The sequence below is a fragment of the Pundamilia nyererei genome, unplaced genomic scaffold (assembly GCF_000239375.1).
Source record: "Pundamilia nyererei isolate P.nyererei 1_Seehausen unplaced genomic scaffold, PunNye1.0 scaffold00017, whole genome shotgun sequence".
In the NCBI taxonomy this organism is placed as follows: domain Eukaryota; kingdom Metazoa; phylum Chordata; class Actinopteri; order Cichliformes; family Cichlidae; genus Pundamilia; species Pundamilia nyererei.
The window spans coordinates 2,148,124-2,210,479 of record NW_005187418.1 but is presented as its reverse complement, the minus strand read 5'-3'; the positions used below and the strand labels follow the sequence as shown (position 1 = coordinate 2,210,479).

General features: G+C 39.5%; 6 protein-coding genes across 10 annotated transcripts in view; 3 read left to right on the top strand and 3 right to left on the bottom strand.

The window, feature by feature from the left end:
* Positions 1-8,770: 8,770 nt before the first annotated feature.
* On the bottom strand, positions 8,771-27,317 carry osbpl7 (oxysterol binding protein-like 7). Of its 5 annotated transcripts, none has more exons than XM_005725805.2 (22): positions 27,072-27,317; positions 22,453-22,653; positions 21,879-22,022; positions 21,734-21,787; positions 21,312-21,578; positions 21,092-21,215; positions 20,015-20,133; positions 19,824-19,922; positions 19,677-19,700; positions 17,679-17,829; positions 17,420-17,526; positions 17,098-17,311; positions 16,686-16,832; positions 16,446-16,582; positions 15,754-15,891; positions 14,831-14,894; positions 14,611-14,689; positions 13,644-13,788; positions 13,421-13,571; positions 13,062-13,188; positions 11,252-11,374; positions 8,771-9,840 (listed from the first exon to the last, which is right to left on the bottom strand). In XM_005725805.2, exons 2-22 carry the CDS (start codon positions 22,582-22,584, stop codon positions 9,732-9,734), a joined length of 2,655 nt encoding a protein of 884 aa, XP_005725862.1. In that variant the 5' UTR covers positions 22,585-22,653; positions 27,072-27,317; the 3' UTR covers positions 8,771-9,731. The 5 variants fall into 5 exon arrangements, with proteins under 5 accessions (XP_005725862.1, XP_005725865.1, XP_005725863.1 ...); XM_005725808.2 differs by having other exon boundaries at positions 17,143-17,311; XM_005725806.2 differs by having other exon boundaries at positions 19,833-19,922.
* Positions 27,318-28,299: 982 nt separating this feature from the next.
* Positions 28,300-31,700, bottom strand: mrpl10 (mitochondrial ribosomal protein L10). Its single transcript, XM_005725803.1, has 5 exons — positions 31,585-31,700; positions 31,205-31,374; positions 29,836-30,000; positions 29,098-29,242; positions 28,300-28,813 (listed from the first exon to the last, which is right to left on the bottom strand). The coding sequence occupies exons 1-5, from the start codon at positions 31,622-31,624 to the stop codon at positions 28,575-28,577; spliced, it is 759 nt and encodes a 252-aa protein (XP_005725860.1). The 5' UTR covers positions 31,625-31,700; the 3' UTR covers positions 28,300-28,574.
* A 254-nt stretch (positions 31,701-31,954) lies between these two features.
* Positions 31,955-35,645, top strand: pnpo (pyridoxamine 5'-phosphate oxidase). The gene is made up of 7 exons (XM_005725804.1): positions 31,955-32,292; positions 33,625-33,749; positions 33,834-33,933; positions 34,897-34,950; positions 35,053-35,181; positions 35,263-35,333; positions 35,438-35,645. The coding sequence occupies exons 1-7, from the start codon at positions 32,119-32,121 to the stop codon at positions 35,601-35,603; spliced, it is 819 nt and encodes a 272-aa protein (XP_005725861.1). The 5' UTR covers positions 31,955-32,118; the 3' UTR covers positions 35,604-35,645.
* A 2,878-nt stretch (positions 35,646-38,523) lies between these two features.
* On the bottom strand, positions 38,524-38,856 carry prr15lb (proline rich 15 like b). The gene has a single exon (XM_005725802.1). The coding sequence runs from the start codon at positions 38,854-38,856 to the stop codon at positions 38,524-38,526; it is 333 nt and encodes a 110-aa protein (XP_005725859.1).
* Positions 38,857-47,431: 8,575 nt separating this feature from the next.
* On the top strand, positions 47,432-58,222 carry cdk5rap3 (CDK5 regulatory subunit associated protein 3). The gene is made up of 14 exons (XM_005725801.2): positions 47,432-47,599; positions 47,892-47,940; positions 48,094-48,225; positions 48,810-48,910; positions 49,010-49,058; positions 50,607-50,785; positions 51,047-51,183; positions 51,964-52,108; positions 52,330-52,437; positions 53,623-53,704; positions 53,809-53,897; positions 56,383-56,588; positions 57,649-57,820; positions 58,065-58,222. Exons 1-14 carry the CDS (start codon positions 47,594-47,596, stop codon positions 58,128-58,130), a joined length of 1,521 nt encoding a protein of 506 aa, XP_005725858.1. The 5' UTR covers positions 47,432-47,593; the 3' UTR covers positions 58,131-58,222.
* A 2,193-nt stretch (positions 58,223-60,415) lies between these two features.
* nfe2l1b (nfe2 like bZIP transcription factor 1b) overlaps positions 60,416-62,356 on the top strand; it is a 9,628-nt gene continuing 7,687 nt past the window's right edge. Inside the window, exons 1-2 of the mRNA XM_005725948.2 lie at positions 60,416-60,630; positions 61,604-62,353. Of these exons, the coding sequence (XP_005726005.1) occupies positions 61,873-62,353 (481 nt within the window). The 5' untranslated portion in view covers positions 60,416-60,630; positions 61,604-61,872. The remainder of the gene's footprint in view (positions 60,631-61,603; positions 62,354-62,356) is intronic.

Here is a 62,356-nt window from a genome sequence, read left to right as displayed (position 1 = left end):
AACTGTATTTCCAGAGATGTTACTGTAATGCAATGGTGTGAAGGATGGAGCTCAGACAACTCAAGCAACAAGCATGTAAATTTTTGGGTGTGACCCCTGTGCACTGAACCGATCATCCTTTATTTAAGAGCTTTTGAACTGCAATACAAGAAGAAATAAGAAGAAAGATTTCTGCTAGGGAAATTCTTATTTATTAAATGTCGAATAGGTTTATTGTAAATGTTTTTTAATTGATTAAAATGAAAGCTTATACATGAACAGTCTCTGCCGTGTTGATGTTGTCCTTTTATTCAACTGATGCAGCAACTTTTTGGGGGCAGTGTAACAAATGTTTTTGGTCGCTATCATTTACAAACTTCCCTTAAATGCAGAACAACAATGAATTATGTACTTCACAAAAGAAGAGATGTTAATTAAATTTGGCTGTGCAGAAGATGCAGACTTTAGGATGCCGTGTTCAAAAAACATAAGTAAGCGGCTAACATCATTTATCACAGGAAACCAATGACAATAAATAAAAAGATCTCTTTCACACCCCTCCAACTGTTTGTTTAATGACCTTGGTGTCAGTGTTAGAGGTAGCATTAGTGTTCGGTTAGGGCAGTGGTCCCCAACCCCTGGACCACGGACCCATACCGGTCCGTGAGTCATTTGGTACTGGGCCACGAGAGTTGATGCTCGGGTGTGAAATTCATGGTTTTCAGGGTTTTTATTGTTAACTCGGTTTCCCTGGGTCTTTTCCCGTGTTGTAGCTGTGTGTCTTATTTTGAAATAAATATTTAAACATTACCATAGCGACCAGAGAGCATTAAGTGGCAGAGAGGAGGATGTTACTCTCAATGTTGTTGGCGCATTTCAGGAGGACGCTGCTAATAAACAAAATAAACCACAAAATACCAGTTTTTGTCTTGGTCGTATTGTTTTATTTTGTTGTATTTATCCGCGACACCTTAAAGGCCGGTTTGTCTGACGTTAAACTGGTCCATGGCGCAAAAAAGCTTGGGGATCGCTGGGTTAGGGTGAGATGGGTTTGATATACTTAAACTTAATTTAGAATGCTGCATACAATCTTTGCAATAGTGGATAACTTAATTGTTTGCATTTATACGTGTGGTGTGTATTCATTGCTCTGCCATCACAAGCGAAAGTTATCACAGGCTAATAAGGTCTTTGTTTCTGGATTTACATTTCTGGGAAGGTGGACTCTGTAGCAGATTCAGCAAATAATAAATTGAGGGGTAAGATATTTGTGAGTGCTTTAATGTCATGAGATGTCCTCTCAAAGTTAACAAAGATGCCTTTGTGTATGTGTGCCCCTCTCCCAAGCAAATATCTGTCCCTCAAACTGAGAACAACTTTCAGGTCAAATGTAAGACGCACTCATCCAAATGATCTCAGAGTCAGTGCTGCGCTTACCCGATCCCTCAGCAGAACACCATCCAGGTACGAAGTAGATAGAGTGGACAGTTTTTGAGATAAGTAAACAAGTACAGCACTGTAGACGATCAGAGAGTAAAATATTTAACCAACTACAATTTTACAGTCAGACAGAAAAACAGGGAAAATGACTTTTTTTTTCTGTCTATTGTCAGTCAGATGCTTTCCAGATGATATTGCAAGGTGAATCAAAATCTGATGGTGCTTTTCTGCATTCACTATTTCATCAATCACCAACAAGATCACCAACACTTTCTGGCTGAAATGCAAACCCAAACTATGACAGAGCCTCCACCATGTTTTAGAGATGCCTGTAGACAATCACTGTTGTACCGCTGTCCTGACCTCTTCAGTACATACTGAAAAATTTGATCCAATGATTTAAAATTTGGATTTATCACTCCATCAGACCTGTTGCCACTGCCAAAAATACTACTTTATGCCTGTCAAACTGTTTTATCTTTGACATTTTCTATAGGGTCACCAAAGAAATCAGAACAAAGGTGTGTTTTTGTGACAGGCTGTGAGCATCCAAAAGAAGAAAGTTGTTTGTTTTGACACTGATTCACTCCTTCAGTTATGAGCCTTTTTATGCTTGAGCAGTTTAAAGGTCAGTGTTCAGCGGCTTTACGGCATTTTTTACAAAAAATAAAACATTTCTCTGAAAATAATCAGGTAAAAGGAGGGACCTTCAGAACACTTTCCTGTCTCACAGGAAGCAAAACACACTGTTCAAAAAAATTAAGTGTGTCAGTGCCACCTGGCAGTTTGCTGCCCTCTGTTGTCTGATTGGCAGATGAATCTTGAAAATGAAATAGGTGTGTGAAGTGGGCTCTGCTCTCTTCAGTGGGAATTCAAGGACAGAATGGTCTCACTCTTGTGTGAGTGTTCATGAGTTATGTGTGGCCACAAGTTTTGATTGGAAGGATTCGTAGATTTGTCAAGATTTAGCATGTGGTGAAAGCCCTCCAGCAGGCCACTGGTGTGAATGTCTCTGACCAAACAATGAGGGTGCATGAAATGCTACACATATAAAGGCTAATTTACACCACTGAGCCCTGTTCTCAAAAGATGACATACATGTAACTCTGTCTGTGAAGCCAGACTTTAAAAAATAAGTGCTTACAGTTAAAGTTTTAAAAACATGTTTAGCTATCTTCTGTCAGTATGGAACATGACATCACGTGGTTGGTTGCAGCTAATAGATTTACATTAGTTTATAATAAGTTTGCAGTAAAATTGTACATTGTCTCCTCCATGTATTACATTTGTTGTTATTGTTCCTCTTGAAATAAAGTTGGAGGAAAAAGAACTTGTGCTTATGTTAGCTAACTAGTGGCAGAATCGATAACTCAGAGGAAAATAAAGACACTAAAATGAAAAGTCAGTTTAAGGGGATCACTTTGGTGCTGCAACAATGAGTTTTGTGTTAAAACCCAGGATATACTGTCCACTTTCACTGACTGTCTCTTCAGCAGTAAGTGGCTGGTCGCTGTCAGGGGTGGACACTCCAGGCCTCGAGGGCCGGTGTCCCTGCAGGTTTTAGATGTGTCCTTGAACCAACACAGCTGATTTAAATGGCTAAATTAGCTCCTCAACATGTCCTGAAGTTCTCCAGAGGCCTGGTAACGAACTAATCATGTGATTCAGGTGTGTTGACCCAAGGTGAGATATGAAACCTGCCTCGAGGCCTGGAATTGCCCACCCCTGGGCTAGCTGCACCTATACGGGAAAATCCAGCTGTTAGCCGTAATGTTCTGTGTTGTAAGGCTATTTAAAAGTAAGAAGCGTGTGTAGAGTCTTTGAGCCAGGTGACAGGTGGTTCACGGACCCACAGAAACTGATTTTTCCTCCTCTGGCAGAGGATCAGTGCTATTTTATGCAATAAAATAATCTTTCTCTACTCAAGCATATCAAGACAGTTCACAACATAACATCCCCCTACATGCACACCACACCAGAAATATAACCACGTTTCTTACCGAAGCACGATCGGGAATCCCATCAGACCCCATGCAGGGAAAGTAGGTCGATGTGTGCGAAGGGGGGGCGGACTCTCCGAGGAAAAGTTACTACAATTTTGGGGACCTTATGTGTTTTTTTTCTCCCATCATCTCACTGAGCGGATTACTTCATATTAGAAGTGAGGAGAAGCAAAGCCCAAATGTAAGTGAAGGAGACAGTAACATGGAGATTTTTTTCCCTTGCGGAAATGCTAATGGATGTTAGGGTTTCCAATCGTCTTCGGTAAGAAACTGCTGTTTTTGGTGTGACACGCATGTCGTAAACGTTTTGATTGTTTTTGGAGAAGCGCAAATATTTTATTGCGTAAAATAGCACTGATCGCATTTTGGCGACATCTGCTTTGCTCGCTGATTGCACTTCTCGGTGTACCCGCTGTGTTGACATTTCTGCATACATGTCAGGGCCATGCAATGCGTTAATTCGCTTGCCCACGTATGCGCACTGTCGAAAACCACGTGTATATGAGTCCTCAGCTCATCAGGGTGCCATAGGATAATTGCCATTTCTATCAAATGATGTCACTTCCTCTCCTTTCTAACACATTGCCATGTCCACATCAGTATAGCTATACAGCATGATAACATTCAGGAACGTTAGATGAGCAGGTCTTATATTTCACTTGAAAGTTTATCTCTGTTAGACGGATACATCGACATGTTTGACTATCTTTAAGAGGACATTAAATATCTTTAATAGACATCTTACCTTTCAATTTAAGAATCACAACTAATGCCTGATTTAGATGTTAAATTCGCACCATAGTATGACATCCACCTTCCCAGAATTATAACTACATGTAACAGAGATGCAGGCCTGACCTGTGAAAAGCAGATTTGGCATCAATATGCAGTGTATCCACAGTAAATTGATTAGCACTAAGATAATAACTTTATCACAAAGTAATTGGGCCTAAGTCCATCTAGCTTGTTCATAAGTTAATGCAATAGCTAGTATTCTGCCAGTGTAGACATATGCTGCTTTCTCTTTTCATAGTTCTGACAATATGCATATGAACTGAGTGTCAGTTAAGGCCTTTTCTCTGTATGTCAGTGAAAGTAATGTGACCGACGTGTTCAGCTCACTTTCACAGCTCTGTGACGCAGATCCACTGCAAGTATAAATGCAAACACTGAAGTCACCCACTATGGGAAAGATTGTATGCACCGCTATAAATTGACCAAACCATACCTTGACCTGAAACTAATTCTCTCACCTTAAAACCAACTCCTTACCATTAACTGGGTGTCTGAAGGGGTGTGAAAAATAGTTTTTTTATTTGTTTCTTTGGTTTCCTGTGACCAATGATACAGCTTTTTCCTATGACCCACTCATTTTTGAATGGTGAAGACTGCAACCTACAATTTACACATTTTTTTTTTTAAATCAAATCAAATCTGCACAATCTGTACATTACATTAGTATCTCCCTAAAGTTGCCATCTTTTGAAACATCTCTTCTTTTCTACCTCAAAACCTGTCCTTCCAATCTACTTCGAAATTGGCACTTGTACTACCAGGGTCTGAGGAAGTACAGTATTAGCTTGGGATCCTTTGGATTAGTGGGTCCTAAAAGCTATTACCAGGACTCTCTCGTAATATCTTTTCTTTATTACGAGAGACCATCGTCTATGTCAGAGATAGGCAAACATACATGCCTGCATCTGTATGCGTGTGTACCTCTCTCCCTATCTCTGAGAAGACATTCACAGATATGAATCTACTGAAAGTTTTAATGTAAGCAGTCATAATGCTTAAATGTCAGTTTAAGCACAGCAACTAAAGTCTGAGTTATAGTACTATGTTAAATCTAGGCCATAGTCTAACATCCACCTTCCCAGAAGTCTAATGGCATGTTGCAGAAATCCATACTTTAACAACTATAAAAGGTCTGCAATAACTTTCATGTGTAAAGAACTAAACAATGAAGTTTTCCACTTTGCCAGGGATTGCACAGTGTGCTTTAAATTAAGTGTAAGTGTCAAACCAAAACCTTACCCTGAACCTCATTCTAACTCTAACCTGAACAACAAGTTCATTAAACAGGTGTCTGAAGGGGTGTGAAAAATATTTTATTTTTTCTCTTTGGTTTCCTGTGACAAATGATATTAGTCACTCACTCATGTTGAGAAAGCTGCAACCTAGAGTTTGCAAGTCCTCCACAGTCATGTTTTGAACAGGCACAGCTATTTAAATAGTGTCTCCCCTTTTTCAAATATGCAAAATTCTTATCAATTCCCATCCCTAGTCCTGGGGATATCCTCCCAGATCTGGACCAGGGCATGAGCTTCTGATGAGACTGAGACACAACCTGGCAGTGTAGAATGGACCAAAACACAATGGTGCTCTGTTGATTTAGGTCAGGCTAGTGGGGTCCAGTCAGTGTTATCAATTCTTTAATCCTCCAGGAACTGCCTATTTGCCATATGAGGCTGGGCATTGTCATGCATCAGGAATGTTGCTTCTCCAGACCCTTTGACGTCTGTCACATGTGCTCAGGGTGAATTTGCTCTCATCTGTGAAAAGCACAGGTCGCCAGTGGTGGGCCTGCCAATTCTGGTATTCTATGGCAAAATCCAGTCTGGCAACACAGTGCCGGGAAGTGAGCACAGGGCCCTCTAGAGGACGTTAAGTCCTCAGGCCACCCTCATGAAGTCTGTTTCTGATTGTTTGGTCAGAACCATTCACGTTAGTGTCCTGCTTTGTAGTTATGGTAGTGCTCATCCTGTTCATCCTTGCACAAAGGAGCAGATACTGGTCCTTCTGATGGTTAAGGGTTTTCTACGGCCCTGTCCAGCCCTTGTAGAGTAGCTGCTTATCTCCTGGAATCTCCTTCAGGAAATCTTCTGCCAGTGGAACATATTGATATTGGACTACCTGTGTAATCTCTGCAGGGGCCAGGTATCATCTCATTATACCAGTAGTGACACTGCCCCTAGCCAAAAGCAAAACTAGTGAAAAAAGATAAATTTTTTCTTGCCCAAGGATACTTGACATGCAGACGAGGAGCCAGGGATCAAACCACTAACCTGATCAGTAGGTGACCTGCTCTACCTCCTGAGCTGCAGCCACAATGATGAAGTTAAGACCTTGAGTTTGACTCCACCATCTGGCCGGGACCTTTCTGCATGTTCTCCCTCTGCTTGCATGGGTTCTCTCTGGGTACTCCGGCTTCCTCCCACAGTAAAACGATATGCAACCAGGGTGTACCCTCCTGTCCTATGATAGCTAGGCTAGACTCCAGAAACACGAGAGAATGGATGTTTGTGCAGTGTGTAATGCTGAATTCACTATGACCCCAGCTGTACAAGTGCCAAGTTTGAAGTGGTTTGGATGGACAGTTTTTCAGATAGCTAAAGTACAGTGTTTCAAAAACAGGGCATCTATAAGGAGACACTAAGGAGACCTACAGGTTGTGCACATTTAATTTGATTAATGAGATGTGCAGAACATGCTGATTATAGGTTGCAACTTTCTCCATTCAACATGAGTGGTTCGAAGAAGGAAACTGCATCATTTATCACAGGAAACCAAAGGCACAATTAAAAGACAATATTTTTTTCACACCCCTTCAGACACCTGGTTAATAGTAAACACTTGGTTTTCAGGTGAGAAAAAAGTTTCTCCTACTGCGGCATGTTTTCTTTTATGCTCATAACATCCTTCGTGTTCAGGGGGCAGCAGAAGTGAAGAGGAGAAGGAAATATTCTAGCTGTGTGTCACACATCTTTCAAGTGTTATGGTATAGTCGCATTATGGAAAGCATCTTTTAAGCTCCTTCCCCTGCTGCAAAAGAAGTGCAGTAAAAGCCTTGCTTAATTATAAACAATCTCAAGTCTATCCGGTTGTTCAGTCTGACGTCACTAGTCGTGTCTGGGTCTAAACTCCGCTGCAGGTCCATATATCAAACGATCACTGTGGCATTACTGAGAGTTGAAAAACTGTCTAAAGTCTTTCATCTTTAATAAAATGATCAGCGTTCTGCTCTACCAGATGTAACAATTGAGTTTAACATCCAGGCATCCATGAAAACGGAATTTATGACATTTAACGGAGTTAAAGTTAGCAGGGAGTTAGCTCGCTAGCTTCTATCTAAATACAATATAGCATGTCCTGACTGCGGGGTTTTGGAAACAAATTCAAACGTACAGCTTTCTTATCACTTCCAGCATAAATGAAGACAGAAAACTAAACAGCAGTGATGTTTGTAGGGTTACTGAAGTTTGGCTAGCTGGTATATAATGATGTGCTACGTGACCGCTAGCGACATAGCTATGTTAGCATAATATAAACAAGCTAACTTTTTTTCCACTCGATAAAAGTTAACGTGAGTTTTCTCGGTGGTCAGAAACAAATGTAATCGCATGGCAGGATGCTGTAAAAGGACCAAACTTCAGCCAGGAGAACAACTGAGATAATCCATCCACAACACGAGGTTAGTCATTCATATACTGCTGCATGGGCTGGGGTGTAGTTACATCCTAAGGTTTTAAAAACTGAGCTTAAATAAATGATTAATGGTAATAAAAGCCGAGGGAGGTCAACAGGGATCACTGACTGTTTTAGGAGCTTTTTGAGATCAAATAGAAGAAAATACATAACATTAAACATGTTAACAACACAAAAGCCATATTAAACGCAGACTACTTTAGACCCGGAAGTAGGATTCGTCGCGTCATCACTGAACAACCGGATTTCTCCTTTTATGTCCAGAAACTTCCAGTGGTCTTTTAAAAGAAAGGGCATCTCATAATAAATGCAGTCCCAGTAAAAACACAGTCATGATGTCACCAGTTTAATGTAATGTATAAATACAGTATGTGCAGATTTCCAACCAGCTGGATACTCATTTTCCTATTAATGACATAAACAAAGGATAATATATTATCTCCTCTTTTAAATATGTGATTACTGAACATTTGTAACTCTTATTTAGATTACAGGTCAAAAACACATACAAAAATGTTAATAATATATATTTTTTGGGGGAAAAAAAATTTCAATGATAACATAACTAAAGCAGACAAATTCTGTCTTTGACTTTAGTCAGGTAAAAGGAATTGAAATTCTCAATCAAGAATCTCTTATGCCAGAATGTCCTGAGCCACGATAGGCAAACGTTCTCATAAAGAGGAAGCAACAGATATCAAGTTGGAGTACTTCATTTCTTGGACAGTTAAACATATGGTGTATAGTGTAGCCCAGGGGCAACCCCAGGCCTCGAGGGCCGGTGTCCTGCAGGTTTTAGATGTGTCCTTGATCCAACACAGCTGATTTCAATGACTAAATTACCTCTTCAACATATCTTGAAGTTCTCCAGAGGCCTGGTAATGAACTAATCATTTGATTTGGGTGTGTTGATCCAGGGTGATACCTAAAACCTGCAGGACACCGGCCCTTGAGGCCTGGAGTTGCCCACCCCTGGTGTAGCCTGAAGTTAGATTTGCCTGGATAAAGAGTCTGTTGTAACATATATACTGAGGTTTCACAGTGGTTCTCCAGTGGAGTCAGGGTGTGCGCCAAAGGATACACACAGTATTTTTCTATTATCCATAAAATTGTGGAGTGCTGAGCACAGATGGGAATCAATAGAACCAGCTGTTTTTGTCCATTACTATCTAAAACCTAGATTCTAATGGATAGTAATGCACCTTGTAGGTGGTCCCTGCCACCGATGTGTCTGAATTAAAGGTCTGCTTAGATGTTCAAAAGTTTTGAACCATTGGAATCAAATTCTATACTCAATATAGAACATTTGCACACATAGCAGTTAAGGACACCGTTTTTTATATTTAAAGTCATGGGTTTTTCCAGTTTCTAGAACTATATATGTATATATTCTTTACACTCTTTTTGCTCTATTTTGGTCTCCACCACTCCACCAAATTTTTTCTCAAACTCAATTGCAATAGATCAAACTATCACAAAGCAGCATCCTGATAGAAACTCCACAGAGAAAAGCAATTTTTAAGTCTTAAAGAGTTTAGAGTTTGTTGGGGAAAAAAAGAAATTCACATAAAAACAGCATATTGATTTAAGTAATCTAAAAAATTAAATGAATAAGATTTTATTGTATTTCCATTAATGTTTGTTGGGTATCTGAAGATTCCCATGAGCCAGTCACGGGTGTGCAGAAGAATCAAGAACAGATCCGCAGCACTATCTTCACTCTCCGAGTGGTTCATATGTGCTGTCCAGAATATCCACGGCTGAATATCCATGATCTCGTCCTTTCATGTAATTTTGTCCACTCATTTCTGCAGTCTCATCTCATCACCACAGAGTTAAGTTTTCAAGATTAGCAAACCCTGGATTCTCTCGAAGTTTCCAGTAAGTCCCGTTTGTCAACCACACGTCCCGTCCAGAGGAATCTTTGGATCTCCTGATGATGTAAAATAAACATAAAGAATAATAATTTGCACACCGGCATTTCTACAGTTCATGAATTTGCATGTTGTTGATGGCAGAAATGATTTGAAATGTTTAAATAATGTTACTGAAGTTACAAAGTTACCATATAAAACTGCAAGAACTGAATGGACTGTAAGTATTTTTACTGAATGATTTATCAGAGGTGTGGACTCGAGTCACATGACTTGGACTCGAGTCATTAATTTTATGACTTTAGACTTGACTTGAAAAATTGTTCTAAGACTGTGACTTGACTTGGACTTTTACACCAGTGACCTGGGACTTGAATTGGACTTGAACCGGTTTACTTGAAAAGACTTGATATTTCACCCCAAATCTAAAATTTAACACACATATTATATAGAAAGTGTGCACCATTAATTCAATTCATTCATTCATTTATTCCAACCACACTCCGTACGTATGTGTGCATGAGCTGTAGCACAGCCAATCAAATTAACCAGATTTTAAGAAGAAAACAAACGCTCAAAAATGCTGCAAGGAGTTATTTTTTCAGGTACATAAACTATGAAGTAGTCAACAAAAAAAACGAAATGCAATATGCAAAACATGCAAGCAGAGAATCACAGACAGCGATGGAACAACTTCCAACTTTGTCCGACAGTTGAAGTTGCATAAAGAACGGTAGGTGGTGCTTCTCTTTTGCTTCGATGAGATAGCTGACTTCATCTAACTTCGTGATGTCAACTAACTTTAATGTGTATGATATTTTTGTCATGGTATTTTAAATCCGGTCCTACAAGCGCATCTAAGAATAACATGCAACTTATCTCAGAATTGTCGGTGAAAATTATTCTTGGAGCTAAGTTTATTTGAGCTGCATTTTATAGAGGTGCAATTTCACAATTTGTGTATATTTTCTAAGTTCACTATTTCGTCATGTGTTGAGAAAAACAGATTTAAAAATCACATGGTCTAATATTTACATTTAGCATATAACTGCAACATTTTTTTTTGTTTTTTTGTTTTTTAAAGACTCGAAAGGACTTGAAATTCAAAGTTTCAGACTTGTGACTTTACTCGGACTTTTACACCAGTGACTTGAGACTCGACTCTGACTTGCCTGACATTACTTGAGACTTGAGGATAAAGACTTGAGACTTACTTGAGACTTGCAAAACAATGACTTGGTCCCACCTCTGTGATTTATCCATGTACTAAAGCAAATTTCAGTCTATGGAGCTGCCTGCTTTTTCCTCTAAAAGCAGTTGTTTTTAAATGTGGCACACAAATAACCTGAACTGTACAATTACTTCAAATATACAGATACAAAGATATAACCAAATATCAAGGTTGGAAGACTACAATTAAGATAAATGGAAATTATCAATGAACCTGGATTTTAAAGGGAATTGACTTACTTGAAAAAACGAGGAACATGTTCTTCACCCCTTTTGCCGAGCTCTTTTCTCCGCTCTCTCTGCATTTCTTCAATCTCGTCCTTCTTTTTGTCAGCTTCATCCACCCTTCCATCCTCCAGCATTCTGCAAGAAGGTGACATCAAGCTTACACCATATTTACTCCGTGTTTCTGGATGATTTTAGCTTGTGCTACACTATAGTCTGTACAGTATTGCAGAGGAGTGCTGACTTTTACATACAAAGCCATTCTTACCTGGCTCCTCCTACGTAGTTGTGAAAACAACCATTATGGCCTTTATAGCCATTGCTCTCTTTCCCCTGAATGCACAGAAGGACTTTAAAGTGCTAGGGGAGTTTTCTGTTTGTCATGTGACAACAGCTACACATCCTTGATGTGAATCTCCTCTTCATCCACATCCCAAAGATGCTCTGTTGGAGTGGGATCTGGTGACTGTGAAGGCCACTTGAGGCCATTTGAACTCACTTTCATGTTAAAGAAACCAGTTTTAAATTGTTGTGAGCTTTGTGACCTGGTGTGTTATTCAGCAGGAAGCAGCCATCAGAAGATGGGTACAGTGTGGTCATAAAGGGATGGACATGGGCAGGAACAATACTTGTTTAGGCTGTGGTGTTTAAATGATGGTCAGCAGGCCTAAAGTGTGTCAGGAAAATATCCCCCACACCAGCAGCAGCTTGAACTGTTGATGTAAGACAGGATGGATCTATACCACAGGTGTGGAACTCCAGGCCTCGAGGGCCGGTGTCCTGCAGGTTTTAGATGTGTCCTTCATCCAACACAGCTGATTTAAATGGCTAAATTACTTCCTCAACATGTGTTGAAGTTCTCCAGAGGCCTGGTAATGAACTAATCATGTGATTCAGGTATGTTGACCCAGGGTGAGATCTAAAACCTGCAGGACACCGGCCCTTGAGGCCTGGAGTTGCCCACCCCTGATCTATACCGTTCTGCCAAATTTGAACCTGAACATCTCAATGTTACGGCAGAAAATGAGACTCATCAGATCAGGAAACTTTTCCCAATCTACTGTTGTCCAATTCTGGGGAGTCTGTGTGATCTGTTTCCTGTTCTTAGCTGACAGGAGGGGCACCCAGTGTAGTTTTCTGTTGCTGTAGACCAGGGGTGTCGAATTCCAGGCTTCGAGGGCCAGTGTCCTGCAGGTTTTAGATATCACCCTGGGTCAACGCACCTGAATCAAATGATTAGTTCATTACCAGGCTTCTGGGGAACTTCAAGACATGTTGAGGAGGCAATTTGGCCATTTAAATCAGCTGTGTTGGATCAAGGACACATCTAAAACTTGCAGGACACCGGCCCTCGAGGCCTGGAGTTCAACACCTGTGGTGTAGACCATCTGCTTCAAGATTAAGCATGTTATGATTTCAGAGGTGCACTTCTGCCTACCTTGGTTGTAACAATTTGTATAATACTCTCTGTGACTAGGAGTCAGTTTCTGAACCCAGTGTCACAGGGTTGTTCTTAAATACCCAGTGCTTAAATCACATTTCTTCCCCATTCTGATGCTGGGTTTGAACTTCAGCTGGTCGTCTTGACTATAACTGCATGCCTAAATGCCCCGAGTTGCTCCCATGTGATTGGCTTTTTAGATATTTATTTCTGTTAATGAGCAGTTGAACAGGTATGCCTAATAAAGTGGGCAGTACATGGATCTATCTACTTGTAGATAGATAATATTCCAGAGCATTGTAATGGACCACAGCTGTGTTCAAATCCCATCTAGAATTTTTTTGGTTTTCCCTTTTTATTTTTTGCATTGGAAAGATTTCTGACCTTTGGTCTGGGCGCAGGCGCGTATCTGTAGGAGGCAGAAGAGGCTTCAAGTCTGAAGGGAGTTCATTCAACTCCATGGCAAAGCTGGAGAAACCATAATACAGCAGGTAATCCTTTGGCTGTTGATCTGTGGGGTGATAGAAGCCTCTTAGGTGAACTGAGGCACAAACGTGACACTTGGCTTTATCCTGATTAGCTATTTTGGTCGAAAGAGTACCTAATCATCTCACTTAACCTCCATTTAAACTTCTAAAGAGACGTTTTTGCACCCAACACGTGACTCAGACTAAAAAAGAAATGATGGTCAAAACTAAACAGACAACATTTAAGGAAGCATGTCTTAGTTATTTAGGACTCACTTGGCTTCCAGATGCATTTTGGAGTCGGCAGAGTGTCACAGAAGATGCCTTCATGCCACAGACCTCCAAACCGGTGAATGGCACTCCCACTTTGGTCCAACACCACACCCTGAACCTCATTCTTATTCGTTTCTGAACCCCAATAACGAGACTGCGGCAGAAGAAAAACTTGTTAATCTCGCATCTAAAGAGTGTAAGACACGAGCGCTGAGTGGTCCCTCACCTTGACAAAAGTAATCTTGCATGTGCAGATGTTACTTTTGAGGTTTTTGATGATGACCTCTCCATAATGCTCCAGATAACGCTGCTGGCTGAAGACGTTATGGATGCAAGTCGCTACTTTGTTCCACTCATAGTGGTCACCATACCTGAGGAAAACCCACAAATGCAGAATATTTGGTCATCACTGACACAGATGGTCAATTTTAAATAAAAAAAAAGATGGCAAATAATTCTGATTGCAGCTTTTCAAAAGTGAGGATTCATACTTTTATTTGGGTTTTTTAAGGTTTTGAACATGTGTAATTTAAAAAAAAAAAATCAGTTTCCAGCAGCGACACTGAGTTTAGACACAGCACAGGAGTCCACAGTATCCAGACTGTGGCGAAACAATTCACGGGTATGACCAAGTGTTTTATTCTTTTTCGTTTAAGAAGTTTTTCTCATGGCAATGTAAAGCTTAACTACCATCCTAAGGTGTGGCCCTGAGGGTGAACCACTGGAATTATGGCACCTCAGATGGTGTGCCAGCTCAGTGCTTTGAAATCACTTTCTTTACAAAGCCAAACCAACTGCTGTTCACTGAATACTCTACTCATTCAATTTTCTGGCTATATTATTGCCCCTAAAATGGAATTTTAGTTGGAAAGCTACCTTTCTGACACAGTGGGAAAGACGCAGATGTGCTAGTGTAAATGGTCTCACAAAAAGCTGCTATGCCCCACCTGGAAGTGGGTAGCATCCAGATGTCTAAGTCACACCACACCACCCACACTTCCCATGTGTGGGACTAATAAAGGTTATCTTATCTTATCTTTGTATTTTATATCAGGAGCTTCTCATTGCATCTCATTTTAGCTAAACATTTAAATCTACCAACAAAATTTTCAAATATCAACAATCGCTGGTTGGGTTCTTTTATAATATGTCAGCCAGAGAGGAAAAATTGAAAATAAAGCCAGATCGTTTACCTCGGCAGAGTCACGTTTACCATTCCTGTTGGCAGGATCTCCAGCGACTTTCCCCAGAATTTATTTTTCCATCGCTGGTCTGTTCAGATGTAAGAAAGTATTGGTGACACTATACAATATACTCACATCCTTCCTAAAAGCATAATTAAGTCAGAAGACAGAAACAGCTAGTTACAACAGATAAAGAGAGTGTGCTGGTTTGATCAAAGAAGTTGTTCACCTTGCCAGAAGGAGAAGTTCTCTGAGTCAGCATGGCAGGCAGAGATGGGAGGATGGTGGCAGACCTGGGCAAGTACAGAGACTTCATCACAAAATTATGTCTTTCACTATTTCATCCTCAACAAAGAAACAAAGTTCCCAAGTTAAAAAAGCAGGAAACATTGTGTCCATTTAATACATCTTCCTCATTAAACCAACAGATTTACCTGCAGCAATTTTACCTGCATGCACTACAAAACCAAATCCTATTCCACCGACACTTTGCCACCAGCCAATCTAGAGCCGGTTCAACGCATTCAATCCAAAAAACTAGAAAATTGACAGCCCAGACTAAAGACTCTACCCCGATCCTCTTACCATTGAAATTACCTAGATTTCTAATTCAGATTAGGATTGCTAATTAACACTGTCTGTTGAATATGTGGTTCTTAAAAAGCATCAAGGCAGAACTAATGCCGCACCAGCACTGTTGTTAGTATCAGCCTTTCATTTGCTGCACTTCATGGTTCATGCTCTAAGAAAGCATTTCCCAAACGGTGTGACCTGAGGCAAGTTGAGGTATGCGGTGGGATTTTGTATTAACCGTACGATGCATAACAAATTTATTCGATTTTACAAAGATATTTAAATAGATATTTCAGAGATCTGTCAAAAACCTGTTCAAAAGTAAAAAATTATTATTGATAGGCTTAGATAAACTGCATGCATTTTTTATACCCAAATATAAGCTGGAATGCTGGAGTTCTCTAAACTAAAAAGAATAATCATTAGCTCTATGATTATCTATTATTAATTAATTAGATTATCCTTCCTAATTCATCTTTTCCTACTTTTCTATATCTGTTCAGCTGTATAAATATCCTTTCTAGGTAACTGAGTGGTTTCCGCGTATAAAGACAACCATGATACACCTGATTAAGATACCTGCTCACTGATGAGGCGGAAACTTCGGTCCTCTCTGATACACTCGTAGGTCTCCCCCAGAATCGGGTTAACGGGCTTGTAGCGGTTCCTGAACGTCGCTGTGGAGTAGCCAGAGATAGCGAAGGCAGCAATGTAAACCTAAACGAGATAAAACACAAAACATAAAGGGTTGCTTTGTTTATCTCCATGTAAAATAATTTTATTTAGTTATTGCTTTCTATGCTATATTTTTCTTTCTCTTGCGATTTTAAATATTTCCCCTTTAAGGTCATCTCCTTGTGCATCTCTGGATCACTTCAAAGGCCCCTGTAAGTTCTAACCACCTGCACTTGTCCACCTGGAGTGCATGCTGGATCTGCTCCATTCTGACAAAATTTCATTTTGGGTAACTGACAGAAAGTTCGATTTGATGAGTAGAGTAAGTGATATACAAAGCTTGTGTTAATGTGGGAAATACCAGATCATAGCGAACTGAGAGTTTTAACTTAGGTCACAGTGTGAGAAAGCTGAGGGCTGTTTTTTTATAGGCTGATATGTAGGCAGAGGTCTTTTTGCAAACAGAACAGCCGCCTCTTGCTGGCCATCACAAAGAATGCAGTTTTAAGGCACTTCCTTTAATCTTTTACTACACACATTGAGCTGGACGTATATCTTATGGTATGTTAACTCGTTTTAAGTGTGGACAGACTTACCATCCTCTGGTAGGGGTCTGATGTGTTGTTGGCAGTATCCAGCAGCTCACTGTACTCCAGCTCTTCACACAGCCTCTGCAGCAGGTTAATGGGCTCATTGAGAACAGCTGGCATGGACACTCGAGCCAAGTCTTTACCTGTGAAGAAACAAAACAGAGGGCTCTGAAAACTGCCACGAAGACTCTTTTCTTGCATATTATCAATTCGAGTACTGAGTAAGTCTGGATTCCTGGTTCTTACCTATGTTGTTATAGAGTATGGCCACGAGCCCCACGTGGCTATTGTCAGGACAGTGAACAGGCAGTTTTGTTCGACGTCCAGTGCTCTTGGGAACAACACTGTTGGGAGTCCTGGAAATGCTGGCACGGTACTTCCGGGTAGCTGATGCTGCAATGTTGATTAAAGAAAATAATATTATTATTATCAAGAATAAAAGTACAGCTGGATGTTTCTATTCAGACAATAACAAGAATAAGAGTCTGCATCAGTGCCAGTGGTTTTCAGGTTGTACATAGTGTGAATTGTTGTTTTAGTTAGTACAATATTCACATCAAACAGTAGATACAGAAAGAAGAGTAGGTAGAACTATTCAGCAATACTATTCAAGTACATTAAAGCTATTTTTTTTAGGATATAAAAAAAACCCACTGACTTTTTATACACTTTAAACCCTGGTCACTGATACTGGTGTACCCACTGTGTCCTTCCTCCGGCTCAGAATTGGTGGTGCTTCCGTCACTTAGTCCGGATTCATCAGACACCTCAGAGGAGCTGCCCCACAGGATGTCATCACTGGCATCAAAATATTCTGCAGCCGAGTCTGCCACCGAAGGAGGTCCTTGGGATGAATGCCTCACTGCCTCAGGCTGGCACCAGGGGAAGAAAAAAAGGAATGAACAAAGAAAATCAGCCACCAAGTATAAAAAAACCAAACAGGATAAAGTGTGCCAGAGAGTCCAGATGACAAATCTAACCTGAGCTAATGTGTTAGACTGGTGCATGTTGTTAGCGTCCCAGACTGCCTGCAGCTTCTGCCTCTCCTGGGACAGAGTCTCATGCACCGACTTCAGAGAGTTGAGCACTAAAGGAGCATTAAACAACAGTTTCTGTTGAACAGGAAGGTATCTGTGGCATTTACATATTTTGCAATAAAGCGATTCCCAGGATAAATGTGCTCAAATTAACGTTTGTCTACCGGTAGATGACATATTTGTGTTTATATGTTTCTCTGACCTCGTTGAGACATAGCGTAGATGTCCTGTTGGATTTTCTTCCCTTCGGGCGAATTGACCGTGGAAGGGGAGAGCTGAGAGTACACGTAGTCGGGGATACACGGGACCGATGCACCGAGGTGGGCCGAGTTGCTCAGGTGACTTGAGGACAGCTGTGAAGTGAACAGAGGAAGGACTGTGGTTGATTCCCTTGCTATCTATCTTTGTGTGAGTAGATGTCACTGTTGTGTTGTGTTATCCAGCACAGGTTTAACCAGCACTATGAAGGGAGCTCCCAATGTTTATACCAGGGAATGGGAATGCACCACCAACATACAGAGATCTTCACAAATCTTACTAGTACTGCTGAAAGTGGGAGTCCTGTTTTACTGCCCATCTCAGGTTTGTGCTTATAGAACATCTGAGAGGATCCAAATGATCTTTGGGTCTATTTGGGACATCTGTGTGTTGTATTTGCATGTCACCTTTAGGCCTCTTTGGGTTTGTGAAGACCTCTAATGTTAGGGGTTAACAGAGACTACAAAAGCACCTACAACGGAGCGGAAAGAATAGTTTAATATTGGGGAAATGTGTGCTCTTTTAGATGAGTTGGATGAGTAGACTCCCATCATTGTCTTCACCTGTTGTTGATTTCTTACACCTTTGTCTTATTTCGCTACATACAGTAAGTCTTCTTACGTAATTGTCTACATTGTGTATATATAGTCATTTTTTCCTCTGTATCCTTTTCCCTGTCTGATTGTCTGTGATTGTGTGGATTTCATACATTAGGTTTTTGCAGTATTCTGTAATTTTTCTTAATAAAGTTTGCTTTTTGTTTCTTTATTGAGCCTATTTATCTACATTAGCATGTATTTGTACAAACTAGAATAAAATCTGGAGCTTTTGGGTGTTACACATGATGTTAGTTAGTTAAGATGATGGCTGAATTGCACCGAATTTTTATTATTGTTATTAAATACTCCTATGCTTCTGGCTAATATAAAGACATGGCTAGGAGTGTAATCTATAGAATTACAGCATTCTAAATCAGTGACATATTAATGTCTTAAATGTGGATGTCTGCTACCACAGTCCTGCAGGTTTTCTGTCTTACAAGCTGCTTATAAATGCATTAATTTGCCATTTTTTAGTTTGATCACTTCCTGTTGTTTGGTAAGAAAGAAAACCTACAAAGCTGTAGAATAGACAGCTGACATTACTGGAGACAGGAAAAGCAGATTTGCTGTAAACAAGTTTGTTCATACATCTTACAGTCATGCCATTGTTATGCTCTTTTTTGTGTGCAAAACAGCTGATTACATTGTAACCTAGCGTGGAGAGACTCTTTCTCCACCTCCAGGGCTCTAAGAAATATGTTCCAGTCAAGATTAACACAAGAAACCACTCATACATTGTGCTTATACAGCCACAGCGTGAACACCATAGGTGACACATCTTCGGTTGCCGCTACCTGCTGCATTGGTCGCTTTGAGCAACAGCGATGACATCACACAGTCACACCCATTTATGCTCACGTTATGTTACAGCACAGGTAACTGCAGTATTCTCCTGAACAATTGGAGTTCAATATCAGCGCTGGTATAGAAGGAGAGGAGGCCAAACCAGGATCAAAGAAATTGCTGAGTTTTTGGGGGGGTTTTCAACATTTTGTCCACAAAATCTTTCCAAGCAGTTGCAACAACTCCTATATCATCTTTGAGCTTTTGTACTTTTATATCATTAAAATGTTAGCAAAAACCACGACGATCGTACGCCAGATTACAAAAATCGAGAGGTGCACAAGCAGCACCTTAGTCCTCATATGTATAACTAAGGAAGTCTCAACACAGTAGAGAATATGGGTTACACTGGCAGTGCTGTTTTCCTTTTTACCCTGGAAAAAAACATCATTCATGAAGTTATAATTCATGGTTAGGCAGTCTGCTGTAGAGTGTGACTGAAGAACATTCAAACATTTTTAAGCATGAAGTTGTCTCATGTACTAATAGTGACTCACCGATTTAGTAATCCCACGAATAGGCTTTAGATTAGATTAGAGAAAGGTCCCAAAATGTTACTGAAGAATTGGGATTTCATAAACCCAACATGAACATTTAGCAATCTTGTTGATCGTGTCCTTTTTAAGAAAGTGAAGGTTACAGACCATTCTTACCATTCCCAGGGCCTCCACTCTGGACAGTGTGCGGGAATGACCCCAGATCTTCCCTGATTTCGGCTTCTTCGGTTTCTCCAGTGACAGATTCTGCACCAAAAAAGGTTTATTTTCTCATGTGATTATTGCTGGAGACATAATGCAGTATGTACAACATGTTTGAATGATCAGCCTATATGCACCTGTATGCTGATGATCCGTTGCAGGTCTCCATTAGTAAAGGCCTGCCCCACCTCCAGTGCCTGCAGCCTCTGGATTAAGCGGTTTAGCTCAGAAAGGTCCAGATGACAACGGTTCAGCTCTGGCAGGAAATATCAAGGAAGCAAATTTTTTTAACTAATTAATCACAAAAGAGTCCTGCTGGCCACAGAGCTAATATACAGAAATAGCCGTTGCACTGTGAGCGCAAGAAAAACACCTTTTTCTTTAAATCTGGTGGACTGAGACAACAACTTGATGTTTATCAAGTTTTATGCAGATGACTATCCCCTATTAAATGGTGTTAGCATATTAAAATGACGACAACAACAAAAAAGAAAATTTAACTATATTTTCCCCAATTTAACTCTAAACAGTAAGGGGACACAGTAAAATACATTTAAGTAAACTTATTGTACTTTTACCTCACAGTTATTGTTACTTGCTATTTTTCATGCCTAAAGAATTTGCATACAAAATGTAAGATATATAAAGTTTACAGTATACTTTGATTTAAATCAAACTATTCAACAGTACATACATTATTAATGATAATTAATATTAATTTTAATGTTCCAGCTTTTTCTTTTCAACATTTGTAATAATTGAGATGTGAATGTGATTTTAATAGGTCTGACGAAACTCTGGATAATTGTATTAGGTTTCTTTCACCATTTTATCAATCAGTAATTCAATGAATTTAGTAAATAACACTTGTCTTATTGGAACAGTTGGAAAAATACCTGAACTCCAACCAACCTCAAAAGCAAATGTTAGTTAGACATTTTGCAATAAATAATCTAATAATAGTCACATAGGACATGTTGGTCATTTTTAAGTCACCTACTTTAAGTCTTCTTTTCTGTAAATACTATTTGTGGGTGTTTTATATGGACACTCAATTATTATATATTATCAAAAAGAGAAAACCAAGTTGAAGAACAGAGGATGTCAGGCAATATAACCTAATGCTGAAACTTGAAGACTGTACTCAACAAACTGCCACTTTTAGAATCACCTGTTCAGTTTTGTCGTTGCAGCTAGGATTATTAGACAAATACCTTGAACACAGATGTCGGGATTGTGGCTTTGTTGCAGCCAGGCAGACACCTTCGTGTTCACGGCTGTGTTAGCTGACGGCAGCACGCCTGACGCTCCAGCTGAATCTGCCATCCCCGTGGCGCTCTGATAAATTAGAGGCAAGAGAACACCGGGTTACTCTCGGTGGCCTGTAACAACTGTGGCTTTCAGTCTGACGTCACTTTCTTACTCCATTATTACCAAATCTCCATTTCTCTGAGCTTGTTCAGCCGCAGTGGGAAGGGACAAAGTGTGGAGGACACTGCTGTGAAGATGAGCCGCCTCATTCTTCTTGTACAGGCGGTGAGCTTGTAGCTTTGTTACCCAGATGTAGAAGAGTTCATGACTCTTTGCCTTCATATGATACAGAATGTCCTCTGCATCCAAATCAATCCGATTTGATTTCTTGTTTATCGATATTACTGCGAGGCTAACATCTAGCGAACCCTGGACTCGTCCCTTGGCCACCTGTCAAAAACAAAGTGATATGAAAGCTTGTTATTAAGATTATTTACTGACACTGAATAAATCAGACATCACATTAAAGTTGGGTTAGAGGTGGTGTGGTTTGGGTTGAAAGGTCAATCCTTGCATTGTCTGGACAAACATAAAATTTCACTTACATCTTGTTGATTTTTGGAGTAGCGTAAGATCCCTCCTTCCAAGACGAAGTACCGCTGAAAAAGAGATCATCTTTTTTGAAACTGACGGATTTTAAAGAGACCCGACGTTTGAGCAGCAATGTGAATGAGTGCACTGACTTCTCACCTTGTGCCAGCCTTTAAGTGGCCATTTCCTCCTCTTGAGAAGATATCCTTCACAGATTCCCGGGGCGGTCCTGTCTTGAGGATCGTCACCTGCTCCCTGCATTTCAACCTGAAGGTCGTCAATTACTTCCCAGTCTTTGATAATCTGTGGAAAGTATGAAGAAAAATTAAGTGTCCGATTCAACAGGAAAATTGTCGTTTCTTGCTTACAGTGTAAATAAATGGGTAAAGATGAAAGTTTAAATGAATGAATGGAAATATCCTAAAGTTGTAAATTGAAGAAAATCAATCTGCAACTATTTTGATAACCGATTAACCGCTTTAATACTTTTTAATGTAAAAATTCAAAATATATTTGAAGATTTGTGGCTTTTTTGCTGCATCTGATCGTATAAACTGTTCTTTTTTGATTGTTTTTTGATTGTTTATTAGACTGATTAAGTTATGTGACTTTTTAAACATATATATAACTTCAGCAGTCTCAAAATGTCTGGGAGGATGGGGATGATCGAGAGGAAATGTGGAGTTGATGAATCTAATTTATTTTCATGTTTTCATAGACCGAACTGTCTGACCTGTCTGGAGTGGCGAGATGACAGAGTGCTGCTGCTCTGAGAGTGGGCTGGCTTGTTCCAGGTGTGGGAAGTCTTCTCCAGGCCGCTTGCCAGCGATTGGCTGCGATTGAGTGAAGATCCAGACAGGTCCATCTCAGAGCGCCGACCTCAGACTCCCCTTCTTGTTGTGAGCGAGTTCTGCTGCGATCTACCAAAATGCCCCTGAAATCAAAGGAAGACCAAGGAGATGATGGTTATTCTGAGAGTACAAGTGCCTACTTCCTTATAATTATTTCCATTTTTAAGCTGTTATAAAGCAGAATTTAAAACAGAAATGAATGCCACATCTGATGAATCAATGCAGGCCCATTGTTCTTAGCCACATAAACATAAAACTGAAAAGCACATCACACATCCACAGCAGTCAAAGTCTAATCAAAAAATAACTGAAATAACCATCACAAGACTTCTTAAGTAGTGATTTCTCAAACATTTACAGTATCACTTGCCAGAGAAAATCTACTATCCTATAATATCAAAAACAAAAAACGGCACCAAACCTTTAAACCAAATCAGTGAACACTGGGCTTGGAGACACTTCCATGTACAATAAGCCTGTTTCCCATTTATTTCCGCCTGATCCAAACTGGCCTTTAAAAGGTAACACCAGCCCTTTAGCAAAGAGTTAGTGCACACTTATTTTAGCTGCAACAAAAATCTATTTTAGCCAAAGTAAGGCAGACAGCCTCTTAACTGGATGTGCATAATTATTTTTTTTACTAGTCTTCTAAATATCAGACAAAAGGTCAATTTTTTTTCTCATAACCTTAATGTTCTGGGCGACAAATCTAAACAAATCTGAGAAAAATTATCATTTGAGTGTTTAAGATTCTGGCACCTCAAACACCATCAGCTGACGAAGCTCATTTGCTTAAACTGTGTTCTTAAAACATATTTAAATTCCAGTGGTTTAAAAAATATAATTGATCAACTAATCAGTGACAGGTGAAAACTGATATGTTCCTCTGATTATTAAACTTCTCATTGAGACCTGTGATATTAACTGTGTCACATATCATTCCTTCCTTTGACACCTTCCCGTTTCCTGCCTGTATGCCCGCTAGCACTATGAATAATAAAAATAAACATAATTATGAGCCTTTAAAAAGTCAGGACTTAAGTGAACAATAAGTTGGCAAACAATCCTGCATGAACAAACAAACAAAAACTTTAAATATATTGATACATTTCTACCTTGATGTCTTATTTTCACCAAATCTTGCATTAGGTCAGTTTAATTTAGTCCTGTATGAAGAGCTGTGAAAGGTGAGAAAGTTCCATGAGCAACAAGTGAAAGTGTTTAACAGACTGAGCAGAGCAGGAGACAAGGAAGGAATCGAAGGAATCCAGTTACCTAACACAGGTGAGAGCTGAGCTCTTGGTTCAAGCCTGCTATCATAAATGCTACCTGGATATAGCACAGCACACCTGAATCCTCCAACCAGATCACTCTGGATCCTGGAGTCAAGCACACTGATTTAGAGCATTTTACTGACCAAAAACCAAAGCTGGAAGATTTATCTAAGAATATGTTATGTTTTATCTTATCATAATGAATACATCACGCTTTAAGGTGCACAGATTTGGGGGGAAATATGTGACAATTTATTATCAACAGTTTTAACTTTAACTAACAGTTTTAAAGTTTGTATGTTTAGCTCAATAAGGCTAGCTGTTCCTATTTCCCCACCTGCTTCCTCTTCCCGTGATCGCCCTCTGTGTGTCCGTGTGTGTATACACATATAGTCCCAGTTGAGTCTATATTTGGGTCTTCATTCCTGACATGTTTTTATTGTTGTTCTTATAGCAAAATGATTTTAATTTTGTCTTTTAAATCAAAGTTTTTAAGTTTCACAAAAGGCAGGTTTAGTTGTACAAATATAAATAAAATAACATTATATGTCTTAAATTATTATTTTATTATTTTATTTACAAAGACACAAGAGCGAAAGCAGATTTCTAATTTAACAAGTTTATTTTGTAGCAGATGCAACATTTTAAATTTGTTTGATTAAAAAAGCAGATGTACCTGGTTCCAGATCTTTAAATGTGTGCACATCCTTAGACATCTGTGGCAGTAAATTTATTATTTTGGGTTTGAGGCTGATGGTTTTTTAAGCTTTCATTTGCTGATATTTAATAGGCCAAGAAAATCTTAATTGACATTTTAATCAGCCTGTGCAGACGTAATTATTTGCACAGGCTGGTTTAACAGCTACTGTATGACTATGACTGGATTGATCTGTTAAGGCAGGGGTGGGCAATTCCAGGCCTCGAGGGCCGGTGTCCCTGCAGGTTTTAGATGTGTCCTTGAACCAACACAGCTGATTTAAATGGCTAAATTAGCTCCTCAACATGTCCTGAAGTTCTCCAGAGGCCTGGTAATGAACTAATCATGTGATTCAGGTGTGTTGACCCAAGGTGAGATCTAAAATCTGCAGGACACCGGCCCTCGGGGCCTGGAATTGCCCACCCCTGTGTTAAGGGCTCCTTCTGGCCCTCCCCCTTAATCTAAATACAAACCACACATCAAACAATCCTGCATCAGTTTGGAGTCATTTGATGACACACCTCTTTAGCAATATGAATCTTTAGAAAAACTCTCAGATGGACTGAGGATCTCCAAATATTTAGCCTAATTAATTTTGGGTAATTAGCTGTTTAAGCAACTTAACACATATGTAGCTAATTAAACTGCTAAAACTACTGGAGGTGGGTGAATCTGTGGCTTCTGGGGGATCCCCGTGCAGTTTGCCTTGTTGGTAATCCACTCTTGTGCAGTGTGTGGCACCATGGCCAATACCGTCTGCAAGGAGAGGATTACCTCTTCTTAATTGGTTTTTCAAGAGATGTTTTTAGCTACTTAGAGTAACCTGGCACAGAGTAACTCGATCTGAAGACGGAGAGCACTGACACAATAATATTAATCATGATTACCACAGAATAACACTTCTATACACTTAATATAAATATATGCCATGGTTTGTTTTACTTAGAATGTTTTATGACTTTCAAGAGCTGCAGAAAAGAAATACTTTTTTTCCAAAGAAAACTCTTCTATTTGTCGTATTTTATGTGTATGTGTTTATGTGTGTTTTATGTATTTGCGTTTAATTTGTGAGTCTGAGAACAAGCTACTAATATTCGTTGTGTTAAAATTTGCATTTTAACACAGACATCACAGCGTCAGTCTGCAGAATCACTGTACAGTTGTGGGAATATAACTTTCATATTTATATTTTTTGACCTGACTGACTTAAAGAAGGTTTCTCGGGTGCAACAAAATGCTTTACAAATCTTTCCAATACACTGTAGTAAGTAATTTTGCCAGTACTGGGATGCTAAGTTAGTGCATTCAATTTGATTTCTGTCTAAATCTATCCAGAAGCAGCCTGCCTTGCTGTTATGTAAGGGCAAGAGAGGATGAGAGTAACTGACCTCAGTACTGAAAGCCTGTGGTGGAAACAGGATGAAAGGATTTGCAGGTTTCTGAGCTTGCTTAGTCAGAAAGGTTCATGCACAATAGTCCGCACTGAGTTTGATTATGATTTCCACTCACATTTTATTTTGGTTTCATGTTCTAGACACAGAAAAATAAAAAACCTCTGTGTATCTCCCATGTTTAGAAGTTATCCTTACAGTGTAAATATCATAGTTGCATACATTTAAACCACTCACACTCCAGTTCATTTAACTCAACTTCCAAACTGCAATAAAACAATAAATAACTCAAAGATGATGAATGGTTATTTGCTGGACTACTGTTTGACCTCATTTGACCCAGAAAACCTAGATAATGCACGCTAATGACGCATGCGCCATTAGCGTGCTGCCTGCTGTAACCTATAATTTCCTTCGGGATTAATAAAGTGTTCTGATTCTGATTCTAAAACAATGTGCATGCAGATGGATGAGTGATTTAATGAGCTCACGGGGGGGGATGGTGGTCAACACAACAAGTCAGCCAAGGTGGAGACTTCATGCATCATGCCTGAGGGTGGAGTTAAGATGCACAGATTATGACTGTTATAATCTCTTGTGTGGAATAAAATACTCTTACCAATAGTGTTCAGGACGCTAGTATATACAAGAAAACGTGCAACTTACATCAAAAAGACTAAATGCTGAGCACGTTTTTGGACTCCAAACTCAGAGGGAATTTTTTTTAAAACACAAAACATTACAAAGGGCAGTGAAACAGTTTTAAAGGTAGATTCTTGTCCTGATCACTTCACATCCTTGGTTAACAAGTCCTTTGTTTCACCTGTAAACTACTGAAGTCTGCATAGGGTCTAATCTGGATTAATATACTACTGCCTCAGCACAACGACAAGTAAAGGTTACTTTCATTTTAATCAAATGCTTTTAGTGTTGTTTCATACATATATATATGTATGTGCAGATTAACATATTCCCATGACGCATTCGCTGTCCAGATTAGACCACACATAACTGCTGAATTACACAGAATACTGGTGGTTATATTCTGTGTTTTCCATTAAGATTTAGCCCAAACTTTCACATTGCTTGTCTGGTATTTTCAAATCTATTTTGGAAAAGCAATTTTTAAAAACTCCCACCTGAAATCCACCTCCGACTCTCATCGTCTGTCCTTCCGCATCTGATTAATCCGACAAAAGTCTTATTTGGCGTTTAATAATCTGTGAAAACTCAGCATTTCGATGAAAAAATAGCGACAAACGTTGAAACAAAAGAAGTCAGACTGCATGCTTTATCCAGAGACAATCACATAATCTCACCCACCGTGCCCTCTCTGCGGCGGGTGACAGCAGCTCCCTCAAATCCAAGGAGGGCCGTGCGTCGCAGGCGGCGCGCACCATGCGCAATGTGTCCTGCCCATTATCCGCATTAGCTGGAATTACACTGAGAGTCTAGGGCTGTAGTGGAGAGTGAATCTAAGCAGGCTCCTCTCTCTGAACACTCAGTTTACTCATTTTTAGGTTGAAGCAGAGATTAAATGGACAAAACCTGAAGCCTCTTCACACAAACTTATTAATACAGTATTTTAGGGGATATTAATGACCTTTATATGTTAATAACTTCCAGGAGAACACCAGAATGTCTTGATATGGCCTTCTTAATTCTTAATAATTCACAATAAACCATGATTTACCATTTCTTTAATATTATATCTTATTTTAATAGATTCAGTTCTGCAGCTTCTGTCGTTTTGTTAATAAAATCTTAAATTTTTTTAATACGGTTCCTTTTTTTCTGCACTCTAAATTACATTGTTGTACTACTGTTTGCCTGATCTTGTGCAGAGGTGCATACTGTTGAAGTGAAAATGAGTAATATGCATCTCTCCCATTTGACCCAGATTAGCATGCTGTAATCTGTAACATGGAGATTAACTCATCAGATCTGTGACCAGTTGTGTTTATTATGGCTGGAGCTGTTTTTATTATGCCACTTGGTCACAACTCCATCTGGCACTGTACTAAACAAAATCTCCTGAAATGTAAACAGAAGCATTATAACCCCAACCAATGGGAATATGTGATTGGTAGTGTCTGTGAAAAAGTTCTGCCCAGATTTGCATGAAAGTGTGAGCAAGATTTTGCCCAATAATTGGACATTTTGCACCATATCATCACAAATGCCCGTCACACTGAAATAGGAAGAATATCACAAGCGATCCTAGTCCTTCTAAATCCAAAGACTTGACTGATGTATGGTGTGGAGTGTGCTTTTAACCGTGGCAGAAGTATGCCATCTCACACTGTTCTTTGTTCGCACTGTTCCCTCAGTAACAGAAAGTCTTCATAGAAACAACATGAGCCAAAGTAAGCGCTGAAGTCATTTATTAAACACTTAAATAAAGCCATTTGAAGCATTATTTATCCAATAACTCCAGACATCTCCAGGCTGAGGTGTCCGAAAGGTGGACGCTCACTGTGTCACCAATTTATCTCTTTCACTCAAGACTTTCTTTTCAATCTTTAAAGTCTGATTGATGCCAAATTAAAACAAAGACTGCATCCAGTCCATTTACAGTTGTTTGCTGTTCCACTTGGCTCTCGATCTGAAAGTCACCAGTCCCAGTAATGTCCTCTGTAGCTCTACGTGGCCTCCTCTGCTTTAGGAGCTGCCTCTGCGCTTCCATCCGAGGTCTGCTGTTTGATATACTGCTGGAGCAGCTGTGACAGGTGGGCCGGGTGGCGCTGCAGCAGGTAAGCTGTGTGGGAAGTCAGCATGGAGAGCCCGCTCACCACCTCGCCCTGGATGACAGTCATTGACGGCAGTTTGGAGAGGCTCACGATGCCCTGTGCACTCAGCAGCGTGTTGTCTATGCAGGCTCCTGATGAAAGAAGAGCAAAGATCATTACAGATATTTGCAGTGGATTCCTTCCATTTCTGGACTGATCTGAAATCTGTTTTACTGAGACAGGCTTCAGCTGGCAAAATATTATCTGTTTAATTTTACAAACAGTTTTTAACACCGGTTCTCAAACTTGGGTTAATAAGCCTGATTTGGTGCAGATTCAGTGTTGGAGGGTTTGAAAACACACTTCCATTTAAGGAAGTGGACATGCAGACAAAGCGAACGTCTGTAGAGGACAGACTGAATTTGAATAAACGTACCCAGTAGTGTCATCTGTGGGCTGCCCCTCAGAGTCGTCAGCATCTCTTTCACCTTCGGCTCTTTGCTAACAAACATAACCGTTGGGCCGACGAACAGAAGACCCATGTTGCAGTAAATGGAGTCACTCAGGAACGACCGCACGACCTGAAAACAAACAACTGTGAATTAGAAGATTAATGATCCTTGATGTGAAATTGTGCAGCAGGATGTTCTTCTATATGAAGGACGCTGTGAGCTAAAAAGCTGCAGACAGAAACAACAACTCAAAGTTTATCGTCTTATGTATCATCAGAAAATGATTTATTGTTGCTGTTATAGTTTATGTAAAGTATAAGGGATGGTCCTGGGTGCCATCAGACAGTGAACAAATTCAGTCGTTACGCTGGGCGTCGACTTGACATTGGTTACACTTTTCAGAAGGTGCACATCAGGTTACGTGGAAGGTTAAGGCGTGGTTAAATAAGTTATGACATAGATTCGCCACAGAAGTCTAAATCACGCATTAGAAGTATTACAGGACTACTCATCCGTGGAGTGTGCAGCTGTCAACATTCAAGAGAATATAATCCACACTTTGTTGTCCTTTCTGACCCTAAAAATGTTACCAAAAACACCGTCTATTACTTAGATTTGGATTAATGAAAGCTGTTTTATTATGTTATTATTCAGAAACATCTCAAACGTATTTGATTCCCGATAAATAGGAAACGTCACAGAATCAACAACGTCAGTCTTACCTTGTTGGGGAAGAACTTGACGGTGATGTTGTGTTTATAAAGTCTGTGCCTGAGAGTCATCATGTCTTCAGCACTGCTGCTGCTGTTCTGGACCACGGCGATCATTTTACAATCCTCAAACAACTTCTTCAACTCCCTCTTCATTAGTAAGGTCAAATCATTATCCTGAAGGAATGAGACGGAAGAGATTGACACTCAGTAAAACACGAGACCTGCAGACCAAACCAGGAAAAAAAAGACTACTACTTGAACAAAAGGACATAAGTGCATACTTTCAAAATCTGCTTGAAGTACCAAAATAAAAGCCCAATTAATTCTGTAATGTGTAAAATTCTGGTTCCAAAAAATGTTTTTATCATTTACCTACTGAGCAGCAGAAAATATATCGTATTGTACTGTAAAAGATGAAGCTTTCAGGTAAAAAATAACCTAATCTTTGAAAGTGGTAAGAGTAGATAAAGTTCTGAATAAGCTTTACATCTATCAGAGTTTTTATACACAGTTGTTATGCTACTTTTTAAAAAAGACATCCAAAGCAACAGACAGTACACAAGAGTGCAGGCAGGGTGGCGACATGTGTCGAGGTGACAGAAGCATAGCAGTACAAGTAAAAGGTAAGATTTTAAAGAGGTTAGTGAGACCTGCTATGATGTATGGTTTGGAAACTATAGTACTGACAAAAAGACTGGAGGCCAAGTTTAAGATGTAAAGATTTTCATTGGGAATGAGCGAGATGGACAGGATTAGAAATGAGTACATGAGAAGGACAACTTAGAGGGGTAAGGTTAAGAAGGTTTGGACATGTTTAGAGGTGGGATAGTGGATATACTGAACAAAGGATCGTTGGAGCTGCAAGCAAGAAGAAAAGAGGGAGAGCACAGAGACAATTAGTGAAGGAGGACATGAAGAGGGTTGGTGTGACAGAGGAGAATGCTCTGTCACATCATGGGATAGGGTAGGGTAACCGTGCAAGTTAAAGGTTTCATAATGACCAAGCGAAAAATAAATATGATAATATTGCAAATATTTAAATGAAACCAACTTTTCCAATTACCTTGCAAATTAAATACAAAGAGCAGATGTGGAAGATAAAGTTTATCACGTCCTTAAGCACGTGTACAAACACTGTTGTATATTCCCATTTCTTTTGCAACAGTTATTAAACTGCTCCATCAGCTGCTGACTGCCTGGTAAAAGTTGTTTGGGATGCAATGCCAAATGCCGGTTTTTAAGCAACATATTTCAAAGGTTTTGTAAACCTAAGCCAATCCAAGAAATAAGCACACAATGCTGAGCAGTCCTATATGAAGTGAGACTTGTTCCGATAGTGCAGGCTTTCAGTAAAAGGCTGAACATGCTGGTGTGTTACCTCCTGGACGTGTTTGGTCTGGGACGGGTAAGCGCCTGGAGGAAACTCCCGTGCGGGGGGGATGTACTGAGTAACCGCTAGCAGCTTCTGTTTCTGGATGTGCAGAGGCTTCCTGTGGCGGGTCACAGCCTTGGACCCGTGTCGGATACTCTGTGTGAGGGGAAGCCATCCTGAAAGCCACAAATGTCAGGTAAATGTCTGCTGTACAACCTGTCAGTGAGCGCTGCGGAGCTAACATCGACTAACTGAGCGTAATAACAGCTAAAAACTGAGTCCCCGCTAACGCTACTAACAGTAGCTAGTTGCTGAAAATTAGACAGACTAACCAGAACCGCAATGTTTAAAAAAGAAAAAGTAATGGTATAAGTATAGTACTTTACCCTGTTTTGGGAGCAATTTCGAACACAAGGTCGCCGCCATCTTTCACAGGAAAACGTCGTTATTCAGGAAAGTGACGAACGCATGCGTGCTGCGTTTACTGACATGTCGGCAAAAAGAAAACCTTCCTCATATTTAACAAACTTTAAGTGTAAAAAGAAAACAAAATTACCTAAATGAAGCTGTGCTTTGTGACGAACACGTCGGAAAACATTTAAAAACTGATAACCTGTATCCATATACGTATTATCTAAATAATTTGGCTAAAATAATAAGCAAATTGCTGCAATGCCGGAGAAGAGACTCCAAGTGTGCTTGTACGCGAACGCGTCCTAGCGTAATGACGTACCATTACCGACGTTCGGTTTTTTTTTGTTTGTTTGCGTTTTTAGTTCATATGAAAATAAATCCGTAGATTACATAGTTTCTAAATAAGTAGAGTAAAATGTGATTTTAAAATCGCTGATTTTCGTACAGCATTCGTTTGCGTAACATTTTACGTAAGGGAGCGTTACGTCAGCGTGTGTTTTACAGGCATGAGGCGCATACTCAGTACGATTATATTGAGACATATTTGCTTTATTGGAGGAAATCTGCCCTCTCGTGCCACTAGGATAGTAGGGCTGCCGCGCGTTTTTACCTCGAAATACTGCAGCGGAACCAGTATGGACCTGAGTAACATGAGGAAGAGGTACAAAGGAGATCTGGAGGTGAGAAACTGCTGAGTTACCTGCGTTGGGATACAATGTATTGAGTCATGTAACTGAAGCCACTCTGTCAGTGCTCTGCAAATGCAAGGTCACGATATGAACCCAGAATTAGATGTGCAAAAAAAAAAATACAGTGAGTGTGCACAGCTGGAATCTAATCTGGCTGCCATGGATAGAGTCTGTGACCAGATCCCACTGCGTTAAATGTTTCCGTATGGGTTGCGTCTTACTTCAGTGAATTACTTTTTCATCTACATTGCTAAATGAATACAGTAATTAACTATTATTTTAGTAGCTTCAAAATCTGGTTATCATCTTCAGCTTTCATCAGTTAACCTACACATGCATGTGCTTGGGCTGGGAGCCGGAGTACCTGGATATAAAAAGCCACGCAGGCACATTGAGGTCATTGAGACTTAACACAGAAAGGCCCCAGGAGGTTCAAAACAGGGAAGTTATTGCTGTGAGGGACACTGCTATCCTTGTTTTTGTTTTTAAGCACGTTTCGTGTGAGATTCATATGAACTGATATCATTTAATGAAACACACACCCCTGAGTAGTACTGAAAAATGACCACAACAACAACAAAATATTGATGAATGGTGTGCTGTCACCACCATTAAAATGGGACATCCTAGCTGTAGCTGTAGATGATGCTACACACTTTTATCCTTTGTCCCTCATCCCACATATTCAGATGATATCCCACATATTGGTTGGCTCTAGTATTTAAAACCATTACCCATAAAATCTGGCTTATATCTTCCCGGATAAAGTGCCAGTTAACAGTTTTTTTCACTTATCCCATGCTTAACAGGGAAAAGTGCAAGGGAAGTCACTAGTACAAAGTCATGAGCTCTGCAGATTTCTGCAGGATATGATGTATAGAAACTACCAAAAAGAGAAGGAAAAACTACTGAGTGGGTCAAGCCTGTGAAATAATATGGGTTTAAGAATACTATCGAGCAAAAATCTTCCTTTTATTCTTATTGTTTGGAAAGTTGCATTCAGATAAAAGGCTGTGTAATTATTGTCCCACACAAATTTACTTTTAGGAAGTTTGCATCTGGTCACGCTGTATACAGCTGGAGAAAGCAGGTGTTCCCCAGATGTTTCACACCTCAGCTTTGACCTCTAAATAGGACATATTTCTCTGGCATGTTTAAAAGTGATAAACACAATTGAATAATTCATTAAATCGTAATTATACTGCCTACAGCCTGTACTCACTATAATCCAAAAGCATCAGTGAATCATTTGAATCCTGCATTATGTAAAAGTGGCTGTTTTCCTGTGTTTTTTTACATCTGTATCGGTTGTTTTGTTTCCAGTGCTTTGAGGAGAGTCAGCTCGTGTCTCTCGACCCCATCAAGCAGTTTGGAAACTGGTTTGATGAAGCCACCAAGTGTCCTGAAATAGGAGAGTCCAATGCTATGTGCCTCGCCACTGCCACCAAGTAAGAAACGCTGCCCCCCGAACAGATTGGAGCTGATTTCTTTTCACAGTTTTGTACAATTAATCGTATCTGTTGTGTACTCAGTGATGGACGTCCGTCCGCTCGCATGGTCCTCCTGAAAGGTTACAGCAGTGAAGGTTTCCGTTTCTTCACCAACTATGAGAGCAGAAAGGGCTGCGAGCTGGTAAGAAGCATCTTTATCGCTGACTCTGTCAGCAGCCGTCTACATCCATGCTCTGCTTCTTTTGCCCTCAGGTGGTTTTGAATAAATGTGTAATTCTTCCTGTTTCCTGTGTTATTGTCTCACAGATAGTGCATTACTGTGTTTAAATGCTATTATTGAGTCCAGCTCTTTTGCTTTTATCAATAATGTATTTCTTAAGCGAGTAGTTAGCAGGCACAGAAAATTACAAATCAACATCTGTATCAGTCATACAAACAAAAATGGCACCAATTCACTGGTTTGAGCTTTGGAAATACATTTCTATGACTTTGGGGACAATAAACTCTTTATCTTTGGATTTTTGCCCATAATTTATGCAGAACACGTTATCAAGCCATTTCTTTGCTTTAGAGTTTCAAAGGGTTTTTGATGCCTTCATGAGCCAAGGCTGAGATGGTTTTAGCGCACACAGACGAGGGATAGTGGATATAATGGACAAAATATAATGACTATGGAGCTGCCAGGCAGGAAGAAGAGAAGAAGACCACACAGAAGGTTCATGTTAGATGCCAGTTATAGGGTGAGATGGAAGCAGGTGATCCACTGATTTTAGACATCTTTAAAAAAAACATTTGAAAATGCATTTTTATTCTTTGCTTTTACTGATACTTTTACTGATAAGTACTGATTGCTTTCTGAAGACTTTGTTTTTATTATTCTAAATAAAAATTATATCGCGGGAATTTTTTATTCATCAGGTTTCAAATGTTTTGCATGAATTTTTATATGCATTGTCTCCTTTTTGTCTTAAATCAAATACTGACACTTGTCGCCCCTTGTTGATAAAGTCTGCCTCCATCTCACCCTGTGTCCAGCATCCTCCACTGTCACAACAACCCTATGCATGTCCTCCTTCACTTCATCCATGAATCTTTAAGGCTTCTTCTGTGTTGTCGGGTCCTCTGATCACTTTCTTCTCCACAGGAGAGCAATCCGCATGCATGCCTGGTCTTCTACTGGGAACCACTGAACAGACAGGTGCAGAAACCTTAATTTTACTATTACGTTTTAATATTACGTTCTTCTTTAAACTTTTTATTTTCATAGTAAATGTAAGTTAAATTTAATTTTGATTTTCAGATTCGCATTGAAGGCACCGTGGAGCGGATCCCCTACCAGAGCTCCTGCGATTATTTCCACTCCCGGCCAAAGAGCAGCCAGGTCGGCGCTGTCGTGAGCCGACAAAGCACTACTGTGCCTAACAGAGATGTAAGCGCCGAAGCTGCTCCACCTGCACGTTGTAGGTGATGCGTACAATGTCTAAGTCTCAGTTTTCACAATTTCTTTCAGTATCTGAGGCAGAAAAATGCAGAACTGGAGGAGAAGTACAAGGACACAGAGGTGCCTATGCCTGATTACTGGTAAACCTTTGCTCTTAATTAAAGTTAATAACATGTTGGTACGGCTTCTTAAAGCTTTTTCGGTTCGTTGCCTTTAACTGTCCCATGATTTTCTTTTCCAATAGGGGCGGCTACATCGTAAAGCCTTTTTCAATAGAGTTCTGGCAGGGACAGACAAACAGACTTCACGACCGCATCGTCTTCACCAAGCTGAAGGACGGAGAGTCCGAGCTGGGAGAGTTTCAGCACGCTGCAGAGGGAGGCTGGGTGTACCAGCGACTGTCCCCATGAGGAGCATCAGCAGGCTGTGAAATAAAGGAGAAGGACATGTTTCATCTCGACTATCACTGATTTAAAAAGATCACCATCTTTACCTCACATTAATAACCTTGCATAGGTGCTGTTGTGCGCAGTTTATCAACAAGCCAAATGTCACTGTGCCGTTTTTGAGGTGAACCATGTGTGCTAAGTGGATAAGTGGAGCAGCGTGGCACAATCTGACTGTGCAACTTTTGAGTTTTCCATGCTTTGTAATGGAAAAAGGGCACTGGCCTGAAAAAGTGGAGCAAACTTTACCCACTCAAAATAATGATTAACAGTATGGCTGTGGTTGTTTAACAGTGCAGTCGTTGACCTTCTAGGACATGAAAACTGTTTCTTATTTCTTAAAAAGCACAATCTGTTCCACTCATCAACACTTAGCTGCTGTTCTTCTCCATTGGTGTGATTATTTCTGTACAGGTGTGTAGTTTTCTAAAGAAAATATGGAAAATTGAGACAATTGCTTGAGAAAGAAAGAAAAGTGTGACTGTTTTGCTAATTATGCATTCAGAACATCATCTTTGGCCATAACCTGAACAATAAATATAAAAATGAATTTAGAGGCTTTTATATGGGGAATATGAGAGCATGCTCAATGTGTCATCTTAGAATTTATGACAAAGAGAGCTTGTTCCTCATGAGAAAACTAATATTTGTTTCAAATTCATTGTTGTCTCTAGACAGAGTTTACTGCCTCAGTCGTGTTAGCAACTCGTGAAAAAATCACAAGTCTGTTAACTGAACAACTAAAGTATATTTTTCTTCTACTTGGTGACAAATATGATTTTACACTTACAAATGGAAAATATGTGACCTGTACTGGTGGTTAACTTAATTTAAATTGATTGTATCAGGCTTAAATCTATGGCAGTGACTGCCTTTTAATAGTGACATTAAAAGAGCACGTGATGTCATTTGTGCCAACTGTTGTGTGTCCTGTATTGTTTGAGGATGAAATTGTGGTATATAGCTTGAAGTAACTGTGGGAAAATAGCTATTAATAAAGTTTTAATTTGCAACTGAGGACAGAGTGTGCGTTTGACCAGCAGATGTCAGTAGCACAGCTAACACAAACAGGCTGAACAGCTCACTAACCCCAAAGAACGACCTCACCAAGATCATCGCGTTTAAACAGGCCACCATCTGCATGTTAAAAGCTCTCCTCGCTGTAGACTCCAGCACAAACAGAAGAAAATCTTACATGTTAACAACTTTTATATTTATTACAAACAAAAAAGCATCTCAGAAAAAAATTACAGACAGCATTTCTTGTTGTTGATGTGTCACATGCAATGGCTGCAGGAGTTATTTGGACAGTTAAACCAACAAAACAGCATGAAGTTATTTCACAATGACATATACAGATATTTGATTTGTACAAAAGCACAATTAGCATACCCAAGTCATGTTTTCTGATATGATTGTATCCATAAATTGTACCGTGGTCACCTGGGGCAACCTCCAGGCTCGAAAAACAAAGCCAAAACCTGCAGTTCCTCTAAAAGCCTGGCTCCAGATATGAGTCAGTCTGAATTTACAGCTTGAATTTTGTCCCTGTAGCTAATTCCCCCCTTAACAGCAACTATGAGAGGATGATTTTCTTTTAAAGAACTGACTTTTTTAAAGCATATTAAGGCTTAAAGCTTGCATTATTACGGTTGTGGCTGGAGTGACAGACATTGATATAGGCAACTGTAGCTTGCCATGTACATTTCAAAACATCTAAACCATGTTGGTGCCTTTTAGAGCATTTTAAAGGAATTTCTGCCACTTTTCTTCCTGTGTGATCAGCTGTACTGACCGATACTGAACATTATCGAAACTCTGCGGTTTATGACTGCACCTATCTAATCAGGCTTTCTAGGGCTAGCTGATAATTTAGAACTCCACCCTCTTATCCAACTTCTACATCCAAGGAAACCAACGTGAATTTAGATGTTTTCATATGTGAAACATGAGAGCATTTTTCAGGGTGTCAACTTAGAATTCATGACAATGAGAGCTGTAATTTGCACATGTATTCCTCACAAGTAAACGTTTAATATTTGTGGCTGCAAAATATGTTGTCAAACTGACTGTTGCCTCGAGAAAAAGTTGACATTGTTGCATGTTTGGATGACAAGATCAACATGGTGATCGTTAATGGTTACATTAATCTTTTATATACAATCTATAATTTTCATTTAAGAACATGTGGAAACAAGGATGGATGAAAGATGTTTGTCCTTCCCCGTTTGGGGATATTTTACTTGACAAGTGTATATAGATATATAAATAAATACATATAATTTACTTTAACATTTTGTTTCTTAGAGCTGAGAAATTCAAGTCTTTTCAATGATGACTTGATACTTTTGGGGGCCTTTATATTTGAAAGCATCCACCATAATGTTTCAGATGTAATCAGTGACGTCAAGTCTTTGGTCATAAAAATGTAATAAAAATTTCCTTTGACATTTAACAAAACATAAAAACCTGAAACATAACATTACATCTACAACATTAAAAAATGAAAACTTAAATGACACCAATGTTACATTTGAATCATGAGGCGAGAATTCCCCAAATTTTCCTTCATGTCATTTTTGAAAATATAAAACAACAGCGTGAGCACAAGGAAGTATATATAAAAGTTAAAAGACAGAAAATCTGGAGAAAAATGTGTCCAGGGCTGTGTTTAGTTCCCGTCTGCCGGGTGGATGTTTAAATTTTGACACCTCGTTGTTTATTTAAGTGTCTTTTTTTCTTGTGTTTACCTGTGTGTGGTGAATAGTAGCACAGTAGTGGTACATGTAGGACAACATGGTGGTGTTTGCATACATTCAAGCCATCTTTGAAGCTTCTTATGTGTATATGACACATTACTGATCAAGTATGTGCATTTTCTGTGCTATTTCTCTGTCTTCTTTTTATGATTCTCTTGACTGAGGTTGTTGTCTGCAAACAGATTTGGGTTCTCGGCCAGCGTGACGCGGACCCTCTTCTTCTCCTTGTAGCGGCCGGAGTTGGAGACCTTGACGTGGCGTCCTTTGGTGGCAGATTTATCGACGATTTTCTCCAGTTTGGCATTCAACTGGCTGTCCAGTTCTGGAGAGCCGTTACTACTCGGGTGGTCTTTGTTCCCAGTGTTACTGCCATGCTCTGCTGGGATTTCATACAGAACCTTGGATTCAGACTTCTTCTTGCGTGAGAAGGTCAGCCTCCACCAGCTTGAGTCAGCCATGGCACCAACAGAGACTGGAGGATCGACCTGTAAAGTTCAGAGATCTTAGCGTGTGGTGAGCAATAGCAAAGAATTCTAGGTAAATAAAGTGTTTTAGCATTACTTTGTACACTTCAAAACAGCATTTATTCTGTCAGTTTTAATGCAGACATGTTAGTCAGTCTTTATCGATACAAAAAGTCTTTTTATTTCCATCTATAAATGCATATCTAAATGTAGTCAGGAAAGGGTCTAGGCCACAAAAGAACTACAGTATGTACAGCTAGATCAAAACTTGGTAGAATTTTGAAATATACCGAGTCTCTTTATCACTATCATTTGACCAGAGGAAGATTTGAAACCAGTCAAACATTTACATTTATTCATACCTGGTCAACAATATAAATAAGAGCTTTGTAGTGTTACGAATCAACTGAATAGCCAAGTATTTATGAAACTTTAATGTATCACTTGCAACCAGTTTTAATTTAAAGGTCTGAAATCATGAAAGGCTAAGCTGGAGAAAGTTTGGTAGTGGCAGTCAAGACAGCATCATCAGCATAAAAATGTACATTACACTTCTGAGTGGGAAATTACACTGAATAAATGCACGTTGAAAGTAATTAACAGTGGGCCCGGTGTTGATCCCTGAGAGACGCCATTATCAGCCATGTTTTTTCTGTCAAATTGTTTTTGCTAACGTCAATAAAATTCAGGTTTTAATATAAAAATACAAAACATTGGATTAGATTATCATAACTCAAAATGTACTTTAAGAAGTAATTCAGTAGTTTGTATAAAATAAACTCCAGTTCCACTTACTTGTTTTTTTTTTCCATTTTGAATTAATTAAAATTATTTAAAGGTGATTTTATGTGGTAAATTGCAAAGCCTCGTACACAGAGGTGGCCTAAAGTTTTACAAGGCCTTGAGCAGGATTTGATTAAAGGCCCTCAGCCACCCACATCAGCAAAGCCACTATTAGCTATATTGCCCTTGCCAAACCATTTCTGCATTACGCATCTAACACAACAATTCTAATGGCTTAGTTATTCTGTGCTGGAAAGAAATACAATAAACAAGCAGATGATGATTTTTAAAACAAGTTCACTGTTTTAATTTTTTTTAAATTGTGCAAAAGGGCAGCACAGTCACAAAGAATTTACCACAGACTGAAATATTATTTTATGTAACAGCGCAAATTTAAAAACAGTGTTAAATAAATTAAATGGAAACTAACTGTCTAGAGAGTAAAAATAGGTTAACACTGTAATTGCTGTTTCCATACAATATCCCCTGAGCTCACCACCCCTTGACATTTCTGTTATTGTTGTTATTGTTAGTGAATGTTAATAATAAATAACTTGCAAAAGCTCAGCGCTCACAGTGAATGATTAAACCGGTCAGTTAACATATTTATTAAATTAACTGGGGGCCCTCTGCTGATTTGGGGGCCCCCAAGCAGCTGCTTCTGTGTGAATTTTGCGTGTTGTCTATGCTGCTGCGCTTGTTTCCCCAGGTAGCTCTGGTTTCTCCTGCTATTGAAAAACATGTTAAATTAGTACCACCTCTATTGCCCCAGGGCATTCTCCTTTAATCTCAGCAGTTTCACTTCCGGGTTTAATAAAGATTAAAGCAATGATATTACAGTGTAGGAAAACCCAGAGGTTTGCAACAGTCATTTATGGATGTTAGTTAAATTTATACAAGCTCTGCCACACTTCATTGTTTTATATTTGTTCCTCTGTGTTTTAGTTCATTTGCTCAGGATGTCCTTTATTTCATGCGAGAACAGCAAAGCTGTAAAACTGTGACTGAAGTTCTTTGATAAGAACTTTAATTGATCTGAAGTTAAATTATACATATAGCATGTAATCAAAAGATTTAAATCCTGAAATTCATTTATAAGGTTTTTAAAGGGAAAATGCATTAATATTTGAAGTTCTGCTAACTTACAATAACTATAGCTCCAATTACTTACATTTAATGTCAAAAAGTAGATGCAAATTTTTCACTTGTACAAATTTTCTGCTGCAGATTTGCATTCAAATTAATCTCAGTCTGCACTGAACATCATGCCTTTAATGTTATATCATTCTCTCATTTTTGGTGAACCAGTTCAAAAAGACAAACAACACTGTTTACTCTGCTGCTCTGTGCAGGACTAGTTTGTAGAAAGCAGACGATACTACGGCTGGCTTACTTCATCCAGTGCACATCTCCGTGATTACGAGGTGTAACCCAATGGGGGTGCAACACCTGACACTCTGCTCTCAGCTGATAAATTAATGATTATCTGCACAGGATCCTCTATCGCTCGCATGTGATCTGATATAAAGTCAGGAAAGCAAATACTGGGGAAGCAAGCTGTCGTCCCGATGCTGAACCAGGAGTTTGGAAACGTGTTACATAATGACAAAGGGTGTCTTTCTGTTGTTCACTTAAGAATCACAACATGACCAAAAGCCTCTGGGTTTTCTCATCAAGTGATATCATCTGTATTATTTCAGGTGTATGGATACATACACAGGTAACGATAACAGAATAATACACCCAGGTCTCTGTGGTCCTCGGTCACCTGGTAACCAAACAGGTCAAATAACTTCCTTATGGAGCAATCGCTGACTCTTTCATGCCAACTCTTTTATCGTATCAAAGAGGTCATAAACATGTTCATGGGTCGGATCATGCCTTACATAAATCATCTTGAATACACACAGAAAATATGTTTTGTGTCTTTATTTTTCTATTTCTTCCACCTTCTTTTAATATATTCTTATGTCTGTAAAGAATATACACTTACAGCCACTTTATTAGGTGCACCTGCTCAGCTTCTCCTAAACCTCAGTATCTAATCAGCCAATCACATGGCAGCATTTAGACTTGGTCACGATGACCATAATCAGAATTGGAAGGAAAGGTGATTCAAGTGACACTGAACGTGGAATGGTTGCTGGTGCCAGATGGGCTGATCTGAGTTTCTCAGAAACTGCTGATCAGCTGGGATTTTCCCACATAATTAAAATCCCTATGATGTCAGAGGGCAAAGGATGACCAGACTGCTTTGAGCTGATAGGAAGAAAACAGAAACTCAAATGGCCACTTCCTACAGCCAAAGTATGCAGAAGAGCATCTCTGATTATGTAACATGTTAATTAAACCTTGAAGCAGATAGGATACAGCAGCAGAAGACCACACGGGGTAACGCTGCTGTCAGCTAAGAACAGGAAACTGAGGCTACAGTTAACAAGGGATCCCCAAAACTGCAAAACAGAAGACTGGAAAATCTTTGCCTGGTCTGATGAGTCTTAATTTCTGCAGCAAAATTAGTCTATCGGTGGCTCAGGCTGCCGGAGGTGTAATGCTGTGGGTGATATTTTCTTGGCATATTTTGGGCCTCTTGGTAACAACTGAGCATTGTTTAAAAGCCAAAGCCTGCTTGAATATTGCTGCTGGTTGTTGGAAGATGATAACGCACCATGTCACAAAGCTCAAATGATGTCAAACGTCACCAGTTCTCAATCTATTAGAGCATCTTTGAGATGCAATGGTGCAGGAGATTCACATCATGGATGTGCAGCAACTGTGTGATGCTGTCATGTCAACATGAACCAAAATCTCTGAGGAATATTTTTATTATTATTTTACTGCATTTAACTGCAGGCGTGTTTGCTTGGCTTGGCAGTTTTCAAATTGATCCTTTGCTTGACAGAAAGCTAACCTGCAACTGTTCTGATGGTTTATTTCCAAGTAAAACTGCCAAAATACAAAAAGTCAGAAATTACTTTACATATTTTAAACTGAATTTTGTAAGTTTCACGTTTAAAGCAGTGCATCATGTCCTCAAAACCACAAAATAAGCTGTGAACTTGTAAATAATGGCATTTTTACTGTAGTTGTAAGCACAATCAGTGAGACTATTATGGTAAGTCCATCTCTGAGGTCTTTTTATTTTAGTTTTACCAGAATTTAGAGGAATTTTGTTGAGCTACTTTACTAAAGCGGGGACCAGATAGATTCAATGAAAACGTGAATGTGCGATAAACACATAGTGAGCAGTTTATTAAGTAGTTTAGATTAACCCCACCTCTCACTGCAACATTTAAAACTTAAACTTGAAGGTTGGGATGAAACATTTTAAAAAAGTGTTTAGATAAAAGCGTGGCTCATAAACCAGATTTTATGACTTTCACAAACACAGCCATATCGCTCTCTTTTATGATGGCTGACAGGAAGTCAGGCCCTTTGGTGTGGTTATTTTATCATGTAGCACCTATGCAAATAAAGAGTCTATGCCCTTTGCAGAAACACTCATCCTACTCTTATCTGACCCATGTGATGTTTGGCAAATGGCACGAACGAAGAGTGCAAAGGTTCTTTGATTTTAAGTTTTGGAAACAGCAATGCAGGCACCTTTTACATTTATTCCTCTGGACCCGGGGTTGCTCTTTGCTTAATAACCTGGGTGTGTGGTTTTCACAGATGCTCAGGTAACAGATAGTTGCTCACCAAGAAGAGCTTTTACAAGGGTCTGAACCACTTCAATGTGTTTACTTGGGTTTCCATAGCTTCTTTTATGTCACATTCCTCAGATTTTAGCATTTTTTTCTCTCTGTTTCATCATCTGTTTGTTTATTCCTACACAAAAAGGACAGGTTTCTTCATAGCAAACATTTGCAGAGCATTTGCATAATTTTCTTGACTCTCCATCAAAACAGCTTCTACAAGACAGAATACCTTCTCGGCACTTTCACACCATGTTAAGTAAGACAGCTTGTCGATATGCACACATATTTCCAAAAGAATGCCGTGTTTGACTTAGATATGACCTTTGAGACAAAAACTCCTGTTGACACAAAGGAGGCCCTCCATTTTAATAAGTTACCATGTATTCTGTTATGTGTGGGTGAGCCGCCCAAGCAAAGCCTCAGAGATCACAGCAGGAACTGTGGCGCACAATCAGAAATCACTAACGACCTGCAAAGTCTTTGAAAAGAATAACTTTTGAGCCGCAGAAAGACAGAGAGGAGCCTCCAAGGGCACCGAGGGCTTTGCTGCCCTCGTAACTTAAACTGAAGGTTCACTAGATTCTCAGGTTTCATCCCTTGTACCAGACTTGCTGTTGACCCCTAGCAGCAAAGTTTTTTTGGCTCGTCTGATTATTTCCATTAATAAAAATGTCTTTTAGTCATTTGTTCCAGAGGCCTTCCTGCCTTCTCAAAGGTCACAAAAATCCCCAGGCTGATTGAATTGTAAACTTCACACAGGTGCAAAGTCCAAAAAGGTTAATTTGTGACTGTAGCTCTTTTATGTCTTAGTGTTATTCTAACCAGCTCAAACATGACAAATAAAATCATGTTAAAACATATCTGCACTATGTTATTTAGCATGCATAGTAACCCTGTGGGCCTCCTAATATTTCCTGATGTAAGACAATGCATTAGTGTCTCCTTCAGGCTTCAACCCTTTTTAATTATTCAATTAACTGTCTTTAAAAACAGCGGCAAAGGTCAAAATGTGTCACAGTTTGTCCAGCTCAAGCTGATTTCTTCCAATGTTTTCTTCTGTAAATCAAAAGCTCTCAAACTCTGAATTTGTTTGATATAAGACAAGTAAAAACCCCAAGTTTTCACTTTTGAGAGGCTGAAATCATCGAAAGTCAGGCCTCTTTTCCAAAGAATTTTACTTCAGCCATAATTTGACTGTTAAAACACAGCACTCACCTCAAGTTACCCAAGCTAATGTCTCCATATTTATTGTTTTTGTCCCTGAAAAACTCAAAAATATCCAGTTTGCATCTACATACTGTGAAAAACTAAAGTCGATTCTCCAACTTAAGGATCTAGAAACAAAAAGCTTTTGACATTTTCACTTGGAAATTTGACTTTAGCTGTTGTTTGGCTATACAAATACAGTACTGCAGTTCTAATATGTTGATCAGGGTTGCTGAGCTGTGGAAATACCAGCGAAAAAGATGGAAGTAGCATGTTGATTTTTGTAATTAGAGTTAAATGTGTATTTCTTGCACAGATAAAAGTCTAGTTTCCACTGCAGTTCATTGGAGGCTTTCAGGTGCGCTCGTTCTCTTACCTTGTTCACAGTGTGCTGGCTGAAAGGGGACTCTCTCACATGCGACACTGTCTCACCATGCTTACAAACTTTCTATCTCCTCTCTTTGTTTTTCTGTGGAATCTTTTTCCTCTCCTCAGGTGAGCGTGCACAGGTGCAGCATCTCTCTCCCTCTGCCTCTCCCTCTTACCTTGTCCCTCTGCACTCCTCTTTAGCACACACCCTCCTCAAACACACACATACACACACACCTAGAGCCCGCCCAGCTGAGTGCATGACTGAGTAAATGTTGCAGCCATGGGATTTTCAGCTCAGTCCCATATCAAGATCTCTGACATCAGGGCTAATGTGAACCTGAGAGGTGAGTGGCTTTCCAAACTGTAAATAAAACCCCCGTTATCAGTCTCACTTTAAATCCAAGTATTGTTTTAATGTGGACTTTGGAGTCAGAATAAAGTCACCTTTCACTGAGCATTTTCTCTTACATAAGTCTTTGTGATGGCTTTAAGCTGGAGGGAGAGAACGAGAGCAATCGAGCTGCTTTGCATGGCTTGTTTAAAATCACAGACAGTGAATAGACGCTGAATTTGCAAGTTAGGTCACCATTCAAATGAACTGAAATTAGGCCACTACAGAAACTCTGTTGCTGCAGGGATTTAATGCTTGTGTTTTCAGGTTTGTCCAGTCTGGAGTTCACAAGAAGCCAAATTGTTGAATTATTACTGTTGTTTTTCACCCATATCACTTTTTTCAATAACAAGAATACACTGTGTCAGTCTCTGTTTTCTCATATTTAAAATTATGTTACATAATGAACAAAATAAAACTGTAACGACACATTTAACTGTTTAAAAAATGTGTTTAGTAAATGAATGTTTTGTTAATAGTTTAGTTAACAAAGTTTAATGTTTAGTTATTGATCACTGAACGGCCAAAATCAAACATAAATAAATAAGTATTAATAATGATTCAATTCAATTCAATTTTATTTATATAGCGCCAAATCACAACAAAAGTCGCCTCAAGGCGCTTCATAGATACAGAGAAAAACCCAACAATCATATGACCCCCTATGAGCAACCTTTTTATACATTTGATGAGATAATGATATCTCATCAAATGTATAAAATATAACAGATGGACATAAAATGTGACGTCAATTGGTGATTGGTGTTTCTGCCAGTTCCTTTCTGTGCCCCGCTCGTGTATTGAGCCACATGCCTGTTCATCTTAGCCGATATGATGCCCGCCAGGAGCTTCCATGTGGTACTGAGGCAGGTTATTGGCCGGTAGTTGGATGGGACTGGTCCCTTCTGGGGATCCTCTGGGATCTTGTGCCTCTTTTATTAGCAGTTGGTTCCTTTGTGCAGTTAGCTTCTTCAGCTAGCAGGAGTGAATCATGTCGGGGGCCTGTCCGACTCTTCATACTGGAGACCCTTTCTGGGATGTCTGCCACTGTAATGGTTACTATAAACCCTGTTCAGGAAGGTTGCTGTGGTCTTAGATCTACTAACCGCTGAGGTCTCACTCAATGACTTCAACACACCAGTTGTTGGGCTTGGTACCCAATCTCGGGTGGGGGTGATGATCTCCCTCCTGACCTGACATCCTGGCTCCCCCTTGCTGTAGCATTTGTGTTGTACCTCATCAATCTCCAGCTGTGATAGCAGTTGCTTCTTCCGAATGCTGGAACACTAAGTTACTAGTTGTTTCACCGTCGGTCTAGATGTTGGGCATCGGAAAGTCCAGAGGTCCCACATCCTCTTCATTTAACCCTTTCTGTTGAGGTTAATTGCATAGTGGCATTCCAACAGCGCCATGTTCTCATCCCATGTCCACGTCTGAGCTTCTTGTTCCACTAGCCCATTTCTCATCATTTCATCATCTCATTTCAACAAATTTCATTTTTTAAGTTTTTTTAAACAATAGATTTAACTTTAGAATTCAAAATTTCCTATTTGTGGATATAAAACTTGGATTAATGTTCTGATTCTTTTCCTCTCAATTTTGTGCATGAATTTAAACATGCAAAGCATTAAGTGCAAAGAAATAGCATACTTTCCATAGTGTGCTTGGATAATAGAGTAATAAGTATACAGGAAAGCATGAAATAAACAAATAAAGAGAGATATAAATGAGATGTAGACACAGAAGCAGAATAATTTAAATACATTTTTAAAGAAATTGGAGCACATTTGTTACAACTGTGTCAAATGTTTTTATTTTAACATGCTTGCAGGTAATAACTGTCTAGATAGATAGATGTAGATTTCCTTTTCTGAAGGTAAACTACATTTATGTTTATTTAACTGTGCAAGAAATATCATGAGACCTTTTTTTTAACAAATGACTGACCCATAACAAGAAATGGCCAACATTTTCCAGGTATTCTTCCACATTTTTCATGGGCTACTCTTAGTTTGGGAATAACTGACCTTAAGTAAAGTGACACTACCGCCCTCTAGCGACAGTTTCATTAGTTGCACCGATCAGGGGCCACGACGATTCACCAATCCAAATGCAGCTATCGACATGGCAACATCGCCTCCTCCTATTGGCTCTCTTTCTCCTAACGTGTCATAAACAGGAAAGCTCCGGATGGTGATGATAATCCTGGATATAAACCGGAATATAATCGTATAATGAAGCCCTGAATGGTCGGAAACGTTTTTAAAAAGAAAAGGAAATAATGGAGGTGAGATTAAATTTAGTTTTTTTTCCGAGCTGGCTTTAAAAACTAGCCTGCGAGCTAACGCTAGCTAGCTGACACAGTCAAAAGTCCACTTAAGTGACAGAGAAATGAACACTTTACACTGAGTTTAAGTTAGCAAAGAAAACAGTCTGTCCTATGACATTTTTTAAGATACTTATTCACAATGTCTTCCTAACGGTTTAATGTGATATTGTCCTTTCCGTTTGTTAAATAAGAGAGGTAAAGAGGAGGTAAAAGGTGTAAATAACAAAATCTATTGGCTGTCTCCCTGCAGCGGAACATTCAGAACCTTCCCATCGACATACAGACCAGCAAACTTTTAGGTAAGACAAAAACACGCACATTTAAAACAAGCACTTGCTTTTCTATGTGTTCCTCTGCAGCTGGGCTACAAGCAGCTAATACAGCACTGTAGTCCTTTAGCCTGCTGGCTGAAACAGATGTTACAGACGTAAACTTGCTCTGTGTGGTTGCAGACTGGCTGGTGGATCGGAGGCACTGTAACCTGAAATGGCAAAGTGCAGTGAAGGTGATCAGGGAGAAGATCAATGCTGCCATCCAGGACATGCCGGAGAACGAGGAGATCAAGGCGCTCCTCTCCGGCTCTTGTAGGTCCCCTACAACTCAATACACCCACCCATCCTTCCACTTCTCTGAGAGATGAATCTATTATGGACCCAGCAGGCTATTTAGCACCATTTCTACTCTTCTCAGGGACTCCCCTTTCCAACCAGATATAGGTTTCGGGTTACTTTATAATCATCAATGCAGGCTTAAACCCCACTTCACAACTTTATTAATGTTTTTTTTTTCTTGTTATCATTATTCTTTTTTTAAGGTGGTGTTACAACCCTGCTAATGACTGCAACAAAGTGGAGACTAACATTGGAGTTTTTTAATGGTTTTATTTTAAAATACTGTCTAGTCTAAGCTAATAATGGCAGTGAGGAGAGCATCACAAGGTTTAGCAATAAGTGTTGTCCCAGCCAAGCCAACCTCAGGCATGCTTTTGCACAACTTGTGGACAACTAGCAGTTAACCTCAGGCAACTCCCAAAGACTCTTGCACTGCTACTGCAACACCAGCAGGGGTTGCAGAGGAGCATGGCTTTTGGTGTTTATTGTATTTTAAGCAGCTGTTAATGCTTTTAAATCTTCATCTATGTCTGTGCTTTGTTTACTTTCACTGACAGACATTCACTACTTTCACTGCTTGAGGATCGTGGAGATCCTGAAGGGAACTGAGGCTTCCTCCAAGAACATCTTTGGCAGATACTCATCACAGAGGATGAAGGTGAGAGGATTCATACATGTCAATGTCACATGTTAAGGGGATTTTTTTATTTGGGTTTTGTGCCGTTAAACTTTCTCCCTTGTGGTTTTGTTTTCATAGGACTGGCAGGAGATTGTGTCTCTTTATGAAGCAGATAATGTCTATTTGGGTAAGTGTGTTAGGAAAATAAGGGAAAGACATATCAATATGTCTTCATTATAGTATAAAAACACCTGTGAACGCAGCTACGTGTCTTTTTGCTCTGTATTTTATACAGGGTGTCTTTGGCTCCTTTGAAAATAAATCTTAAAATATCTTTCATTCATATTTACTGACAGTATGGATGAGTTTTAAGTGTTTTTTGTCTTGTTAATGTGCAAATTTCCATCTCTCAGTGCTGCTATTTTTGTCCCATTTAAACATTTAGGTCGTGAAATGCGACTGTGTACAAACATGTGTTAATGCTTTATAGTTCAGCTAAGACTTTCATGCTGTTTAATATGCTTTAAACCAGTTAGCAATGAGATAATGTATCTGGTTAACCTAATTATTGTAGCTTATGCCTAAAAGAATGTCTTAAATATAGGGACCCCTGTACTTGGGTCCAGGTGGGAAATTGGTTTAGGCCCAGTTGGATGCTGATCTTGTAACATACTGGTGGAAAAGGCAAAGAAGACGAGTCTACTTGTTTACACAAAGTGCTTATGAGACCGTTTGTTGTCACTTTATGTCATATTGTCTATTTTTATTTTTTTAGCTTGTTTATTTTGTAGGGACAATAAACAAGGCATATATTTGACCTAAAAGCTCACTTTCATCTGTAGTTTTTAGACAGATGAACCGAATCAGTAAATAAAAAAGCATTCTTTAGTGCAAATAAATTTCAACCATGTTAACCAAAGTTCATTTTCACACAGCTTGCTGTCTGCAGAACTGCGACTCTTTCAACCGCGTTTTCTGATGTTCTGTGGTCACAAATTTCACAACTCTGCTGCCTTAACAGAAAAACAGTTTAATCATCCGGTGTTGGGGACTAAAATGTAAAACTTTCCATGTACAGATTGCTTATATAGCAGCACGAAGCAAGTCCAAGAGAACTTCTTTAAATTCTAGAGCTCTATGTGCACCTTCTAATGATCAAGTTTCCCAAGTAGGGCCTCGTGGATGTACAAAGTCTAACACGTGAATATCAAATACAGCTGATGTTGAGGAATATAGAAGTCACTTCACTATGGTTAGAAAACTTTAAATTAGCAGCTAAAACTGACATCTAGCAACATGAACCACCTTATATTTTGTCTTGGTGATTATTTTTAACTTTACTTTAAAAGAGTGTATTTTCACCATAGACTGTATGTAATTGGTGGCTGTAGAGGAGTCGCCCCCTGCTGGATGGAAAGAATGCAGCATTAAAGCACTTCCCATTGCTGTTTCAGATCTTGAAGCTATGCTGTATCTGTTATACAGTCTGTGGTTTTTGGTGTATTTTTCCAGCCCTTAAATTTAGTCTAAGATATGTTAAAGTTCCTGAAGTCTTGATTTAAGTCAAGATTTAACTTGCTTATACCTGTAGGCTCCCTCTTTTAAAGCAGGAAGGTTATAAGTGTTAATTTTGCTGCTGTATTTGTGTAGCTTAGGATATCGACCACAAAATCCAGCTGAAGAAAGAAAATAATTGCATGTGCTGAATGATAAAAAATGTGTTTGTGTGTCCCAGTGGAGTTGGCCAGCTTGCTGAGCCGCAACGTGAGCTACGAAGGCCCGGCTCTGAGGAGGCAGCTGGCCAAAGCTCAGCAGCTGCAGCAGGAGCTGAGCAGGCGGGAGGTGGAGTGCCAGAGCTCAGCTGCAGACTTGAGGGAACGCTACTATGCTGCCTGCAAACAGTATGGCATCACAGTAAGTGCAAGAACGTGCACACCTCTAGGAGAATATTCAGACACAAACACTCAGAGTTACGCATTTTATTAACTGATTGATGCGAATGTGAACAGAAAGCAGTAACCTTAGGCGGGGGCCTCACCCTGTAAGGCCATGAATGTAAGAACAAAGATTTTAAACTCAAATCTAAACTTCACAGGAAGCTGGTGGAAAAGCTTTAACAATCGTGTGCTATGTGAGGATTTCTGAGCCTTTGATTGACTTATTTGCTTCTTACAGGGTGAAAATGTGCCTCGAGAGCTTCAGGCTCTGGTGAAGGACTTGCCAGCGGTTCTTGACGAAGTCGGGAAGGATGCTGCGAGGCTCGAAGAGCAAATACAACTTTATGCTGCCTTTACAAACTTTGTCTGTGACTGGTGAGTAAGGGATACAGTAGAGATGCCATGTTATGGGGGAAAAAAACATAATTTCTGTTATTTTGGGCAATATTGAAATCTTAAGTATTTAAAATTGGTTAGTTACAAACTTAACAAACGGTTAAAAACTTTTCACTGGGAATCTCCTTGAACTTTAAATGTCGTTCAAACTGAAAACAAGTTAATAATTGAGTTATAAAAGGTGGGCCATTCTGTGAAGAGTGAGCCAAAAACAGATGGGATGAGAGACAATCTGAGTTAAAAAGACAAAGCTGGCTGCAGGCAACTGTTAATGATCCTTCAAGTTTCATGATCCTAACTCGTTCTAGATAGACCAGGTTGTCCAAAGGCTCACTCATGAGTTAAAGCAGCTCCTTTGCTAATCAGAGGTAAAGTGGTTGAGTCTTCCAGTCCACGTGTTGATGTGTGCTTGGACCAAAAAAGCATGAAAGGCCTTTATAAATGCATCTGTGACTGGGCGACTGCAGCTTTCAGTGTAAAAACTTTGTTTTCATAATATTGGAAGCTAAATTATTTTCAGTTGTAACTGAAATCCAGTTTATCATCCAGACTTAAAATATTATGTTTTGTTTTGTCGCAGTTTCACTCAAATGTATATTTTTGCAGATACAGCTCAAACATCGGTGTATATCCATTAGAGCAGTTCACAAAAAACTAAGAAAGTAAACTTGAAAGAAACACTTTCTGTTCTGTTTAACTACATAAACCATAGATAATGTTTGTGCTGGGTCACATGAGCTCACATGTTGTCATTTGTAGGTCTGAGCCAGTCCTCCCTATGCTGACATTTGCCCAAAAAAGAGGGAATGCAACATTTTATGAGTGGAGAACGGGGAAAGTCCCCACAGTTGTTGAAAGGCCAGTTGTGGGTGAATCACCACCTGATACCATCACAGAGGACACGGTTAGTTTTACCGCATGTGTATTCTTGTTGTTGTGCTCATATAATTAAAACTAGTAAGAACCATTCATTATTCTATCTTAATGCAGTTCACTATGTAAACTGGGCCATAATTGAAATTATCAGTAAATGCCTGCATGTTTCAAAGTGATTCCAAATGTCCACTCACCGCAGGAGTTCTTTCTTACCGCTGTTTCTGCTTCGTCTTCTAAAATCTGTTTTAGATCGACTGGGGCGACTTTGGCAAAGTATCAGATTCCCTGGGTGTGAGTTCAGGCATCACAGTCGAGGATGGAATAGACTGGGGAATCAGCCTGGAGCCGAACTCCAAGGTAGGGCATCTGAACACGTCTGCGTTGCATCCTTTTCTCTAAAACAATGATAGAGTGCAATATAGTGATTTTTTTTTAAAGGTACATCCTCATCTTTGGACATCATCTGCAGTGCCTGAATTTTGCAGCAGAAATTCAGTGTGTGTGAAAACATGTTAGCAAGCTGATTAACACCAAATAGGTCACAAGTTAACATACAAATGGCCAAAAATAACTGGCTAAAACTACAAGGTAAATCGTACATATGAAGCCTGGTAAAATAATAACAACAATAATAATGAAAACTTTTTTTCATTGTGTAGGTTCCACTAAAGCAAAGTTGCTTGCTCGCTATTGTCCCCCTTATGTGCAGCAATTTGCAACATAATTTGTGCCATTACTGCTGGCATGCAACTCCAGCTCTTTGGCACAACCAATGGTGTGGAAAATTGCATCTCCACAGTCTATCAGTTCAGGGTCCTGCAAGTGAACAGAACCAGTAGTGATGTTTGGGAGTGGGGTGGGGGGTTCAAGAAAATTAGAAAAAAATTGAAAATAAAAGACACTTTTTTTGTTTTTGTTTGAGTGACGCACTACCAGGTATATTTTTCCCTGCAGAGACACAATTAATTTCAGGGGACTGCAGTGAGTGACGTATACAATGTTGTGGTGATGTATTGTGTTGCAACATCAGTGTGTGTAGGAAGTGGCCATTGAGTCAAGCATAACCTCAGATTAATGGATAAATGGTCAAAATAGATATCTTACTGTATAGTTGCTTGGAATATACAGGCGCTATGAATGAATGGTCAAAAACGTTGCACCATAAAATATTAAAAACGCTTTAATGGCATTTTTGTTAACTTTTAATAAAGTCAAATTAAATTTGGTTTGTTTTTTTTGTTCTTTCATTATAATTGTTAATGCTTGATAATACATTTTGTTCTGTTTGGTGCAATCTCTCAGGTTCTGAAGGGAATATGCCAGAAAAAGTTTGAGAACTGCTGGATAAAGTAAAAGTATATGGTTACATGATTGCGGAACTACAGAATATATTGGGTGAAAATGTCTAAAAGTACTGTAGAGCTATGCCAGGCAGAAAAAGCTGTAATAAACCACAGTGTTGATTACTTTTTGGGAGAAGGTAGTCAGTTGAGTAATGGGAGGTAAAAGGCTGAACTATTCTCTCTCCGTCTCCCTCATCAGGACCCCGGGGCAGGCGGTATCGACTGGGGTGACAGCGCAGAAGCTCCCATTGAAATTGAAATTGTGGATGTGGGCACAGACTGTGAGAAACTTTTTTTCCCTTTCTAAACTTTTTATGTTTGCAGCTGTCACATGCTCAGCTGCTGAAATGTCCATTTGCTAAAAAAGACTCATTTTATTTTGAAGGCCCTGAGGGAGTGGCGAGGGGTGAAGATGCTCTAACTATACTGGAAAACCCTCAGTCACGCAGCCGGTTCATTGACGAGTTGATGGAGGTAAAGACTACAGTCATTCGATCTCAAATTACTTCAAGAAGACCCACATATATTTGTATATAGCCTAATGATATAAAGCTATAGGCAGAACACACAAGTGGAGCATTAAGCAGCTTAGAGGGAGAGTGTGTTGTTAAAAACTTTTTGTTTTACTCCAAACACACCAGGTTTGCTGGTGTGTTTGGAGTGAATGATAGTGAAAAGCATTTAACAGCATCAGTTTTAACTTTCAGACAAAAACGTGTAAGGTAACAGTTCCACAGACTGACACCGAGGACATTTTGTAATTTTTTTTAAATTTGTATTTGTATGGTTTTAGTCTTTTGTTGTTGTTTATATTTATTGCAGTTTTTAAAAACTAAAATTTTGAAGGATAGAAGGAGTGACCTTTCAGTGACTAGCTAAGTGTTGCTCAGTTTTTTAGGTTGAACATTTGTATTTTAACTTAAGGTTGTGTGATGATTGTAAAATGTTCTGGACAAAATTATTGATGATGAAAATTAGTAAATATCATTTAGTCCCACAGGTCTCCTCACTAAGCCATTAAATCTATTTAAATTAAGGAAAAAGGTCTAATTGAACTGCTTAGTTTCAGATAGAAGTGCCGGGGAAATGCTTTTGGGGTTTTTTCTTGGCCACCCAAAAAGTTAGGAACACCCTGTTCCTGGAAGGTTAAAGCTTATGTCGTCTACAGGTTTTGTTGGAACACAACTGTGCGAGGGTCCACAAGCCAGTGTATGTGTAATGCTGGTCCCGAGCCCAGATAAATGGGAAGGGTTGTGTCAGAAAGAGCATCTGGCATAAAATCTTGGCCAAAATCAAACATGTGGATCATGAAGAATGAGATTTCCATACTGGATCAGTCAGAGCCCAGGTTAACGAAGACCACCTTCAGTGCTGAATGTTTGTCAGAGTGCTGGTGAACGCTTTGCTACTGTTGGCGAATGCAAAGGAAGAGGAAAGGGGGAAGGCATGTTAGGAGGCAGCGAGAGAGAAGGAAAGGCAGGGAGTGTGGAGGGTGAGAGGAGGGACTGTAAATGTTGGGATGACGCAAGAAAAATCTTGATGTCTGAAACATGACTGTAGCCACCAAAGGTATTTCTGCCATTGGGCTACAAATAAAGTACGCCTTTATTGAAGTCTTATGACTTCACCATCACCTCCTGCATTCACTCTGATGACGACTTATCTGCAGTCTTATTTAGTCATTTGCCAGTAAGCATCTTCTCTAGTACACATAATATATTAACCAGTGAGCTATTTACATGTGTTTCATGTTGTGGAACAAAAGGTAAAATGTCCAAGGTTTGTGTTAACAGCCAAACTCAAGAGTTGACTCAGTTTTTAGCAGTCAATCCATGTAGTTGTGTGCACCATACTTATTATTTAATTCAAATCAAAACATTTTATTCCCAAGGCCATCAGAGCAGCACACATCTATCTGTACTTTTAATTAAGTGGGTACAGGGGGTGTCTGCAGCCTGCCTCATTTGATTTTTGTCTGGAGGCAGAGCACACTGCAAACAGGTTGCAGTAATTCATATGTATTAGGTACTACTGAACATGAATAATAGTGCAGTAAAGTGTAATGTAGTATTCAAAGTATAACTTCAGATTTGAAGAATCTCCTTGTGTGTCTCTTCTCTGTAGCAGTGGCTAAGTAAGAATAAAGACACAGCTGCAGCTGAAAATTGCTGGTGTATGTAGTTCAAATGCCTTTAAGAAGGTTATTTCAGATTGTAGAAACATACATATGTTGGCAGGTAAGCAATCCAGTCAGGACGAAGTAAACCAAGAAGAAAGAAAACAAGAAAGCTGAATAAAGTAGCTGCAGTGTGTTATCAAGGTGAAGGCTTTGAGACCACTGACAAGCAGCCTGACGTTCTTGTGAGCACAGCGGCTACATGTCATTATAAAGTTTTAGATAAGCTCAAAAGAGATGGCAACAAAGCTGCAAGAATGAAGTTAAAATGGTGAAAAAAGAACGCCAAGATTGAGGTCAAACAGTTTCTAGTTGTAGCACTGAATCAAGATGAATGCATAGCAACAGTGAAATGCAGAGGCGGCCACTTTATACTCCAGATGAAGTGAAAAGGATTGGAATTGGGTCATGGTTTCGGTGTTTGGTACTAGTCAGGAGTGTCTCTGCTGCATGGTTAAACAGCTGCTGGTGCGATAAGGAAGATCTCTGCACAGAGAGAACTGCAGAAATTCAGGAAAGAGGCAATAAAGGCAGATGGTGTGATTTCATAATCTTTTACGTGGATTAAATCGAAAAATCTGGTCCTGATAAATGTTTAGCTGATATGGTCTAATGTATTCAGACATAACAGAAGATTAGGATAACAATATTTCACCTGAAGGAATACTCCCACTGTTGAGGTGCAATTGCATTTTTTACTGTGATATTTATATATAAGTGTTTGAATGCCAGATTTGGTTTTCTATCACTAACGCATGACTCTGGCTTCATTTGTTGGTGCAGCTGGAGGTGTTCCTGACTCAGCGTCTGAGTGAGATGAGAGAAGAGGGCGATGTGGTAGCTATGAGCCAGTTCCAGCAGGCCCCCTCGGTCATCCAAGGCCAAACCTGCGAACACATCCAGGCGATGCTGTCTGAGGTGCAGGACCTTCTGGGGAGGCTCACCTCTCTCCGGATGCAGCACCTGTTCATGATTCACGCCTCTCCACGGTATGATGGTCGCCAGAATATCAGCATGATCACCACTGAGCTCTATTTCAGGAACCAATGTGAATACATAACCTTGTTGTAAAATAACACACATAAGATGAAGAACTATCATTTCAAACTTCTCTTTTAGCACTTTATTGTGACTTTTGTATATAATAGCTTAACAAGTTTATAGCTTAGAGCAAGGGTGGGGAACTCCAGGCCTTGAGGGCCGGTGTCCTGCAGGTTTTAGATCTCACCCTGCGTCACCACACCTGAATCAAATGATTAGTTCATTACCAGGCCTCTGGAGAACTTCAAGACATGTTGAGGAGGTCGTTTAACCATTTAAATCACCCGTGTTGGATCAAGGACACATCTAAACCCTGCAGGACGCCAGCCGTTGAAACCGGGAGTTCCCCATCCCTGTGCTTATTTCAGAAAGTGAAAGTTAGAATTTGTGCCACAAAATCTGGAGTTTCTGTACTCTTAAGGATCCCCTTTCTCCAATCAGACCCAGAAAAAACCTTTGCAGATAAAAAATTGCAAGCCTGATATTACCTTGACATTCATGTCTGTGGTTAGTGTGATTAGCTCTGTGATTCATTTCTACCATAACTGGCTGTGATTTAAGAGACAGTTAACTTTTATTATTCTGTCTCTCTTCTGTAGAAGGGAAATTAAAGTATAGAATGCTTAATTAATTGCCTTGTAGCGGGTCCTTTTTTATGTAAAGTACACTGACAATACATTTTATTCTGTATAAATAATATAAGCTACTTTGAGCTGCTCACTTATTCACAGCGGGTAGCTCTGCATATTTGATTTGGCAGATTTTTACACCAGATGCCCTTCCTGACACAAACCCCTCTGTGACTCCTTGTGGGCTCAAACTGGGGCTCTTTTGCTTGTTAGGCAAATAAGTTAACCGCTACAATACAGAGCCACTTATTCAGTATAAATGACATAAATCATTTCTATCATGAGCATCAGTCTTTAAATAAAGTGGAAAAACCCCTTTGTATGCATCAGAAATGTTGCACCTTTTGTTCATTATTTTTAATGTGATGTGCATGTTCAGGTATGTTGAGCGCGTGTCAGAGATGCTGAGACAGAAAATGAAGCAGGCTGACATTCTGGTGCTGAAAGGAGCCACAATGGCAGAGAAGAGGCAGGAAGCCCTGCAGGAGCAGTCCAGGCTGGAGCCTCGTGTTGACCTGCTGGCAGGATGCACCCGGGAACTCCAGAAGCTGGTACAGCATTATTTTTTTGTATTTGTTTCTGTTTGCACGGTGGATAATTTACTAGCTATGTCAAATGAGGAGGCTGCAGGAAGCAGAAAATACTGAAAACTGTCATTGTGAGATCTCTGTTTAAATATGAGCAGACACATAAAGGTATTCATATTCTATGTGACATGGAAACGGTACAAATTCTAAGTGTTACGCCGACAATGTTCTCAGAAGTAACTGATGATTGTTATGTTTGTTTTCACAGATCGAGGCAGACATTTCAAAGCGATACCACAACAGGCCTGTGAACCTGATGGGGGTTAATATTTAGTGAACTTCAGACAGTCACTGAAAATATTTTGTCATGATCTACAACAGAAATTAAAAAAGTGATATTTAATGTAAACTTTTGTTGGGGTTTTTTTTTTGTTCTTTGCGTTTTTGTATAACTGCTGTAGAGATAAAGAAACAAGCAATGTTGAAAATACTAAAACGTGATAAAAATAACTTGTGTATTGTTAGGATTGGTTTAAAACCAGGGAATAAAACTGGATTTTAAGCAGGTTTCAAGTTTTGATGCCCCTGTATTAAAACAAAATATATTACTGTCCAAAAGTCCGGAGCCACCACTCATTTCTTTATATTTCGCTTCCAAGAAACCTGATTTTCTTGAAATTTTTCTAAAGTGGACCTCTGAAGTTTTTCTTTGGACATTGACTGCTTTTTCACTCATTTTCAGTCCAGTCCTTGTACCTAACCATTTTCAGAGGAATGCTTGAAAAATGCCAAAGACAACACTGATTTGCAGTTATAAACTGGTATATTTGCACCAACAAGGTGATTCTAAAAAAGCTATTGGCCAAAAAACAAACACACTGCGTAGCGTGCAGTGTGACCTTAAGAAATTTGAGGAAACTGGACAAGTTTGGGGCAAAAGGAGCGACAGACTTGAAAACATTTTTGAAAAACAGCAGATGAACAGTATCTGAAGGTCATGTCATTAAGAAATAGGAATAAATCCATCAAAGACCTGAGAGATGCATCTGGACCTTCAGCTGAGCCATGTACTATTCACTGAAGCCGCGTCGGAAATGATGAAAACTTTTCATGACCACTGGCTGAAGAACAAGATCTTCTTTGTCGCTGATGTTTGCCAGAATTTTCTGGTTTATTTTGTTTTTCCGTATGTGTGTTTTGTTTCTTTAGACTATGCATCCATAATATGAATGTCATACTTTGACTTCTATATGTTATTATGACTGCAAAGGAACCTTACAAACCTCTTTAAATATATTTATAATATAAATACATTTTCATTTTATTATCATTGAAAAGCATTGTCATTGCTTTCAAGACTCACTATAATTAAAAAACTAAATATTTGAAATTTAAAAGACTGGTTGAAGGTGATTAAATCACCCCCAACTCATCATTCTTGATTTACAAATTCTTGTAAATCAAGAATTTACAATATTTAAGTTGTAAATTTACAAGAAAACACTAAGAAAAAGGTCAAATTTATGTCAAAACTTAGCTAAATAAAAATGAATATTTTTACCTAAAAAAAAAGTCCTCATAAATATATGAGGGGAAAAACGGAAAATGAAAATTAGTCAATGACATTAGTCATAACAAATATGACTAAAATATGACTAATTCAGCTCAACATTACCACTTTGTTTAGCTGAAAAGTGCAGTAACCAACTGTAACAAAGTGATTTCCTCAATATTTCCAACAATATTACAGCAGAATAAAGGGCCGCTGTGTTTTATGAAAAGGACGCTTTGGCTGTAAAGTTATTACTTAATATGCGTGCAATGTGCTTTCCCGTTCTGCACTTTTTAGACTGTCCCAATGCAAAAAAGGGTCGGAAAAATACAAAGCATATGAATGATGACACAGTGTTACCACTAGTTCTTGTTTAACAGGCTAAAAAGGTTTCAGTAACAGCGTTGCACATATGCTGTGAGGCACAGCCTGCTATGGACAATCACAAAATCAAAATCAAAATGGTTTAAAAGTTCCAAGAGAGGTCAATAAAATCAAAACAAAAACGTGGATTTATAACTTAACACTGATTTTTTTTCTGGGTTCTGGAGAGCTATTTTGTATTTAAAATTATATTTTGAAACCACTTTTCAACAACTAGGTTTACATTTAGTCTCAGGACAGATGTTTTTTAAAATATTTTGTGCATATTGTTTTCAAATTCATGGCTGGGCCAGAAAATGGCCTGCAATTGTAGAATGCACTGAATTTCTCCCCAGCTTGAACCTTGAAAAGTAAACCTGCCGATAATTGACTCAAAAAACGAAAAAGAAAGGAAGTCCAAGATTTCCTAAATGTTCCAATTATATTTTAAGTAAACTAACTTCCCCTTTTTCACGTAATTTTGCGTGTTTTTCCCGTAATATTTACTTTTATTTCTTGTAAATCAAAACATTACAAAATATTTTTTATTTCGAAATTTTACATGCATGTCCTCACCCTTGACCTTTTTTCATTATCATTATTATTATTATTATTATCTTTATTTTGCCGTCGTATACTTGTGGAAGATTACCAGCGGGGGAATTTTCAGTCGGCTGATGAAAGCTTGCCACTAGAATGTTCTACGCATGCTCTGTGTGAAAGCGTGTTTTGGTGTCAAGCGGCGCTGCTAGGCTAGCCGGGCTAGCTAGCAATTTTGCAAGTCATGGTGGGCCATTCAATGAGGAAAGGCTGGAGAGTGCTGTATCTGGCATCACTGTGGAACTTTTAATGAAAAAGGACTTGTTACTATTCTAAGCTGACTTTGAGGCATGAAGGCACACTTGCAAAATCTTCATGCGTAAGTATTGCAATCAAAAGGTTTTAAATTAAATAAGTAATACTGTGCGGCGAAACCGCATTGACTTACGGCGCAAGCTAACGTTATCAGACACGTAAATTAATAAAAAGTGATGTTTACGGGAGGGCAATGAACATAGTGGTGTATCTTGTTTACGTTACTTTTAAAACTAACTGAATTGTTTAGGTAGTTAGAAGAAAACTAGCTCATAAGGCTAGCACAGTGTACGTTTTGAGTTCCAATAGTAGTTGGGCATTTTCTGTCAACCCCGCCCTTGCCCTATTCTTATTGGTCGGGAGTAACTGGAGTCATGTGTCGTCGCTGCGCCCAAAGCATGTGGATGGCTGTACTTTCTGTCAATCACCTTTTCACCACTTGTTGCTAGGGAGATTGTTGATGCTAGCTACAGCGGAAGTAGGCAGTCCTAAAATTAAAATATAAACAGAGAAAGCTGTCATTTATTTAAGGGTAAGTGGATAAAACGCATCACAGCTACTTTGTCTTGTGTAATAAGGTAATGCGTAGTACCGATAGCCGGATTTTAAGAGACAGGGCAGCTAACAGCTAACGTCGTAAGGACGAAAGGAGGGAGGGACCGTGCCATCCACCTAACATTGGTGCGTATGCTAGCAGCCCAGCGAGCTTTCTGGACTCCCTCATTCACCTTCAGCAGCACCCACACGAAGTAGTTGTCCTGTCAAGGGTGGGGTGATGCCTGGAGCTCTCTCTTCACCATCTCTGGGCTGCTGAATGTCCAGCAATGAGGAGGCATTGCGCGTTGCGAACCGACATCACTTATTTAGTCTTTAGAGGATGGAGTGGTTGCAATGGGCTAGCAAGTCCTGTTTTCATTAACATGTGCCTAAAGCAAATGTAGGTAGGTAAGGCTTGGCGTGCTTCAGGGCTGAATGTATTGTAATGTTTAATTTTATTGCAAAAGAGCATTAACACATTTATTTCTCACTTTTGCCAGGAATGGGATGATGACACTCTTTTGAAGAGCAGAGCTTTGACTTTAAACTGGACTCTCTAAAAAAGTGAAAACCTCATCTTGGATCCTATACAGCTTTTTGACATAGATAATCCTGTTGACAACCCTCCCCTTTTGCTATATTTAACTGGTTTTTATGTTCATGTATCTATCTCAGTCTTTTAGTGGTAGTGGAGAACTATTGATCCAAGAAAGTTGGCCCCCTTTTTGTTTTTGTTTTTTACTTTCACCTTTTGTTCCTTTGTAAAGAAATGCTTTACCTGAAAAAGTACTTCACAGAGGGCCTGATTCAGTTCACCATCCTTCTGAGTCTCATTGGGGTGCGGGTGGACGTTGACACCTACCTAAACAATCAGCTGCCCCCACTGAGAGAGATCATCCTGGGGCCTAGCTCAGCCTACACCCAGACACAGTTTCACAACCTGCGCAACACGCTGGACGGCTATGGCATCCATCCAAAAAGTGTGGACCTCGATCGTTTCTTCACCACTAGACGACTGCTAAACCAGGTGCGCCAGCTGGATCGCCTCTTCGTGCCCAGTACAGAGCTCAACACCTGGCTAGTGCATCGTGACTCTGATACTGTGGTGTCCGCCAGCAGCCAGTCCAGCCCCACCATCACCCTGGACAATGGGGCCGGCCTAGAGGACGTTAACAACCCTGACGCTACCCCGGCCATGAGGGGAGGAAGTGGAGCGCCTGAATCCACATACAGTCTGAACACAGCGGACAGCA

Coding starts and splice junctions, on each gene's coding strand:
- prr15lb (XM_005725802.1), bottom strand. CDS start 38,856: ATGGCTGACTCAAGCTGGTGGAGGCTGACCTTCTCACGCAAGAAGAAG.
- mrpl10 (XM_005725803.1), bottom strand. CDS start 31,624: ATGGCGGCGACCTTGTGTTCGAAATTGCTCCCAAAACAGG. Junction 31,375..31,584: donor GAAATTGCTCCCAAAACAGG/GTAAAGTACTAT, acceptor TGTGGCTTTCAG/GATGGCTTCCCCTCACACAG. Junction 28,814..29,097: donor CCCACAGATGACACTACTGG/GTACGTTTATTC, acceptor TTCTTTCATCAG/GAGCCTGCATAGACAACACG.
- pnpo (XM_005725804.1), top strand. CDS start 32,119: ATGAGGCGCATACTCAGTACGATTATATTGAGACATATTTGCTTTATT. Junction 34,951..35,052: donor GGGAACCACTGAACAGACAG/GTGCAGAAACCT, acceptor TTTGATTTTCAG/ATTCGCATTGAAGGCACCGT. Junction 35,334..35,437: donor GTGCCTATGCCTGATTACTG/GTAAACCTTTGC, acceptor CTTTTCCAATAG/GGGCGGCTACATCGTAAAGC.
- cdk5rap3 (XM_005725801.2), top strand. Junction 48,226..48,809: donor GGCGCTCCTCTCCGGCTCTT/GTAGGTCCCCTA, acceptor TTTCACTGACAG/ACATTCACTACTTTCACTGC. Junction 57,821..58,064: donor CCCGGGAACTCCAGAAGCTG/GTACAGCATTAT, acceptor TTGTTTTCACAG/ATCGAGGCAGACATTTCAAA.
- osbpl7 (XM_005725805.2), bottom strand. CDS start 22,584: ATGGACCTGTCTGGATCTTCACTCAATCGCAGCCAATCGCTGGCAAGC. Junction 17,830..19,676: donor TTCGTGGGATTACTAAATCG/GTGAGTCACTAT, acceptor TTCACTTCACAG/CTGTCCTCAAGTCACCTGAG. Junction 13,789..14,610: donor GTAAACGTGACTCTGCCGAG/GTAAACGATCTG, acceptor GGTTTTCCTCAG/GTATGGTGACCACTATGAGT.